The sequence below is a fragment of the Electrona antarctica genome, assembly GCF_951216825.1.
Source record: "Electrona antarctica genome assembly, contig: scaffold_118, whole genome shotgun sequence".
Lineage (NCBI taxonomy): Eukaryota > Metazoa > Chordata > Actinopteri > Myctophiformes > Myctophidae > Electrona > Electrona antarctica.
In genome coordinates, this window is record NW_027638083.1 from 740 (window position 1) to 72,828 (window position 72,089).

The window sequence follows — 72,089 nt, forward strand, 5'->3', positions numbered from 1 at the left end:
GTTGCTGTCCCTCTATCTCTACCTGTTTTATCTTTAGCATTATCTTTTGCACGCACGCACGCACGCACACACACACCCACACATACAATCTCTCTTACCCTTTGCACTCACTGATTCAACGCATGGAATGCAATGGCCCAAACCACACCATAGGGTCACCATGCAACTTCTCGCATGCCATTAGTCCGAAGGTTCATTGTTCCGAAAATTATTATTATTAATTATTATTATTAACCCTATCTCTAACCCTAACCCTAAACATAAGCTCAAGCACCGGAGCAGCGTGTTTCGACTGTGTGACTGGAGCCTATGCCTATCTCAGCTCTTTGTAGAGAATGTTTCAATTATTGTAGTGAGTTGAGCTTTCCTAGACATGTGATGTCACTCCCCAATCACCCATATTCAGGTCAGCTGTGACACACCCGGCCATCAGAGTAGCTGGCTGGCTTGTTGTGGTTGCCTGCATGGTGGTGTGTTGGGTTTAGGTGCAGGAGATTCAGTGGCGTGCACAGATAGACACTAGGGGGTGCTAGAGCACCCCCTGCCCTTTTGGCAATATGCCCTTTTGGAAAAAAAAGGGGGGGAAAAAATTATTATTATTTTTTTTCTTTTTGGTTTTTCGAAAATAGCAGACCTACAAGCTCATAGCGCGCCACTCGGTGGCGCGCTATGAGCTTGTAGATCTGCTATTTTTCAATAGCTAAAGCATAACATAATGTTAACACCAAAAGGGGTTCCCGCCCAAAATGGACTAAGGCAACCGGCCGGTTCCACGCGCTGCACAAGGTGCCCTTTTTTAACTTGAGCACCTGCCCCTCTAAATGTCTGTGCACGCCACTGAAGAGATTCATTGATGGTATGCAGTATCCACGGTTTCATGTGTTTTGATAAATGTAAGTTTTGAGCAACATCTGAATGTTCCTTAATCTTGCAGGACAGGCATTATTGACAGTGGGAATCCCAGATTCCCTGGGATAGGCTGCTTCTTCCCCCTCACATGGCGTAGGCTTACAGCCGAGTCTGCTATTAGTTGCTGATGGTTAAGTGGCATGCGGCGCCTGGAGTCATGGCCTCGTATGCCGACTGCATGCGGCGCCCTTCAGCTCCGGTTCGGTGTCATTCTGCATGTGGACCGAGCACTGACATCATGGCCTACCGGGCCTAGTGCATGTGCAGGCCCTCTTCATTTGAGGTAAAGTGCTGCCTATATTGTATTTGTATGTTTTAAATTGTAATAAGTATTGTTAATATTGTCCTTTGGTTTTATTAGGAGGAGCTCTTTGCCTCTGCTGTTTTTGTCCTTATTATTTTTGGTTATTTGATTATTTGTTTTGTTTGTGCAAAATAACGGTATAGTGGGTCGCACACACCAAGACTTCAGTTCAAAAATATTTATTTCATTTTTGAACAGGCCAAACGTTTTGGCTATCCAGCCTTCATCAGGAAGGCTGGATAGCTTTCGTAACTTAGAGTATATATTAACCCATTTTGGGAGGGAACCCCTGTTGGTGTTTCAAGCATTATGTTGTACTTTAGACCTAGAATTGGCAGGTGCCTTGCGATAGGTGCTGGGTAATTAATCACACCACCTGCCAATTGTGTGACCTAAACTTTTGTGTTTCCCTTGTCAATTGGTGATGACGTCTAAAATCAGTTCATCGATCATTCCAGTCCCCCCTCGCCGGAGAGAAAGAAGTCCGTGTGCATCTCTTGAAAAAGTGGAGATAATTTACTAAATACACGTTTTGTGCCAGAACTTTCACATGGATATAAAACTAGAGGACCATATTTCCCTCCACGTTTTTGGAATTATTTAATGGGTGAGTACAAACGGAGCATTTATCACATTCAGGCCGCACACAATTGAAATCAACCAGGGACAGTAGCGACCGTTCTATGCCTATGATACATGAAAATTTACGAAGTTAATTAAATGATCACAGGCATTCTAGGTCTAGTTGTACTTTAGCTATTGAAAAATAGCAGATCTACAAGCTTGTAGGTCTGCTATTTTAGAAAAATCGTAAAAATGCGGCACAAATCTTTGAATAGGTATATATTCTTTCAGAGTGAATGTTTTTTTTTTTTTTCGACGTCAGGCCTAAATGGGTTAATAGAGATAGCACCAGATTTCTCCTCCCTTCCACATTAAGTTGCTCAAAAGCACATGAGGCGATCTCACTCCGGGTAGGAACAGAGTGCATTCTGGGATGGATTGGACCCAAACACATGAACGCGCTGCCGTTGACTATCATTGCACGCGTTCATGTGCGTTCACGTATGAAACAGCGTTCAAGTGTCATCATGAACGTGCGCAATGATAGTCAACGGACCAGCGCGTTCATGTGTTTGGGTCCAAACTGCAATACCAAATTCGGCCACTATGTCCATTTCGTCCTCAGGGTTTCCTCCGGGTGCCGTCTCTATTAATATATACTCTAAGTTTCGCAATGGTTGAAAGCAACAGGTGCTAATTCTCTCACTAAAATGATAGGACAATGGATGAGATGTTATCGATTGAAATGAAATCAGGATGATTATATGATGATGAATGAAAGATAATTGTATTACTTCAAGGAGTGCAAGCGTCATGCCGTCCTCAGGTCATGGCTATTCTAATCATTCTAGCTATTGATAATGCTAGACTGGTGGCTGTTGTTGGCCCCGGCCTATAGAGCGTTGCAGTCCCGCCCCCTACCATGGACCAGGAAATGATTCTCCGTTCATTTTCCTCATAGACATTTCAGAAAGTATTTATTTAAAGACGTTTACGCCGCGGACAAAGCCAACTCGAGTCGTGACAAATCATGACAACAAACACATTTTTTTGGGCCGAACAAATAATTAGAAAGAAGAAAAAAACGGCAGGTTACAACACTTTTTTGTTGTTTTTCTTCTTTGTAATTATTTGTTTGGTCCAAAATATTGTTTGTGTTGTCATGAGTTGTCACGACTCGAGTTGGCTTTGTCCGCGGCGTAACCGTCTTTAAATAAATACTTTTTGAAATGTCTATGGGTAAAATGCATTGGGATTCATTTCCTGGTCCATGGTAGGGGGCGGGACTGCGACGCTCTATTAGGGAACGCATGGCCCCAGGGACGCGCAGAGAGTTAAACGCATGGCCCCAGGGACGCGCAGAGAGTGAAACGCATGGCCCCAGGGACGCGCAGAGAGTTAAACGCATGGCCCCAGGGACGCGCAGAGAGTGAAACGCATGGCCCCAGGGACGCGCAGAGAGTTAAACGCATGGCCCCAGGGACGCGCAGAGAGTGAAGCGCATGGCCCCAGGGACGCGCAGAGAGTGAAACGCATGGCCCCAGGGACGCGCAGAGAGTGAAACGCATGGCCCCAGGGACGCGCAGAGAGTTAAACGCATGGCCCCAGGGACGCGCAGAGAGTTAAACGCATGGCCCCAGGGACGCGCAGAGAGTTAAACGCATGGCCCCAGGGACGCGCAGAGAGTTAAACGCATGGCCCCAGGGACGCGCAGAGAGTTAAACGCATGGCCCCAGGGACGCGCAGAGAGTTAAACGCATGGCCCCAGGGACGCGCAGAGAGTTAAACGCATGGCCCCAGGGACGCGCAGAGAGTTAAACGCATGGCCCCAGGGACGCGCAGAGAGTTAAACGCATGGCCCCAGGGACGCGCAGAGAGTGAAACGCATGGCCCCAGGGACGCGCAGAGAGTTAAACGCATGGCCCCAGGGACGCGCAGAGAGTGAAACGCATGGCCCCAGGGACGCGCAGAGAGTGAAACGCATGGCCCCAGGGACGCGCAGAGAGTGAAACGCATGGCCCCAGGGACGCGCAGAGAGTGAAACGCATGGCCCCAGGGACGCGCAGAGAGTTAAACGCATGGCCCCAGGGACGCGCAGAGAGTGAAACGCATGGCCCCAGGGACGCGCAGAGAGTGTTAGAGAGGCAGGGGCTGAAATTCCGTAAGAGGGCACTTTTGGAGGAAAATAGCCGAACTACAAGCTCTCAACGCGTCGCAGCGCTATGAGCTTGTACAGTACATCTGCTATTTTTCAATAGCCAAAGTATAACATAATGTTCTGAAACACCAAAAGGGGTTCCCGCCCAAAATGGGTGAAGTTATTAGTGTTACACTGTTATTCATTATGTGTGTTGCATAAAATCATTTTTCTTTTAATTTATTCATTCAAGTTTTGTTTATTAAAATGAGTAATCAAACTCATCTTCAGTGTCGTGGAGTAGTACAATATCATATAGAAAAACACATCATGATACATCAGAAGATCAGGAGAAGAAAAAACAAAAGATATACATGTGAATTGCAGGTTTACAAATTTCAAAACGATCTAAAAACAGTAACATATCGTGGGGGTCTGTGTGCTCACCAAGGTTTTAAAACGACTCAAGGGTACCAATGTGGTCAGTTTCAATGTCGTTTGCAGGTCATTCCATGTATTAGGGCCACAGAAGCCAAAAGCAGATCTACCAAGTTCAGAGCCAACTTTTGGTACCTTGAATTTGGGGTAACCACTAGACCGGGTGTGGTATAGGGCTCAGAATCCCACTTCTGTAAAGTGTAGGCCTACAGAAAGTGTTACAATTATGTTTTTATGTGGCCACACCCACCAGTTCATTAAGTACGCCTGGTTTTAAGGTGGACGGTGATGCATCTGAACTGAAGTCGCGCCCCCAGCTGCTGCTGTTGTATGTCAACGTACTGCATGATAAAGGGGGAGGGGTTAGGGGAGGGGATGATATTGTGATGTCACCATATCTGGTGTATTTCGATTGATGGGCCTTTTGACTCAAAGGCTTTCCGCTTTCAGGAAGAAACCAGAAATGCACAGGGAAGACATTATTTCAATATTCTAACCACGCCTGGGGGGTGTCTATTAGAACAATGTTAACACCATAGACGCATACAAAACAGAAAAAGTATAAAAAATCACGGTACTCCATCTTTAAGGAAGGCTAGGATTTAGCCCATCTCCTCTCCACTCTCCTCTTGTCTTCTCTTCCTGCTCTCCCCTTCTGTGCAACCTTCCTTTACATCACTTTCCCCTCGTCACCCTTCATACAACATGCCTCTGCTTTCCTGTCGTCACCCTTCATACCATAGATATATATAAACTCTAGATTGGCCAATGGAGAGCGACGTCGTTACGTGGCGGCCATCTTACCTCGGGCCACATAACATTGTGTCTATGGGGCATGTACTCTTAAATGACCATAACTTGCTCAATTTTCAAACGGTTTGGTTTGTTATAAACGTCAGAGACGTCCGCATACTTATATGCTTTTATACGACGTTCATATAAAAAAAGAAAATTAAGCAGATAAGCGTCCTGAATCATAGCCACGTTGACAACGTTTGTAATAAACCAACCCGTTTGTAAATCCGTCAAGATTTGAGCGAGTTATGACTGTTTCTGTTTGAGCTGCCATTGAACATACTGTACTGTAGCCCCGAAGTAAGATGGCTGCCGGGTGAACGACGTCAGAAACTCCGACCTTGAGCCATCTAGAGTTTATTTATATCTATGCTTCATACAACATGCCTCTGCTTTACTCTCGTCACCCTTCATACAACATGCCTCTGCTTTCCTCTCGTCACCAGTGGTGGAAAAAAGTACTGCACATTCTTTACTTAAGTAAAAGTATCAATACTGCAATTTAGAACTACTTCGTTCCAAGTAAAAGTCCGGAATTCAAAATGTACTTGAGTAAAAGTATAAAACTATTGGAATCAAAAGGTACTTAAAGTAACAAAAGTAGCTAGCACTCACTATTTCAATGCATCGCATTGTGAGCTTGTGGATCAGCTATTTTCAAATGGCCGAAATGTAGGGCTGAAGTGTTTATTTAATGTAATTTATGTTTTGTCATAATCAAAGTAACTAGTAACTAAAGTTTTCAAATAAATGTAGTGGAGAAAAAGTGCAATATTTGCCTCTTGAGATGTCGTGGAGTAGAAGTAAAAATATTGAAAAATTGGACATACTCAAGTAGAGTACAAATGGCTCAAAATGGCACTTATATGTACAGTACTTAAGTAAATGTTCCACCACTGTTCATACTGTACATGCCTCTGCTTTCCTCCTACTCTCGTCACCCTTCATACAATGCCTAGCAGTTTGGCACCTTCAGAGTGATGGCTTCATGCTTCCTCCTCTGTCACCCACACAACATGCATTAGCACGTGTGTTGCACACACGCACATGCACACACACACACACACACACACACACACACACACTGCCTCTTCCTCAGAATGCAGCAGATCTCGATTATGACATGTCAATGTTGGACTAATCTGGATTCTGACATGTCAATGTTGGACTAATCTGGATTCTGACATGTCAATGTTGGACTAATCTGGATTCTGACATGTCAATGTTGGCCCAACGTTAGGCTCATATAGTCTATCTGCGGTGATACATCCTCAAGTACACAATGAGTGCCTGGATTTTCTTACGGCGCTATAGAGTGCCAGCATATATGGGAGATTTTACTCTTAAAAAGCCCCGCCTTCCTTTCCCCCCCCAAAACCGGTAGGCCTAGGCATAATGTTCCATTTTTACCTCGCGATGATCTCGCTAAAGTCTCTCTAGAAGCGTTAATATTCCAAACGAGAGGCTTGTTGAAGTCATAAATGAAGACAGAAGTTTGCCCTTTTGGTCGAAACCATGGAGACCAGGCATTCTTTCTGAGCCGTAAACAAGGAAGTCAACGGCAGCGCGCATGCGCTTTGTTTGATATCAATAAAAAAGCGCAATGACGTGTGTCAACTGGAACCAACGGTTTGATTAGATATGACGTTTGTACACGTCCGACCTACGGTCTGAATGTGTTGATGTTTGTTTAAGGAGAGTATAAAGGCTACATGACATTTTATTTCCTGAATATTCTAAACATTTTTATATTTGTATAAGAACAAATGTAAGAGAGCTTTGTGCACATTTTGTAGCCAAGTATATTATGTACATTTATAGTGCATGAGTTGATTCTGCCTCTTTGTTTGTCTTATGATTTGGTATTGTGTTATCATTCAGTGCCGTGCGTGCGTGCGTGCGTGCGTGCGTGCGTGTGAGAGAGCGAGAGCAGATAGGAAAATGTGTGTGATCCTAATCAGAGATAGGGCGTCCATAGTATTCATCATAAGGTTCTGTGATGTTGGTGGTCTGGGGGCGAGGAATGGTGTAATCTTTGTCCGGGTCAATTTCCTAAACACATGCACACAGGCGCACATGCACGCACACACACACACACACACACACACACACGCACACATTTATCATGTTAGTGCAATTAACACAGTGATATATTAGCGTTTTCATTAACCTTCCAATATGCCTTATTATAAGCATAATTGCCTCCAGTTGCAAAAAAATAAATAAAGGTCATAGTCTTTAATTACTGACTGTATGGAGTTGTTTAATAATGGCTTATTACTCACCGTCATGGAGAATCCCGACTCGTATGGTGATCGTAGTACTGGCTCGGCTCTCCTGCCTGTAGGCATGATGTAGTCAGTCATTTTGTTCATTACATACAGCGTTCACATGGATTTGAGTTCTCAGCCACGGCTGATTTTGCTCATTTGGATGCCATAGAAGCCACAACATGTCTTCTCCTGTGAAACCGAAAATAGCCGATCTACAAGCTCTGCGACGTGTTGTGAGCTTGTAGATCGTCTAGTTTCGGTCATTCGGTCATTTTCGGTCATTCGTTATTTTAAGATAGGCTCACACTCCCCCCGAGGATGCACACGGAACGATACAGACTCTCTTTTATGCCAACTGCTATCAGACTATACAATGTATAAGAACTTCCCCCCCCCTGTTTCTGTCTGTCCAGTAGTTTTAGCTTTCTGTGTCACATTGTGCTGTTGTAACGCTTCAATTTCTCACCTCGGGATTAATAAAGTATATCTCATCTCATCTCATTGAGAAGGCAGGCACCAAACTAGTAATCTTTTTTTAATATATATAGAAGTGTATATTTGTACGTCTCTAAATGTTCTGATGAATTGAAAATGGTGGACCCTGAGTTGTACTTTCAACATGTGAAATGTACTCATTCTGCAAACTGTTAATAAATACTTCAATCAATCAATCAATCAATCAATCCGTATACAAGTTTTAGAAGCATCTTCCAGAAACATGAATGGTCTCAAATGTCATAAAAAGCAACCTTTTTAATGCCTCAAATCTGTGATTTCTTCAGCTTGTCAGCCTCATCATTACGTTTTCAGTCTTGAGATTTTATTTTGCTGACTGAGAGGAATTCAGCTCATTCCTTTTAGCCCATTCGGACCCGACGGCGCAGATCCGTGTCACCTTATAGCTTTTAACCACTTATTTTAAACTTTAGCTGTTGTAAAAATAGCAGATCTACAAGCTCGTAGATCCATCCATCCATCCATCCCCCTCCGACGTGTTCTCACCTCTCCTGGGGTCGGCGGGGTCGTTCTCGAAGCTTCCGTTCTCCCTGCCTTCCTTCTTCTGGCTGGCCTGCAGTCCCGGCATGTCTGTGTTGGGGCTGGACCAGCCGGCGAAGCTCAGCGGACCGCCCCCCTCCATGCTGCTCTTGCGCTCGCCGCGGCAGAGGAAGGCCACCTGGGCCACGCCGTGGCCCAGCAGCAGCACCCAGCCGTTGGCCACCAGCGCCACGCTCAGCACGGGGTCGTCCCAGCCAGGCCGCCGGCCCATCTCGGCGTTGCCCCGCGTCAGCAGGGCGATCCACGTCACCCAGATGGCGGCCGAGAGCAGCAGCGTGACGCAGAGCAGCGCGGCCTGCGCCTGGCCCTGCCGGTGGGAGCCGCCTGCATGTGCCAGAGCCATAGAGTAGGACAGAGTTATACGACATTGAGGGGGCAGAAAACTGAGCGCTCGAGCGCCTGTTCATGCAGCCTGGACATGTGACAAGCTGGAGTTGAAAATACATGTTTACCTCGTTTTCAACGAGGGTAGCGGAAGTAAGCGCGTGCAGTACTTAGTTTAGACAGTTTTTGGTTTAGACTAGTCACTGGTTAGACCAGTCATTAGTCCTACAACTACAACCTATCTCAAACCTTCACCCTAAACCTAACCTCCCACGGAGCAGCACACCTAAACCTAACCTTAACCCATGTCTAACCAATGACTAGTCTAAACTAAGTATGCACCCCGAAGTAAGCGCTATCTTAGGCATGTGTGCAACATGGTAACTGTTTTAAAGTATTGTACAGTGACAACTAAAGTCTCTGTAATGTTTATGTTTATGTGCTATTACTATTAAAGCTAAAGCTATTACTATCATTAAAGCTGGGCTGTTGCCTGAGTCCAGTGCATTCTGCCGACTTCCGGTCCAGGACTTTGTCCCTGTTCGCTGTGCTCTTCAACCAATAGGAGTCTATGTAGAAGAGCCGCCATTGGACTGCATGGCCCCATGAAGTGTTGTCGTAACTCTGTCTTACTCTATGGCTCTGACGTGTGTGTGTGTGTGTGTGTGTGTGTGTGTGTGTGTGTGTGTGTGTGTGTGTGTGTGTGTGTGTGTGTGTGTGTGTGTGTGTGTGTGTGTGTGTGTGTGTGTGTGTGTGTGTGTGTGTGTGTGTGTGTGCGCGTGCGCACGGGGGGGGGGGGGGGGGAGTACCAAATTGTTTTTACTTTACGTAAAAGTATCGATGCTGCGATCATGTAGAACTATACGCTGTTAAGTAAAAGTATCCTGGGAATTTGAAATGTACTTGAGTAAAAAGTACAAACGTATTGGTGTCAAAATGTACTTAAAAGTACCAAAAGTAAAAGTGCTCATTATGCAGAATGTCTCATTGCACAAGTTTTCACATAAAAAAAACATTTTGAAAATAGCAGATCTACAAGCTCACAATGCATCGCGACGCATTGTGAGCTTGTAGATATTCTTTCAGAGCGAACGTTTTTTAACTCAAATCTTTGCTTCTGCAGGGGGTCCCTGGAACAACATATTTTCAGATTGGGGGTCAGCGTCCAATATGATTTCTGGTTGTCCTTGACATGAAATAATTTAGTTTGAGAACCACCGATATAGAAACATAGGGTATTTTCCCCGAAAACTGTCATGTATGATTTAGAAGACATTTTGTAACACCACTGCCACTGACCTGTGTAGCTGTAGCTGTAGGTGAAGCAGGAGCGGCAGAGGTTTCGGAGGGAGAGGAGCGCGCCCAGGGCCAGCAGGAAGAGCACGTAGATGAGCAGCATGACGAACTCGCCCTGGCTGTACGCGCAGGGCCTGGCGTCCCGCACCAACACGATGAGCAGCCACTCCACGGCGATCACCACCTGGATGCGTTTTGGATTGATTGAGTATAGGTTTCTTAAAGGTTTCATCATGTCATTCAATTTCATTTATTTTCTTTTTTCGGTCTTTCTTTTATAGGTTTTGTGACCTGAATTACACCCGCACATAACCTGAACTTTGAACATTCAGTGGATTTTCTGTGGTCTAGGGGTTTTCTCTGTGTTTTCTGAAGCCTTTTGAGCTGCAATGAAAACAGGGCAAAACTGTGAAAACAGTGACATCTGCTGACAGATTCAAAATCAGAGCACTTGTTTGAGCCAGAAAACCCCCAGACTATTGAAAAATAGCAGATCTACAAGCTCTGAGTGCCACGCTATGAATATTTTTGAAAACTCGTGAAAATGTGGTGCAAATTTTTGAATATATATTCTTTCAGAGTGAACGTTTTAAACTTAATCTTTGTCCCTGAAACGATTTTCAGATGGGGGTCTGTGGCCAAATACATTTTTGGGGTTCTTGACATGAAATATTGAGCACCACTGATACGGAAACATAAGGTTTTTCAGAAAACTTGTCAGGATTTTGAAGCCATTTTTTTAATTTCGACGCCTAAAAGCTGCAAGTGAACTGCATTTCTGGGGGGGGGGGGGGGGGGTTGATGATCAGGGCATTCCACGCCTTGGTGGCCGTGCTGTATAGAATCAGTAGAATCTACTCTTTTACCTGCACCAAGAAGAGCCCCAGGGCCAGTGCGGGCTCGCCCCAGCCCCGTGCCGTGGCGAAGCCCAGCAGGGCCAGGCCACGCGACGTCAGGCAGCCGAACGCCAGGGAGAACAGCACGCCGAACAGGAAGAGCCGCGTGGGACAGGTCATCGGCCCGAGGCGCACGATGAAGGCGAAGGTGATGGCGAAGACCCCCGCCGTGGCCAGCAGGAACAAACACACGGACGCCACCATGCCGCCGAAGCCCCCGCGCTGGCGGCGGCGCGTGGCCGACGCGCAGACCCACAGCGTCCAGAAGAGGAGGCCCAGCAGGAGGCCGGCGCTCACCAGGAAGCCCAGCGAGGCCAGGCTCTCCAGGACGATGCCCCACGCCGCCCGCCGGTCGCACAGGTAGGTGAAGGCGGGGTCCAGCTCCGCCCCGCAGCCTGGCACGGCGGCGGCATGGGAAACGTTCGAGGAAGTGTCGTTGATTGACGCAGCGGGCGTGTCTGTGGGTGAGGCCGCCGCAGTGGTGGGGATGGTGATGATGGTGGTGGTGGTGCCGTTGGCGGTTGTGCCGGTAGCCTGTGTCTGGTGGCAGACTATAAGCAAGAGGAGGGGAAGGCATTTATAATGCTTTTGGGACGGAAAGGCCCCCATGCTTGTTTTGGTAATCCCCCTTTAGGATTACGTTCAGGCTTGTCCTCTTAAAGCTGCTCCTTTGGCGCGGCAGGTCGTCCTCGTTGCCCTGAAACAAGCAGCATATGGAAACGTCATGTCTCACATGGATCTTTGATATATAGCTTTGCTCGCAGTGTTGATTTCGTCGACTAAAAACTATGACGAGAAATGTTCGTCAACTACCTTTTTTCACAGACGAAAACTAAATGGAAACTAAATGCTTGTAGATCGGCTATTTTTCCTACGGCAGTAATATATGGCCCTAGGGAGTGAGTGTGGAAATATAGGGGACCTCTCCATCGTCAAAGTAGCCCACCGCTGCTGTATAGCATGGAGACAAAAGGCATGGGATGCAGAGCGAGGATTTGAGCCAATTGACGGCGAGAGTGAGACAGCAGCAGCAGCAGAGAGGAGAGGAGAGGAGAGTGTTTCTGAACAAGCCAGAACAAGGGAGAGAACAGCAGTGAGCAAGAGCTGACAAGGAAGGAATAACAAAGTAACAAGGAGGTGAATTTGGGACACAGGCAGGCAGCGTAAAGACAACATAAGTGTTGCCTGTTACATGAAGCTTTATACGCTTAACACCAGGAAAGAGGCTGGTAGATACAGATAAAGACTAGAGTGACCCTGCATGGCAGAAACATACTATATGGACGTTGTGACCAGTACACAGATTGGAAGGGGGGGGGGGGGGGGTGGAGGGAGAGAGAGAGAGAGAGAGAGAGAGAGAGAGAGAGAGAGAGAGAGAGAGAGAGAGAGAGAGAGAGATAGAGGCCACAGATATGCACTCCTGATAGCTGATTGTCACTTCCTCTAGCTCATAACAGAGCCCTTGTTTCTGTGTCAGAGATCCAAAGATGACATTTAAGAGGCTTATCGAATGGGTAAATATGGCCCCGGCCCAGAAATTAACCCTTGGGCCAGTTGTGTGTTTAAATAGTAGGTCAGGAGAGCGTAGTATATACAACGTACAGGGGTTAAAAAGATGTGTGGCTCAAGTGTGTGGCTATAGTGTTTTGTTTTTTATAAATGTACAAGGCACATACTGTGATTTGAATAGCATTAGAATGATGTATATAGCAGATTAGAATAATGGATAACGTGAAAGACAACTCAAAACATATTCACAGGGGTTGTTTTTTGACTTTCTAACTTCAATCCCGGCCTTTGATTATAGGCTCCACATGTGGTTGTCAGTTACATTAAGTGGAATTATACTAGCTTTACTGTGCACCTGACACTGCAAGGCCAAACCACGTAATTCGTGCCCAAATTATTACAGTAATAAAGAACCACAAGCATTACACAACTTATATTACAGTACTACACACTACTACTGTGTAGTTCAAGCCAACACATCCATCGCCCAGACAGTAGACTTGACTAAGGCCTGATATATGCTCAGTTGCATGCTGGGTGTCACATCAAAAAATGGCAGATCTACAAGCTCACAACATGCTTGTAACTATACATACACCCACATATTTTGAGATGGGGGTCCACGGCCAAATACAGATAGCTCTGGGGGTCCTTGACATGAAAAAAGGTTGAGCACCACTGACACATATAAATAATAGATTTTTCAGAAAACTGTTAGGATTTAGAAGACTTGTTTTTCTTCGAAGTCCTAAATCAGTCCGAAAAGAATGTCTTAAGCTTGTGTATAAAAGGTGACATACCTTCCGTCCTGGGGGGAGGTATAAGTTGACACACCGCTTCTTCCACTCCTTCCACTTGCTTTCTTCAGAACGCGTCTTAAAGGTTTTACCAAGAAGTTCTCCCGATAAAACTCTGATCAGTCGTCGAGGCATCAGAGGCCACTCACGTGAGAGTGTAGCCAGCCATGTGCCCTATGATCCCCTGTCTCCAGGATGTGCCCATTATCTCTCGGTGAGCTCCGAAGGTAAGCGGAAGAGCGCAAACGAGGAGGAAAAGAAAAACGGCACATGCAGAGCGCAGAGATTTGAGCCAATGGGCGTTGATGCGAGAGGAGAGGATTGTTTTCACTTCTCTCTCAGATTTACATCAACAGGTGAGAGCGGCTACTACTGCACCCCCCCCCCCAAGCCCCCCCCTCCTCCTCCACTCCCTTTCAGTCCCTCACCCACGTCTGTCTCTCTCCTCTCTCTCTCTCTCTCTCTCTCTCTCTCTCTCTCTGTCTCTCTGTGTTTGTGCCTCTCTCTCCTTTTCTCTTCTCCTCTTGGAAGGTTCTCGGGAAGGTATAGGTGGGGCTCAAAGACCTGGAGGCAATGGCAAGGCACACACACACACACACGAGCACACACACACGCACGCACGCACGCACGCACGCACGCAGGTGTGGGGGGGGGGCCTTGAGAGAAAGGAGAGAAACGCCCTGATTTCTTTGACTCCCATTTCCCATAACCTCCCACATGCAGTCACTACTAGTGCATCATAATCATAATCTTCGGTATCATAGTGACGGCATCAAAACACACATTTTGTCACGCAAAATTTAGATTTAGATTGGTTGAAAATCTAACTGAAACTGAACTCGACCTGTAAAACGATATACTTCCACCGACGTCACTGTGCCTGTTCAACCCCATATTAGAGCCCCCCCCATAGGGAGTGGGGATTAGAACGCCTGACTCAGCCTATTGTCACCAACACTACAAGTCTCGTCGCCCGGTAGTCACAATAGTTCACTGCATGGTGAGCTGTTTGCCGTCTGCATGACGGCCCATGGAAACAGTGTGCGCAGCCCCCCCCTGGGGAATTAAGTGTTGCGTCAGGACTAGAGAATGCCTTGCACTGATCCTCCTTGCATGTCTGTACGCGACACTTCGGCTCTTGTCCGTACAGGCACGGGAGTTTACAGGGTGTGTTTATTCAGTCAAAAGGGTGTGTAGGCAATGATGGTTGTGGTGGAGAGGAGAGAGGGGAGAAGCACTAGTGTGCACCGGTGTTGATTTCGTCGACTAAAACTAAGACGAAAAATGTTCGTCGACTACCTTTTTTCACTGACGAAAACTAAATGGAAACTAAATGAAAACTAAGCTATAGCTTGTAGATCGGCTATTTTCAGCAAGTGTAAAAACAGTCATTACGACGGCATCAAGGCCCGCCAAAATACATTTTAGTCTAAAATCTTATAATATTTTGTCGACTGAAACTAGACTAACACTAAAACATTCCAGGTGACTAAAATGTGACTGAAACTAAATGAGAACAATTGAAGAGACTATGAAAACAACACCGGTGCATGTGCACTGAGAATAACAGCCGGGGGGGGGGGGGGGGGGGTGGGGGATATGCTGTTCGACTAAATACAAGTTTTCTTGGAGCCTGGAGGGTAATAGTGTAATGTTATATTATGTGCCATGCACGTATTCTTCTGTGTCAGGGGCATTAAAAGATCTTGTGCGATGCTTAACATTAGTGAGAATCCACATGCGTGGTGTGACTGGTGTCATGATTTAAGACGTCCCGGAGGCGTTACATACTGTATATTCACTCACACAATGTTTGCTGGGTATAGTATTATTAACTGGATAGAGGAGTCTTTGTGCAGATTGCTCAGCCAATGGGCGTTTTTCAGTTGATATTAGATCATCAGTGTTATTCGTGGGAATAACCCCATAGCAACCAGCTTTGATTTGGTTTTCATGTCTATTTATTTGGGAGTGATTAAATTTGCTGATGGAGTGAGTCGACAGATTCTGAACTGAATGCATCAGTGGATGTATCTATATGAAGTATATGTCCCCAATGCATCAGTGGATATATCTATATGAAGTATATGTCCCCAATGCATCAGTGGATGTATCTATATGAAGTATATGTCCCCAATGCATCAGTGGATGTATCTATATGAAGTATATGTCCCCAATGCATCAGTGGATATATCTATATGAAGTATATGTCCCCAATGCATCAGTGGATGTATCTATATGAAGTATATGTCCCCAATGCATCAGTGGATGTATCTATATGAAGTATATGTCCCCAATGCATCAGTGGATGTATCTATATGAAGTATATGTCCCCAATGCATCAGTGGATGTATCTAAAGTGAATGTCCCCAATGCATCAGTGGATGTATCTATATGAAGTATATGTCCCCAATGCATCAGTGGATGTATCTATGAAGTATATGTCCCCAATGCATCAGTGGATGTATCTATATGAAGTATATGTCCCCAATGCATCAGTGGATGTATCTATATGAAGTATATGTCCCCAATGCATCAGTGGATGTATCTATATGAAGTATATGTCCCCAATGCATCAGTGGATGTATCTATATGAAGTATATGTCCCCAATGCATCAGTGGATGTATCTATATGAAGTATATGTCCCCAATGCATCAGTGGATGTATCTATATGAAGTATATGTCCCCAATGCATCAGTGGATGTATCTAAAGTGAATGTCCCCAATGCATCAGTGGATATATCTATATGAAGTATATGTCCCCAATGCATCAGTGGATGTATCTAAAGTGAATGTCCCCAATGCATCAGTGGATATATCTATATGAAGTATATGTCCCCAATGCATCAGTGGATGTATCTATATGAAGTATATGTCCCCAATGCATCAGTGGATGTATCTATATGAAGTATATGTCCCCAATGCATCAGTGGATGTATCTATGAAGTGAATGTCCCCAATGCATCAGTGGATGTATATACCGTATATATGAAGTGAATGTCCAACTGAGGTCAGGAATTCCTGAGAAAAGTAAGTCGTCACATGTCGTTTATTATTATCTCTGCTATGCAGAAGCCTGGAGGCAGAGGTTATGTTTTTGCCTGTGTGTGTGTGTGTGTGTGTGTGTGTGTGTGTGTGTGTGTGTGTGTGTGTGTGTGTGTGTGTGTGTGTGTGTGTGTGTGTGTGTGTGTGTGTGTGTGTGTGTGTGTGTGTGTGGGTGGGTGGGTGGGTGGGTGGGTGGGTGGGTGGGGGGGCGGGCGGGCGTGGGTGGGTGGGTGGGTGTGGGGGACTTTGACTATTTTACAGGGGCCAGTTTTTAATTGCAGCCGTCCGTAGGTGCTCTTTGAGAGCGGTTTTGAAGGAGTCTAGGGATTCACATTTATTTTTGGCTGTTGGTAAGGCATTCCACATTTCAGTGGCATTGGAGCGAAATTAATTTAAAGGAACATTCAGTGATTTGGAAAAAATACCCGGCCCCCCTCGGTAACAAGATCTGCACATGAACACACACTACAGTGGGGAGGACATGCAACAGGCCAACAGCACGTGCACCAAGGCACGATCATGATTGGAGGAAGGCCCCTCTCATCCTGATTGGATGAGGGCTATAGTGGCCTCCATGAGGCAAAAAACGAAACCTAAGCTTTGTTGACCCCAGGGGTTAACTGGGGACAGTGAGGAACTCCTTATATGGTCAGCACACTCTACAGCAGGCAGGATTATCCCAAAAAAAAGAAATAACATTTTGAACTACTGTAGTGAAATCACTGAATCACAGACAGTTCAAGCCCTTTTTAATTCACAGGTGCAGGTAAAACATGACAACGTTTCGATGTGTCGGTCACATCTCCGTCAGGTATAGCCAGTGGTGGAAAAAGTACTCAATTGTTTTACTTAAGTAAAAGTACCAATACTGCAATTTAGAACTACTTCGTTACAAGTAAAAGTACGGAATTGAAAATGTACTTGAGTAAAAGTACAAAAGTATCGGCATCAAAATGTACTTAAAGTACTAAAAGTAAAAGTACTCATTCTCGCAGAATGTCCCATTTCACAAGTTCAAAATGTGTAGAAAATCTATTGAAAAGAGCCGATCTACAAGCTCACAATGCGTCGCGTTGCGACGCATTGTGAGCTTGTAGATCGGCTCTTTTCAAATGGCTGGAATGTATAGGGTTGAAGTGGTTAATGTATGTTTTCTAATCAAAATGAAAATCTCCAAAGTAACTAGTAACTAAAGTTTTCAAATAATTGTAGTGGAGTAAAAGTACAATTTTTTTCTCTGAGATGTAGTGGAGTAGAAGTAAAAGTACTGGAAATTGGAAATACTCAAGTAAAGTACAAATACCTCAAAATTGTACTTAAGTACAGTACTTAAGTAAAAGTACTTAGTTACTTTCCACCACTGGGTATAGCCTGAGGGGGCAACACAGTATAAGGCTTAACCTATTTAGACCAGGACGATTCTACAAATGTCTTCTAAATCCTGACAGTTTTCTGAAATGTCAGTGGTGCTCAACCTTTTCCATGTCAAGGACCCCGAGAATGATCTGTAATATTGGCTGCAGACCCCCATCTGAAAATATGTAGTTCCAGGGAGGGACCCCCCAGAAGCAAAGGTATGAGTTAAAACGTTCATTGTGAAAGAATATATTCAAAGGTTTGCGCCACATTTTAACGATTTTTCAAAAAATAGCAGATCTTCAAGCTTGGCTATGAGCTTGTAGATCTGCTATTTTTCAATAGATAAAGTTTCAAATAATGGTTAAAACACCAAAAGGGGTTCCCGCCCAGAGTGGGTTTAAGTACACACATGGTGCAGGGGCAGGCCCTTCAATTAACCAATGTCACACATGGCCAGCAATAATTAGTGTGGTTGCCCTAAAGGGGCAACCAGACTATTGTAATTGTAACACTTTATTTTTTTTCATTTACTGGAGTAACCCTAAACTTTGTATCACTACTCCTCCTACAGTTTTGACTGTACGCACTTGAGCCATATGTCAAATTGACCGGAAAAATTGGGAATGGTGTGCTTGCTCGTTTCTAAGAGAAATGTTGTATAGTTTAATTGATATTAATTTATTCGTGCATTAAATGTCCCCATTGACATGAATGGGAAAATGCGAAAAATCACGTTCAAGTATTCTTTCCTCGGAGACCGTAAGGGCTATAGTTACAAAACTTGGAGGGATAATTCGTAATACTTACTAAAATTAATTAAACTTATAATTATATCGGTCGGCCTCATGGTGGCGCTATAACAGCCCACTTTACGTTTTGGCTTATAACTCTTGAACCGTAGGTCGTAAAATCAAAATCATGTTTTCCCTGGATTCCTTGGGTCATGACGCATCTCCCCATATAGGCCACGCCCATTTGCGTCAGGATAGATTTTCCGCCATTTTGAATTTTCTTCAAAACACACTTTAATTTTCGGATTCTACAGATTATGTCCGAATCTCACAAAAATCGGTACACATGATCTCTGGACCTATCGGACCGCGTTTACATTTTTTTCAGATTTTTTGAATTTTTTTTGTCCGTATCGTTCGGCCTTAATCGTCGTCCGAAGTTAGCGGGAGGGGCCTATTTTACAAAAAATGCCTAAAATCACGAATGGAACGTCCAATCCATCCCAAATTTGAATCAGATGTCGCGGGTGGTTTAATCAACCAAAAGCCAAAAGCGATTCCATTTTCATCCATAGGGGGCGCCGCAAATGCGAAAAATATAACCGTTTCTTGCAGAAAAAATATTTTTGGGGGGATAAATCCCCTCCGAATTACTTACGCATGATCGCAGGGGTGACGCGACATTGTAATTGGCTGGCAATATCAGTGGGAGGGGCATATGTAAGCTACTGCGGCAACCACACTTTGCAATTTTTTAAAATTGCGACCTTTCTAGTTGATTCATACATATATGTTTCACGTGAAACATTCAAGTATAGAGCATTATCCAGATGAGAATGTAAGTGTGCATTTAGACTATAAATACATGCATATTTATATGAATGGGAATGCACCAGACGCACCAGACTGTAGTTTATACCTCAGGCTTGAGGCGCGGTGTGGAATTCAACTCCCTTTTGCTGAATTTAATCCCTTGTTTGCACATGGTTTGTTTGTGATTGTGGACTCCGTTGACATTGAGGAAGTACTGTATGTAGAAAAGTACATGGGCATCGTTGTGGTGTAACGACCCATTGTAAGATGCTGTACTCTGTCGTCAACCTTAAACCATTCCAGCCTAAAATGGGCATGGGTGAGGTGGGTTCTGCAGGAATCAGGCCAAGTATAGTAGCCTGGCCAGGGCTGTACATAAAAACAAGCAGTAGAACAAGTGCTCCTCGGTGCACAGCTCTTCAGCAGGTCATGTAGGTTATTGTGGGCTAGCAATGTTAGGAAATCAGCAGTGGTGGCAAAATACTCACATTCTGTATGTAGAAATAGCCTTCTCTGTTACAAGTAAAAGTCCGGAATTCAAAATGTACTTTATCAGTACAAAAGTATTGGTATCAAAATGCACTCGTGCAAAACTCATTTCAAGTTTTCAAATGTATAAAAACTAGAAATTTGCGGTCCTTCGACCCGCTCACTTCTAGCGCCAAGCGTCGCCATTCGGAAGAAAGGAAATTGCGGGGATTTCACTTGCTCCACTTCCTGTTTCAGCTCTGTTTTAAAACCCTTGACTCTGCCCTTCACATCTAGTATAGCGGATGGCCGCACATCGTAGACACACGCACACCCAGGGTAATAGTATGTATACTGTACTGTAGTTTATGTAATAGGGCTTCTGCCTTTTTAGGCAAGTCAGATTTAACTTTAAATACCTTTATATTTAACACCTTGAAGGCTTTAGATTAAAAGGTGACATATGCCGAGGCTGCCGGGATTGTTTAATTACCTTTGGAGCATAACGTCGAAGTATTTGTGCCTTTGATCCATGAAAATCCCCCTGAAAATAGTTCCATGGCTTGTTGTCGAACCGAAAGATATGCCACCGTCGCGATCCGGAACAAGTGCTGCTGGAGTCCAGTTGAAACTATACCGTTCACTTGCATTGAACTCATTTTCCCAGAAGCCCTTGCAGCCCAGAGTACGGGTCGATTTCCGGTTTCGTCATCATAACGCGACGGCCTCGACACCAGGTCCGCGACAAATAAAACAAATAGTGGGTTTAGCGTATTACGCAGGGCAGAAACATGGATTAAATGGCATGGAAAGCGGGTTATGCAGCAGAACTGTTTAATAGTGTGAGCTTGTAGTTGTACATCTGTCGAAGCTGCAGGTATATAGTGTTGGCAAGTGTGGTCATTATAAACTGGACTATGAATTGGCCTTACTTGTACATTTTCATTACGGCCTTTTTGGATTTGCTCCATTTCAGCTTTGTATGGATTCCAAAATAAAGACTACCCGGACAAGATTAGTACAAAAATATTTACACCTTTTATTGTGGCTAAAGATGACCTGACCATTTCACAGAAGGCTATACACATCCAGTGGCTCAAGTGAGTGTTTGCAACAGTGAGAAGGAAAAGTGGAAGTTCCTCAGCCATAATGATCGGGGTGGGGGGGGGGGGGGGAAGGAAAAAAAAACATTGTAGGCCTAGCGTTGGTCGTCACAATCCATCAAACACTCTCTTTGTATCATTTTTGTGTGTTTTCCCCCGTCTGTTCAAAACAATTTTCATCAACGCAGAATAAAAAAAAACACTGCATGAAAATAAACTATAAATAAACTAAAGCACGGAACCGTGCTTTAGTTTAAAGGGGCGAACGAGGGGGGATATTAAAGGTACGGTACGGGTATACGTTTATAGGAAGACGACGTAAAGCGTTCTTTCGTAAATGCTGAAAACAAGCGTATTTAGTATTTACAGTTCCGCAGACAGCTATAGAAGCAAATACAGGCTATATAGTACAGCATGCTAGTGGTGTGCTTGCGTCCACTTATTGCCGTGGGTTGTTGGGAGTGAGGTATAGATGGAAGAAGAAGAAGGGGAGGTGAGGGGGGAGAGAAAAGGAGGTGCAGGGAAAGGAGCGGGGAGCAGGGTTTGTCTTCTCGCCACACCACTTCAAAGTATATATCATAAACTGTAAACAGTATTATATAATAATAATAACATAAGCATAAGAACGTTCTTATGCATTTCATGCACTTCAGCGGGACGCCAAAGCAGATCGACGAGAGCATTAGTGGGTTGGGTTGGTTTGGACGGCAGCCTTATTTTCGTGGCGTGCCGGACAGAGAGAGAGAGAGATAGAGAGAGAGAGAGAGAGAGAGAGAGAGGAGTGGGGGGTTATATTATATAGGGGGAGAAAGGAAGAGGTGCAAAGCAGGCAAGGCAAGGAGGGAGCCGGCAGCAGCTTTCTTTAGATGATGCCGTATTTGGCCAGGTCGCTGAGCTCCATGTCGCCGAAGGCCTCCCATGGGCAGACCACTGTGATGTCGGTGCCCAGACCCTCCATGCCAGGGATGTCGTCGCCAAAGCTGGATGGAGCAAAAAAAAGGGAAGAGACGGACAGGCTCAGCGATGATGATGATGGTGGTGATTATAGACTTATCTATTCTGCAATGTAGAACTATATGCTCCGTTACTTGAAGTCAAAGTCCGGAATTCAAAATGTACTTGAGGTTTTTCCAAAGTTTTCAAATGTATACAAATGTTTTTTAAAATAGCATATCTACAAGCTCACAATGCGTCTCATCGCGACGCATTGTGAGCTTGTAGATCTGCTATTTTCAAATGGCCAAAAATGCATATAGGGCTGAAGTGGTTATAATGTATTGTTTTGTAATAATAATCAAAATCTACGTAACTAGTAATCTAAGTAACTAGTAATCTAAGTAACTAGTAATATAAGTAACTACTTGTAGTGGAGTAAAAGTACAATATTTGCCTCTATAGCGGAGTGGAAATAAAAGTATTTGATATTGGAAATACTCAAGTAAAGTATACAGTACGAATGCCTCAAAATTGTACAATTCGCACGTTGTGGCTTACTGTACTTACCCCTTCTGGCCAGGCTTGGGGGCCTTGCTCTTGAAGGTACGAGACTGCCTCTGCTTGAACTTGGGGGGTCCCTTCTTGGGCGTGGTGGGGCCCGCGGTGCTAGTATTAGTGGTCAGGGCGCTCCCTGCGGGGTTTGCTGTGTTCATTTCTGTCGCTTATCGTTCCTAAAAGACAGGAGAGATTTAAAGGTGATATAGACAAGTTTTCAGTGTTTGTACACAGAATTCTGTGTACAAACATAAATAGCTCCACCCCCCCTCCCCCTGTCATTCTATTGGCCGAGCCAGGTCACTTCAGGCTATGGGATTGTTGTTGCTGCTGGGAGGGACGCTATGGATATTGCGCTCGTATGGCTAAATATGACATTAAACAATTATGAATTTCTATCGATATCTTAGTTACAACAATGACATTGAGTTGACATGTTGTTTTAAGGGTAACTGTAGCATAATCGCAATATCACACGACTGGCACGACGAGTCCCGCAAATGAGGAAGTAGGGGAGGAGGACTCACTGGCTCTCAATGCAATTCTCTTTTATTTGTAATCGTGCATATAAAACATATATTGCCCCTCAAATGCCCCAGCCACTACAGCATCGTTCATGTGAACTACTCTGTCCACGGTTATTCATTGTAATGAAGAAAAATCGCTATGATGATCCGCGACGGCTGTCACCGTTGGCAAGCACGGGTTGAATGCATGCTTCAAGCCGGCCGGGGCAGGCAGTCGCCGCGGCGGTGAAAAACCACGACATGACTAATACTCACTTCCACCATTTCAACAAATAAGCACATACAACCCACTCCACATGAACGATCATATTGATGTAACCAGGAGATTTTATGGGGGGGTCGGGGTCCGACGTTCTGTGACTTCTAGGATCCTCCGAGTTCTTAGGGGTGCTGGCTGCTGGTGTTTTCACACCACCCAACCATGCCTATAGGCTACATAGCGATTCTCATAATTTCAATAGGCTTACATATTAAATCATAAACATACTATTTCACATGAACAATGTTGATGAAACTAAGATATGGGGATAATATTATACATTGCAATGAAATCGCATCGCGTTTTCATTATAATACTGCTGGGTTGAACACACCGTCACAGCCTCGCGCTGCAATTGGCTAAAAGTTTAAATCCCCCGCGACGTCCCGTATAGTAAACTGTAGTGGATATAAACAGTGCATTCAGCCAGAGGGGGGCAAAGGGAGAGTGTGCTGTTGCAGGAGAACACCTCAGCATCACAATATAGGGAAAGATAGAGGGGGAAAAGGCCCAAAAAATACATTTATATATATTTTACATTTTGGCTGAAAACTTGCCTATACCACCTTTAATATTATTATTATTAATTATTATTATTATTATTACATCTGTTTTCTTCTCTGTCAGAATCAGAATCAGCTTTATTGTCACATCACCGTTTTAGAGTAGAAAAAAGTGTGAAGATAATAAAGAGGAAATAAGAGGGTGGGGGGGGGGGGTAAGGAGATCAAGGCAGGAAAGAAGAAAGTTTGAGTGCTTTTTCCACAAAAACGTAAAAGTAAGGCGTTTCAGATATTTGAAGCTTGTTTCACAAAAGCACACTCGTTGGGTCTCTCTTAGCTTATAACTGTCACTCACAATCTGTGGTCCCGTGGTCCTTGTTCAAAGTTTTGGTTGATGTTTTCTGTTCTTGTGTGCTTTTATTTTGTAGTATTGTTTCCTCTATGCCTTGTTACTGTTTTCCTCCCTTGTCGCACCACCTGTGATTATTAGTTTGCTCCACCTGTGTTCTGTTAGTCCCTTAGCCAATCCCTGTCTTGATTTTAAGTTATGTTCACCTGTGCCCTGTTATCCCTGTGTGTATTTATACTCCCCTGTCTTTTCAGTTCCTTGTGAGATCTTTGTTGAAATGTCATAGTAAGTGTTATGTTCCAGTCTTTGTTTAATAAACTGTTTGCATTTGAGCTCTTCGGCCTCTCTGTCCTGCATTTAGGTCCCCCCCCCCCCCCCTTGGCTCACCGTGACAATAACAGAACACCCGTTGGCTTGGTCTCCCTTATTCTTATTTGCAAACGACACAGCCGTATAGGCTCTCTCTTATCTTATTTACAATACAAGTAAAGGGGCTTTCATATATGTACAGCTAGTTTCACGAGCGGTGCAACTGTAGGGTCTTTCTTTGCTTATATTGTATGTAAAGCCTTCTGCTAATCTCTACCGGTCTCCTTCCAGTCCTAATCTCTACCGGTCTCCTTCCAGTCCTAATCTCTAGCGGTCTCCTTCCAGTCCTAATCTCTAGCGGTCTCCTTCCAGTCCTAATCTCTAGCGGTCTCCTTCCAGTCCTAATCTCTAGCGGTCTCCTTCCAGTCCTAATCTCTACCGGTCTCCTTCCAGTCCGCCACTGGCACCAGCTAATCAGTGCGGATGACGTACAGATTAGGTTTAACAGACAGATTATGCTAGCTCTAATGCCATTTTAATTCGTGGCAGATTAATATTTGCCACTTTTAAATACCGGGGATGCCCTGTGTAATGAGAGATTAACCTCCGGCGTTGTTTATAGTAAGTAGACTAAGCCCCCTCAACCTATTCCACACCAAGTCATCTCAAACTCTCTTGGGCACAACTCTTTCCAACACAATACATAGAATGACTTTGTATATTGTATAAACTAATGAAAATACAGTTAGAATAGCCGTTATACATTGTATATAGTCATAGCACTTCATAGTACATAATGTATAGCATAGTATAGTATATAGTATAGTTTATATGTATAGTTTCATTATATAGATATTCCACTGTTACGTTCTTAGTTTACGCATGTTTCATGATAACTACTTTTTATGTATGTAATGTATTGCCATGCTTTTTGTGCTTGCTTAATGTAAATCGCTCTGGATTAAGAGCATCTGCTAAATGCCTAAATTGTAAATTGTAATGACTTAAATGCATGTAGTTCCTAAAGCCTAACACAACAACAACAACAACAACCGTGAAGCAGTTTCTTTAATGCTACAATATGGCAGAATGTACAGTACACAAGCCTGCTGCTAAAGTGAGAAATGTCCCATCAGAAAGTAGTTCCATCCAGAAGATGATTATTGTGAAGTGATGACTGAAGGAGGTGATCAGTGTAATTTGCTATCGTGAGTGTGATGTCTGAGAGTTTTGGTGTGGGAAGACTTAACCCCTTTTGGTGTTTTAAGCATCATGTTATACTTTAGCTATTGAAAAATAGCAGATCTACAAGCTCGCTGTTTTTTTTTGTTTTTTTTTCGTGAAAATGTGGCACAAATCTTTGAATATTATATTATTTCAGAGTGAAAGTTTTTAACTCAAATCTTTGCTTCTGGGGGGTCCCTGGAACAACATATTTTCAGATGGGGGTCGGCTGCCAATTACATATCATTTTGGGGGTCCTTGACATGACAATGTTTGAGAACGACTGACATAGAGAAACATAAGGTTTTTCTGATTTAGAAAGGATTTGTGGAATCATCCTCAGGTATAAATGGGTTAATGAAAACAGAGGCAGTGTGATGCTGGTAAACTATGTTTTTGTTGGAGGTCAATAATGTAGAAATAGCAACAGGTACAACAATCACATTGAGTTATTCTCCTGCTCGTTATAATGCTGTCTACGTCATGCACTATTCTAACTGTATTTTCATTATAATACAACTATGAACTATTATTTAGCAATCAGAAGCAACACATTTGTCAATAATGTAGAAATAGCAACAGGTACAACAATCACATTGAGTTATTCTCCTGCTCGTTATAATGCTGTCTACGTCATGCACTATTCTAACTGTATTTTCATTATAGTTTAGGTTAGTTAGAATACGACTATCAACTATTATTTAGCAATCCGAAGCAACACATTTGACAATATATAATATACAGGATAATAATCCATAAATACAGGATGTTTAATGTGGCTGTGAGTGACCACTGCAACAGATGCAGTGGTCATTTAACCCATTTAGGCCTGACATCGAAATTTAAATCCTGACAGTTTTTTTTAAATACCTATGTTTCTATATCAGTGGTGCTCAATATTTCATGTCAAGGACCCCAAAGATTATTGGCAGCCGACCCCCATCTGAAAATATGTTGTTCTAGGGACCCCCCAGAAGCAAAGATTTGAGTTAAAAACATTCACTCTGTAACAATATATATATTCAAAGATTTCAGGCACATTTTCGTGATTTTTCAAAAATAGCAGACCTACAACTTGAACTTGTAGATCTGCTATTTTTGAATAGCTATACATAATGCTTAATACACCAAAAGGGGTTCCCGTACAGAATGGGTTAAAAGGACAGTATACTTCATTAGGAAATGAAATGACAGCCAGGAGTGAATTAAAAAGGGTAGCTTTGCTCGTCTTAAGTTCCCTCTACAGGAACAGTGTATTTATTACAGCAGAATGCATGGCTGTAATAAACAGGGTTGATTTCATCTACTAATACTATGACAAAAAAAATGTTCGTCGACTACCTTTTTTCACTGACGAAAACGAAATGGAAACTAAATACATGTTAGTAGACTAAATCAACTGTAGACTAAATCTTTTGATATTTAGTTGACTAAAAACTAGACTAAAAACTGAATGAAAACTATATTCAAGAGACTATATGACTAAAACTTAAATCAAAACGTGCTGTCAAAATCAACACTGGTATAATACACCCCGATGGCCAGCCTGCAGGTCACAACATCATGTCATGGCTTTAGAGAGCAGACATAGTCTGTCCACTTTCATCTCCTTAAACCGTATCTTTCCTAAACTTCCTAATCTGTCTCTATCCGTACCTGACCAGTGACACTAGTAATCCCATTAGGGGAAAGCAATCCTGTGGGTCACGTTATGTAACTCCCGCCACCTGTGCCTCACACAGCAGATCTAACAGTCACATGGGGCTGGACTTAAGTATAGTCTGTCACACCGGTGTTTTGTATAGATCTGTGGATCTGCGCCAGGCCATATAGCAGCCTGCAGAGGGCAGCCAACAAATAATTAGCCATCTGCTTCTGTGATTTTCTTTGCCCCTCAAGTCAATCCTCTTTTTTTCCCCTCCCCCTACCGAGCTTTAGTTTGGTAAATGCCAGCAGCTGTTCTTTTCGAGCCGAGTTCTTTGTATCAGCCTTTCCTCAGAGTTCAATTCGTGAACCATTTCGCTGCTCTGGCATTTATACAGACAATTAAACTCTCCATTTAACCAAGTTTACTGAGCAATTCTGTCTAAATTACTGATCCACCAGCATGAGATGAATACACGTACAGGCCGGGGTTCTCTTCTTTCTTTCAATTAAGTTTCACCAACTGTTATAATGTTAGTCTCGGCACAAACTGCAATTCAATGTGATTCTTCTCCAGGTATGCTATTATACTTTAAACTTTAAGCACTTTACCAATCCACGCAACCTGCACATTCAGTTCTACTGAAGCAACTATTGCATTTGAAGTTGTAGTTCCAGCAGCTGCGATGATAATAACTCTAGTTAGCTGTTAGTAGCAGCAGCAGTATAGTATTAGTAGGGCTGTCAAAATAACTGAGTTAATTAAATTGTGAAATTAAGTAGATTAAGGATGTTTAACGCAATTAATCCATGCTTGGATGACCCACCCCATACATCCCATAATCCCATCCACTCTGCACAAACTAGCCCTATCTGGATGGGGAAAAGTCGGTTATTTCCATAAAAGGCTGCACAGTGCACATAGGCAGCGGCTCAAACCACATAGCACGACAACGGTGTGAGAGACAGAGAGACACCATCCTGCCACACTGGATTTGTAATCAAGAATAAAACATACATAGGTATGTTAAATGTATATATCCATTATACATTGTCTGTCCTGATGAAGGTCTAATCGACCGAAACGTCGACCCAATAAAGAGCGACATTTTGGCAAGTGTCTGAAAGTGCGCGCGGGACCCTTTCTTTGTTTTTCAAAGATACCCTTTTTAAATGTGTATATCCGCCTTTTATCTTTCCATTCCCACAACACTATACCGTTATCATGGCATATTTTGGATATCGTTCAAATGGTGATTATTCATGATTAATACATATTTTAAGCTGCGATTCATCGTTTAATCATTTGACAGCCCTAATATATAGTATTAGTAGAAATAGTAGTATAGTACAGATTACAGTACAGAAGTATAAGTATAAGCAGTTTTTTTTCCCTCACCTGTCTTCGCAGATGTTTCAAAAGGACTGCTCCTGTCTCAGTGAGTCTCAGTATAGAACCTTTGGTGGACTCGATGGCTGCCGTGTCCTGCTCTTTTATCCGTCCACCTTTTAATCCCTGATGCCTCCTCTTCTTGGTCACATGGTCACATGGTCACATGGTCACATGGTCAGCCAAAAGGTCAGACAACTCAACCCAGCATGTTCTCCATCCTTCCAAATTCCTCTCTCCCTCCCTCCCTCCCTCCCTCTCTCCGTCACCGTGCCTTATTCCCCCTTCCCCTTGATCCCATCCTGATTATGTTGCATGCTCAGCCCATATAGGCCGGACAGTGTGCGAGGTCAGCCCGGGCGTTTTTTTTTAATGGGTTGATCCCGTTAAGCCTCAGCACGCCTGCTTTTAGCCTGTCGAGAGGCGCCAGCGCCGATGCCCCACCGGCTGCCTGCCGCTCGCGTTCACGTCCATGTGAGGTATGCACATTGCAACAGTCTTATATATACAGGGAATACAGGGAAATATATTAATGTCATGCCCATAAAACACAAGGAAATTAACATACAATTTTATAAGCAAATAAATATCATACATATCACAATAATAAGGTCCATGCTCAAACAACAAGAGTGGACAGGAAATGTAAAAATATTGCACAAATAGTGCTTATAGCAACCCCCCTGGTCAAGAAGTTCAGTCAATAATTAAATGACAATATGTTTTGTATGGATAATTATAGCATAACATTTAATAGTAGTTCATCATTCAGCCCTTTAGGGTGGAGGGTTTGTAATGTGTGTATCCAGTATGCCTCCCATTGTTTGAGAAGGACATCATGGTTACCACCTCTTGCTGGTAGTTTGACTTGTTCTACCAATAAAGCGAAAAGTGGAGATGTCATGTTTAAGATCATTGAAATGAACGGCAACAGGATATTCACGGTCATTTCTTCGAATAGAACTCTTATGTTCACTCATTCTCTGTTTTAACTGTCTTGTGGTTTTACCTCCGTCCGTCCTCCTCTAGTCCTCCTCTGGCTGTGAATGCTGGACACTAACACAAGCCCTACAGAAATCCCTGGACGGGTGCTGCTACACCAGAATGTTACGTGTGGTACTGAACATCAACCAGGACGAGCACATCACCAACAAGCGTCTGTACGGCCGGGGCATTACCAAGTGTAACAGAGAAGATAGCAGTAAGGAGGATGAGACTAGCTGGCCACTGCCACCGACACCAATAACTCCCGGCCAAAAAGCTTGTACTGTGGGAACCAACACACGGGCATTAATCGAGAGGACGTCCCACACAGACCTACGTGGACGTACTAAAGAAAGATGCTGGTGCAGAAAGCACAAATGAGCTGGCCAGATGTATATGGAGAACCGAGATGACTGCATGGAGACGCCGATGGAGGGCTCGTCTGAGGACGACGTAGTCGTAGAGAGAGAGAGAGAGAGTAGTTTTACCTATGCTAAACCGCAGGGTCGACATCTGGTAACAACACCACATGAAACACAAGTTATAATGCTATTAATCCTGAACTTCTTGCCAGTATGCGTGATTAAAAAAGGACGTCTTGTGTGTATTGCCAGTGCCACACTGAGCACAATGGCCACATGGTGGAAATGTGGTTTTTATCTTTTTATTTATTTAGCCTATATGCACAATTGGGATGCCAAGTGGTTAAATTACAAGCAGGTTGAAATACAGTAAGACAGAAGTCTTACTGTAAGAGCAAATATGTATATTGACTGCTGACATTGACATTAGCTTGTTGCAAGTGTTACAAATCTACGCAACAAATTATGCATTTTATGACAGCATCCTTATTATGTGTTTGTTAACCTTAATTAGTTTGGTTTAGTTTTCAATCCTGGGGTGGTTATATCACAGATTTACTTGCTCTGCCCAACTATACCATTCTCAAGGCAATATTTCTGTTATATGTATTTGAAATACGTATTTCCATTACATTTGAGTATTTTGAGTATTAGCCTATTTGTATTCCATTGGCCTAATTGCCCGTCCTGAGTCCTGAGAACACTATTATTGTATTTTCAAAATGTACAAAACACTTGAGAAAACAAAAACAAACACATTCAGTAAAAAGCCGTTTCTATAAGCTCTTTGGAGGAACCCAAAGAGCTTCATAGCAATAGTAGTATTTAGTTAATGGTGTTCATTTCAAGTTCATAGAATTACAGTCCATAGGAAGTATACAGTACTGTATGTCTCTTCCCCAGGGAAGTCCTGGGCCCTACTTATGAAATGTACCCAGTTCACATCGCCTGACAAGAGTTACACATCCAGCTGAATTGAGCACATGCATCAGTGGAGTACATCTAGTGGTTCTCAAATGTTAACGTTGTAAACGTTAACCATTCATTGCAACAAATACAAAAACGAATACAGTTAAACTTGGCTCCGCTCTTAAGTTTAAGCTTAAGCTTAAGTGCTGAAGACGTCTCCACACGTCTATAATTACACCCGTACAGGGCCCAGGATGTGTGGGGACCAAGGGGCCAGTGAGGCTATTCAACGTTGAAGCTCTGGGCCCTAGTGGTAGGAGGAGGGACTACAGGCGGACCCGTGGATTCATGACCGGGAAACCCCGTGCATGTGGTGGTCAAATGCGGAAGTAGACGTTCTGAGACGGTACTTCCGGCAGTCTTCCGGGTGCTTTAAAACGCCACTGAGCAACTTCCACTGACATGAATAGCTGGGGGGGGCGGAGCTTCGCGCCAGTTCAGTCTCTATCCTTTTATATACTCTATGGTGGGGACATCTTAGGGTCTTTTTTAATGATTACAGTTAGTCCAGAACGCCGGTGCTAGGTTACTTACAGGCACACGTAAGCGAGACCACCTCAGCCCTGTACTAGCCTCCCTCCACTTAGGCTTCCTGTGCATTACTTGATTTCAAAGTTTTGCTCCTTGTTTTTAAGTGTTTAAATGGTTTGGCACCCATTTATTTATTTGAAACCCTATGTTCCGACACGGACCCTTAGGTCCTCTGACCAGCTTCTCCTGGTGGTGCCTAAATCCAGGCTGAAGCTCAGAGGGAACCGGGTTTTTGCAGTGGCAGCTAGCTCCCAAGCTCTGGAATGAGCTGCCTCTGCACACAAGACCTCCAGGTGTTTAAATCACGCCTCAAGACTTACCTTTATTCCTTGGCATTTCCAAGCACAGTATGAGATGTTTTCTGATGTTTAATGTGGCATGTTGTTTGTTGTTTTTAATGAAGTTAGTAGTTTTTGTTCCCTACCTATGTTGAATACACTTATTGTAAGTCGCTTTGGATAAAAGCGTCTGCTAAATGACTGTAATGTAATGTAATGTAATGTAATGTAATGTAATGTAATGAAGTTGTGTTTATTGTTGTTTATGTTTTACTGTAAAGCACTTTGGTACAACGTTGTTGTTTTTAAATCCATCCATCCATCCATCTTCAACCGCTTATCCGTAGTCGGGTCGCGGGGGCAACAGCTCCACCAGAGTGCTCCAGACTTCCCTCTCCACAGCAACATTAGTGACTTCCTCCTGGGGGATTCCGAGACGTTCCAAGGCCAGTGAGTCGATGTATTTCCTCCAACTGCGCCTTGGTCTGCCCCGGGGTCTCCTCCCAGTGGGACGTGCGTCGAGGACCTCCCTAGGGATGTGCTATATAAATAAAGGTGGTATGGTATGGTATGGTATGGTATGGTATATAAAACTTGATCGCTAAAATCTATTTTTTGACAGGGCCGCTCCTTGTGCAGCGCTCAGCGGCATGTTTCGCGTATGCAGGCAGCCGTTCACTTCCTTGTTTATGGGCCGACAAAACTATAAAATATATATAATGTAACACCGATCTTTTACTTTCTCTAATAACAACCTAAAACATATACCTTGGTTGGAGGCCGGTCTGGAGACCTATAGCTGTCTTGCATGTTGTTTTGTTTTTGTCTTTCTCTGTCCTCGGTTTCCTGTCTCTCTATCTAAATGAAGCAACAACAGCAGTAAAATAAAACGTATTGTGTCTCTGTGTCCTCATGATGCCACACATATATTGTCTTGTCAACTGTGTTGTTGACAGTGGTGGAAAAAGTACTCAATTGTTTTACTTAAGTAAAAGTACCAATACTGCAATTTAGAACTACTTCGTTACAAGTAAAAGTACGGAATTGAAAATGTACTTGAGTAAAAGTACAAAAGTATCGGCATCAAATTGTACTTAAAGTACTAAAAGTAAAAGTACTCATTGTGCAGAATGTGCTATTTCACAGTTCAAGTTCAAAATGTGTACAAAATCTATTGAAAATAGCAGATCTACAAGCTCACAATGCGTCGCACCGCTTGTAGCTTGTAGATCGCCTATTTTCCTATGGTATGGTATGTTTTCTAATCAAAATTAAAATCTCCAAAGTAACTAGTAACTAAAGTTTTAAAATAATTTGTAGTGGAGTAGAAGTAAAAGTACTTAGTTACATTATTACACCACTGGTCAAAGGCAAGTGTTTGTCAAGTCCAGCAGCACTGCTGACCGGTATGCTCAGAATGACACTGTAACAGCAGTTTGAAACTACCAAGAAACATATTGAAACCTGCTGTTAGTCAGTGGTGTAAACCTAACTAAGTACATTCACTAAAATACTGTGAACATTTTTGTTACTATAGTTACTTTGTAGATTTGCATTATTATTACTAAACATTCATTGGCTCGACCCGCCAACTGGAGAGAGTAGTGGTTGAGGGTTGAAACACTCTAAGAAGGTTGGAGCCAAGGTTAATTTAATAAGGTTAGGAAGCGAAGACCGTACGGTGGACTCCCTGGAAGGAAAGAAACATGCGCAATGGGCTAGCTATATGCAGCCAACACTTCCGCGTTCAGCTTCCTTGGTCTCAATTGCGCATGTTTCTTTCCTTCCAGGGAGCAACATGGAGTCCACCGTGCGGTCTTCTTTCCTTCCAGGGAGCAACATGGAGTCCACCGTACGGTCTTCTTTCCTTCCATGGAGCAACATGGAGTCCACCGTACAGTCTTCTTTCCTTCCAGGAGCAACATGGAGTCCACCGTACAGTCTTCTTTCCTTCCAGGGAGCAACATGGAGTCCACCGTACGGTCTTCTTTCCTTCCAGGGAGCAACATGGAGTCCACCGTACAGTCTTCTTTCCTTCCAGGGAGCAACATGGAGTCCACCGTACGGTCTTCTGTCCTTCCAGGGAGCAACATGGAGTCCACCGTACGGTCTTCTTTCCTTCCAGGGAGCAACATGGAGTCCACCGTACGGTCTTCTTTCCTTCCAGGGAGCAACATGGAGTCCACCGTACGGTCTTCGCTTCCTAACCTTAACCTTGGTTGGAGCCCACCCGGTGACCTAGCTCTCTTCCTGCAGGCCAATTAAGCGGCTTCATCCATTAGAAATGTAAATGTAAAATTGTAATCGCATCTTTGATGTATTTACAAACCACTTCAGCCCTATAAAATAGCTGATCTACAAGCTCACAATGCGTCGCATCGCGACGCATTGTGAGCTTGTAGATCTGCTATTTTGCATATTTATACTCTATATAGTGGCATTCTGTAGACTATAACACACTGTGATAAAGATACAACTGCACGAACCCGAGTGTAAACAAGGCCCTGGCTAGTTAGATCTGAACTGCACGAACCCGAGTGTAAACAAGGCCCTGGCTAGTTAGATCTGAACTGCACGAACCCGAGTGTAAACAAGGCCCTGGCTAGTTAGATCTGAACTGCACGAACCCGAGTGTAAACAAGGCTCTGGCTAGTTAGATCTGAACTGCACAAACTCGAGTGTAAACAAGGCCCTGGCTAGTTAGATCTGAACTGCACGAACCCGAGTGTAAACAAGGCTCTGGCTAGTTAGATCTGAACTGCACGAACCCGAGTGTAAACAAGGCCCTGGCTAGTTAGATCTGAACTGCACGAACCCGAGTGTAAACAAGGCTCTGGCTAGTTAGATCTGAACTGCATTAACCCGAGTGTAAACAAGGCCCTGGCTAGTTAGATCTGAACTGCATTAACCCGAGTGTAAACAAGGCTCTGGCTAGTTAGATCTGAACTGCATTAACCCGAGTGTAAACAAGGCTCTGGCTAGTTAGATCTGAACTGCATTAACCCGAGTGTAAACAAGGCTCTGGCTAGTTAGATCTGAACTGCATTAACCCGAGTGTAAACAAGGCCCTGGCTAGTTAGATCTGAACTGCATTAACCCGAGTGTAAACAAGGCCCTGGCTAGTTAGATCTGAACTGCATTAACCCGAGTGTAAACAAGGCCCTGGCTAGTTAGATCTGAACTGCATTAACCCGAGTGTAAACAAGGCCCTGGCTAGTTAGATCTGAACTGCATTAACCCGAGTGTAAACAAGGCCCTGGCTAGTTAGATCTGAACTGCACGAACCCGAGTGTAAACAAGGCCCTGGCTAGTTAGATCTGAACTGCATTAACCCGAGTGTAAACAAGGCCCTGGCTAGTTAGATCTGAACTGCACGAACCCGAGTGTAAACAAGGCCCTGGCTAGTTAGATCTGAACTGCACGAACCCGAGTGTAAACAAGGCCCTGGCTAGTTAGATCTGAACTGCATTAACCTGAGTGTAAACAAGGCCCTGGCTAGTTAGATCTGAACTGCACGAACTCGAGTGTAAACAAGGCCCTGGCTAGTTAGATCTGAACTGCACGAACCCGAGTGTAAACAAGGCCCTGGCTAGTTAGATCTGAACTGCACGAACCCGAGTGTAAACAAGGCCCTTGCTAGTTAGATCTGAACTGCACGAACTCGAGTGTAAACAAGGCCCTGGCTAGTTAGATCTGAACTGCATTAACCCGAGTGTAAACAAGGCCCTGGCTAGTTAGATCTGAACTGCATTAACCCGAGTGTAAACAAGGCTCTGGCTAGTTAGATCTGAACTGCACGAACTCGAGTGTAAACAAGGCCCTGGCTAGTTAGATAGATAGATTGCAGGTTAATCCTTTCATGCCCATGGGTGACCCACCCCCATTTCTGTCCATGTGCAACGAGCTCTAATGCTTCCTAATGGGATTAGAGCAGTCGGGCACTCAGAGTCAACACTGGAAAGAAAAGGAAAAACGGCACTGGATGGACAAGGACCTGCTCTCCTACTGGATGGACAAGGACCTGCTCTCCTATAAGACACTGTTGTGTGCATTGGATTCATGCGTGCGTGCGTGCGTGCGTGCGTGCGTGCGTGCGTGTTTGCCTCATGTATCCCTTGCTGGATTCCACAGGCAATGTTTTACTGGCCAATATTTTCTTTTTATATGAAGGTCTGCCAAGTATGACTTCAGAGGACAAATTAGCTCTTTCATGAGCCTCCTGAATTCCAGCCATTCCATTCCGTCTTCTGGCGGTACGGGTCTGTCCGTCTTGTGTATAGTTGTGTTAAGTTAGAGTAGACTACAGTGGAAGTGTTGTGCGAGGTCTATAAATGCACTCTGCAGTGCATTTATGCATATATTTAACCTGTGGAATCCATGAAGGTATATCTATAGGCCTATTCTCCATCTCTGCATACAGCTGAAAGATTCAGCGACAGCGAGTGAACTCAGGGGCTTGTTTGCGCATTTAAAGTGGTCTAGACTAGGCAAAGCCACAGTCTCTATAGTCTAGCGCTGGCTAGAACATTAAACACTGGTGATTTTCACCCAGACAATTATATTTCTGTAATTGTTTTCATAATGTTGCTGATGTCTGAGGTGGGTGGGTCTTTCAGTACCTTCATGATGCTGAGTGACATCATAATGTTGCTGATGTCTGAGGTGGGCGGGTCTTTCAGTTCCTTCATGATGCTCAGTGACATCATAATGTTGCTGATGTCTGAGGTGGGCGGGTCTTTCAGTTCCTTCATGATGCTGAGTGACATCATAATGTTGCTGATGTCTGAGGTGGGCGGGTCTTTGAGTACCTTCATGATGCTCAGTGACATCATAATGTTGCTGATGTCTGAGGTGGGCGGGTCTTTGAGTACCTTCATGATGCTCAGTGACATCATAATGTTGCTGATGTCTGAGGTGGGCGGGTCTTTGAGTACCTTCATGATGCTCAGTGACATCATAATGTTGCTGATGTCTGAGGTGGGCGGGTCTTTGAGTACCTTCATGATGCTCAGTGACATCATAATGTTGCTGATGTCTGAGGTGGGCGGGTCTTTGAGTACCTTCATGATGCTCAGTGACATCATAATGTTGCTGATGTCTGAGGTGGGCGGGTCTTTGAGTACCTTCATGATGCTCAGTGACATCATAATGTTGCTGATGTCTGAGGTGGGCGGGTCTTTGAGTACCTTCATGATGCTCAGTGACATCATAATGTTGCTGATGTCTGAGGTGGGCGGGTCTTTGAGTACCTTCATGATGCTCAGTGACATCATAATGTTGCTGATGTCTGAGGTGGGCGGGTCTTTGAGTACCTTCATGATGCTCAGTGACATCATAGAAGGCAGGTTTGTTTCCCTGCCCACGTCCCTGATTTTTGAGTGGTGCAAACCACTCCAACAACTCGCTTTGTTAGTACCCGTGTGTGTGTTTGTGTACCTGTCCCTCAAAAGAATGAGCATGGTTACTATGGTCACTGACATTACGTCAGACCACAGCTGATCAGGCTATATAAGACCTTGCACCACTCAGTTCACACGGGTGTGATTTTTTTTCTACAGGCAGTTGTTTGGGTGAATTTCACCCTTGTTTAGTGATAATGTGATAGAGAAGAATTCCATACACCCATGGACTATTTTCTTTCCTTCACTGGACCATTCTCAAATGTCCCAGGAATGCATGGATCAAAGGAGAAGTTCGCTGCTCCATTTTCTTTTTTTTTAATATATTTTTTAAATAATATATTTTTTTGTGAAAAGTCATGATGAAATATTAAAGAAGAGTACCTCAAGTTGCCATGTACATCGCTGTACTTCAATATTTTTTATGAGAAATATATTTTATGGAATATTTTACATTGGGTAAAATATACCTGTGTTTAGTGATGGTGTAACTATCTTCTATAGGGCTAGTGTAAATGTAGGCATGTGTACAGGTATATCGATGTATTTATTTATTTTAATTAGGGGATTCAGTTGAACATTAAACATATATTGTTGTTTTTGATGTTCGTGAAGTTGTGTTGTTTTTTATGTATTTTATGATTGCTGTTTTTAACCTGTCTGTAATGCACTTTGTAACTATATGTTTGGAAAGGTGCTACGTATATACATAGAAATCATTAATTAATCAATCAATGAATTCATCCATCCATCCATCCATCCATCCATCCATCCATCCATTCATTCATTCATTCATTCATTCATTCATTTGTCCATCCATCCATCCATCCATCCATCCATCCGTCCATCCATCCGTCCATTCGTTCATTCGTTCATTCATCCATTCATCCATTCATTCATCCATTCATCCATTCATCCATTCATTCATCCATTCATCCATTCATTCATTCATCCATTCATTCATTCATTCATCCATTCATTCATTCATCCATCCATCCGTCCGTCCGTCCGTCCATTCATTCATTCATCCATCCATCCGTCCGTCCGTCCGTCCATTCATTCATTCATCCATCCATTCATATATCTTTGGGTGCCAGACATTCACAAAAAAAACATCATTCATCATCCGCAAGAAATATGAATACAGAGCACTTGTTTGAGCCAGAAAACTCCAGACCGCAGACAATCTACTGAATGTTAAAACTCCAGACCGCAGACAATCTACTGAATGTTAAAACTCCAGACCGCAGACAATCTACTGAATGTTAAAACTCCAGACCGCAGACAATCTACTGAATGTTAAAACTCCAGACCGCAGACAATCTACTGAATGTTAAAACTCCAGACCGCAGACAATCTACTGAATGTTAAAACTCCAGACCGCAGACAATCTACTGAATGTTAAAACTCCAGACCGCAGACAATCTACTGAATGTTAAAACTCCAGACCGCAGACAATCTACTGAATGTTAAACGTTCAGGAGTTTTGGGTGTAATTGAGCTCAGAAAACCTAAAAGAAACAATAAGAAAGATTACAAAAACTTGTTTTTCACGTCACAATCCCTTTAACCTTTTCAGAAACCTTTTTAGATATGGTCTGTCTAGAGATGTCAAAGGCGAGGTTATACATAGAGCAAAAGAGGAAAATGTTATATTTGGTCTAACATTGCAGATAACATTAAGAATATGATTTAGTTTTCCTTTTACACAGTGGTAAAAAAATAAATTTGACATCATTGGTCCGGGGAGGGAGGGGTGGGTGGGTGGTTTTCTTTGTTTGTTTCTTACATGTATCCTGTTTATTTATATAAATATATATATATATAGGCTATATATTTTTTTTTTAAACTCAACAAATTACAGTACGTCCAAAACTCAGCCGCCCGCCTGCTCACCTCCACCCGCTCCAGAGATCACATCACTCCAGTCCTCCGTGACCTCCACTGGCTCCCCATCAAACACAGAATTGAATTCAAACTACTCCTCACCAGGTATACAAGTCACTGCACAACCAGGCTCCCCCTACCTCTCCTCACCACCTACAAGTCACTGCACAACCTGGCTCCCCCCTACCTCTCCTCACCTCCTACAAGTCACTGCACAACCTGGCTCCCCCCTACCTCTCCTCACCTCCTACAAGTCACTGCACAACCTGGCTCCCCCCTACCTCTCCTCACCTCCTACAAGTCACTGCACAACCTGGCTCCCCCCTACCTCTCCTCACCACCTACAAGTCACTGCACAACCTGGCTCCCCCCTACCTCTCCTCACCTCCTACAAGTCACTGCACAACCTGGCTCCCCCCTACCTCTCCTCACCACCTACAAGTCACTGCACAACCTGGCTCCCCCCTACCTCTCCTCACCACCTACAAGTCACTGCACAACCTGGCTCCCCCCTACCTCTCCTCACCTCCTACAAGTCACTGCACAACCTGACTCCCCCCTACCTCTCCTCACCTCCTACAAGTCACTGCACAACCTGGCTCCCCCCTACCTCTCCTCACCACCTACAAGTCACTGCACAACCTGGCTCCCCCCTACCTCTCCTCACCACCTACAAGTCACTGCACAACCTGGCTCCCCCCTACCTCTCCTCACCTCCTACAAGTCACTGCACAACCTGGCTCCCCCCTACCTCTCCTCACCACCTACAAGTCACTGCACAACCTGGCTCCCCCCTACCTCTCCTCACCACCTACAAGTCACTGCACAACCTGGCTCCCCCCTACCTCTCCTCACCTCCTACAAGTCACTGCACAACCTGGCTCCCCCCTACCTCTCCTCACCACCTACAAGTCACTGCACAACCTGGCTCCCCCCTACCTCTCCGCCCTCCTCGAGCCACATGCACCATCCCGCTCCCTCAGGTCCAGCGACTTCTAATAAAGTTGTCATTTTCTCATGCCCCCCCCCCCCCCCCCCCCCCCCCCGGCCCCCACACATGTAAAGCGTCTTTGGGTATTAGAAAAGCGCTATATAAGTCCCAGATATTATTATATTAAAATCATAACATATTATGTTGTGGTTTTTTTTATTGTCTTTGCGTGTTTTAACCCTCTGTGCCCCTGGCAATGTGCCCCTGGGGCCCCTGGGGACATTTTATAACATGTCTGGCATACATATTGACAGAGACAGACTGCTGAGGATCAGACTGCATATTAGGTCAGATACTTTTGACCCTGCGTTGGCCTAGACGGGTTGCAGATCAGAGAGAAGTAGTGTGTTAGATCACGTTTACAGTAGAGCCTGCTTTAAACACCCACGTGTTCCGAATCCAATTAAATGGCATGTCGACTGCGAACACCGGCAGCAATACATACTGACCTGTAACCTGGGGATTGTACATTAACACACTGAAGTGACACACTTCTCAGAAAGGTCAACATGGTGCACGCCTCTTTATTCACACACATCTATTCTCTCTCAAATTGGGAGCCTTTCACCATGCTATTCCCATTGAGAATGCGTTGGGCATTTAAGTTAAATAACTCAGAAACTACTAAACATTTCAAAGTAAAAAGTTCCAGCATGTGTCTCCACAGTAAGCTGAATTATAAAAAGTGTGAATGGAGTTTCTAGGTGAAAGTGATTTTTTTGACGTGCCACTATCTGCCATTGAGCCCCATTATACATTTCTCAAATGTGGTTTCGGACGGCATACTATAGCATGTTAAATGATGATGATGAATGATGAATGATAAATGATGATAAATGATGATAACTTTTAAAATTCTGCTCTTCACATTCAAGGCCACGACCGGCCTTGCTCCGGTGATGATAAATGATAAATGATGAATGATGAATGATAAATGATAAATGATAAATGATAAATGATAAATGATAAATGATGATAAATTATAAATGATGATAAATGATGATAAATGATAAATGATAAATGATGAATGATAAATGATGAATGATAAATGATGAATGAAAAATAATGATAAATGATAAATGATGATAAATGATAAATCATGATAAATGATGATAAATGATGATAAATGATAAATGATAAATGATGATAAATGATGATACATGATAAATGATGATAAATGATGAATGATGATGAATGATAAATGATGATAAATGATGATAAATGATAAATGATGATAAATGATGATAAATGATAAATTATGATAAATTATGATAAATGATAAATGATGATAAATGATAAATGATGATGAATGATAAATGATGATAAATGATGATACATGATAAATGATGATAAATGATGATAAATGATAAATGATGATAAATGATAAATGATGATGAATGATAAATGATGATAAATGTTGATAAATGATAAATGATGATACATGATAAATGATGATAAATGATGATAAATGATAAATTATGATAAATTATGATAAATTATGATAAATGATAAATTATGATAAATGATGATAAATGATAAATGATAAATGATAAATGATAAATGATAAATGATAAATGATAAATAATGAGTGAAAAGTGATGAGTGAAAAGTGATGAGGGTTGAGAACCCCTGCTATAGCATGTCGTTTTTCGTGATTTAGGATGATTTGAAAAAAAGATGAAAATCACGAAAGAAACGACATACTATAATCCATGGTTTCGGACGGCATACTACAGCATGTCATTTTTCGTGATTTTGGAGGATTTGAAAAAAAAGGCCTACTATAGTTCATGGTTTCGGACAGCATACTATAGTATGTCGTTTTTTCATGATTTTGGGACACTATGCCAGAGCCAGGATTTAAACCTGCGGCCTCCTGATTCCCAGGCAGGCTCTGTACCCAGTGAGCCACTGTGCTCGCTGTGTACAAAAAGCAAAAAAGATAATGATAGAAGAGCCAGAGACTTGTTTCCATTGTGGTTCATAAGCATTCAAACCTCTAGAGATAAACAACAGCACAAGAAACAATAGACAAATCTCCTGTTATTTTATCTTTTTAATTTATTTTGTACAAGTGTTGTTACTCAAAGGGAAAGGCAAACTGTGTTGTGGCAGGTAGCAAGTAGCTCAGTGACTTATCACACTGTTTACATGATCTGGAGGTTGTGGGTTCAAACCCCACTCAAATCTTTACTTGCCAATATCTGCCATTGAGCCCCATTGTACATTTCTCAAATTTGAAAGCACTATATTTCTAAAACCATGAAACATTTCAAAGATTCCTTTTCAGGCAAACATGTCCACCGTAAGATGAACCTAAATTGGTTTGAATGGGGTTTCTAGGTGTAAGTATGTAGGACTAGTAGCATGCCAAAGTTGACGAAAAAGCGTGACGAAAAAGCGTGACCTAAATAGGTTTGAATGGGGTTTCTAGGTGTAAGTATGTAGGACTAGTAGCATGCCAAAGTTTGTGCTATTGCCATTGAGAATGCATTGGGCATTTAAGTTAAATAACTCAGAAACTACAAAACATTTCAAAGTAAAAGGTTCCAGCATGTGTCTCCACAGTAAGCTGAGTTATAAAAAGTGTGAATGGAGTTTCTAGGTGAAAGTGCTTTTTTGATGTGCCAATATCTGCCATTGAGCCCCATTGTACATTTCTCAAATTTGAAAGCACTATATTTCTAAAAACATGAAACATTTCAAAGATTCCTTTTCAGGCAAACATGTCCACCGTAAGATGAACCTAAATAGGTTATAGGCCCATAGCCCATGGCCTTGGATGGCATACTATAGCATGCTTTTTTCATCCTTTTTGAGGATTTGAAAAAAAGAAGACGAAAATCACCCCGAGACCATGGACTATAGCCCATGGTCTCGGAGTGATTTTCAACTTTTTTTCTAATCCTCGTTTTTCATCCTTTTTGACCATGGGCTATAGCCCATGGTCTCGGGCGGCATACTATAGCATGCCGTTTCCGTTTTTCATCATTTTTGAGGATTTGAAAAAAAGAAGAAAATCACCCCGAGACCATGGACTATAGCCCATGGTCTCGGAGTGATTTTCAACTTTTTTTCAAATACTCGTTTTTCATCGTTTTTGACCATGGGCTATAGCCCATGGTCTATAGCCCATGGTCTCGGACGGCATACTATAGCCTGCCGTTTCCGTTTTTCATCATTTTTGAGGATTTGAAAAAAAGACGAAAATCGCCCCGAGACCATGGACTATAGCCCATGGCCTCCAGATTCCCAGGCAGGCTCTGTACCCAGTGAGCCACTGTGCTCGCTGTGTACAAAAAGCAAAGAAGATAATGATAGAAGAGCCAGAGACTTGTTTCCATTGTGGTTCATAAGCATTCAAACCTCTAGAGATAAACAACAGCAGAAGAAACGATAGACAAATCTCCTGTTATTTTATTTTTTAAGTGTTGTTTACTCAAAGGGAAAGGCAAACTGTGTTGTGGCAGGTAGCAAGTAGCTCAGTGACTTATCACACTGTTTACATGATCTGGAGGTTGTGGGTTCAAACCCCACTCAAATCTTTACTTGCCATTGAGCCCATTTGTCATTTCTCAAATTTGAAAGCACTATATTTCTAAAACCATGAAACATTTCAAAGATTCCTTTTCAGGTAAACATGTCCACCGTAAGATTAACCTAAATTGGTTTGAATGGGGTTTCTAGGTGTAAGTATGTAGGACTAGTAGCATGCCAAAGTTTGTGCTATTGCCATTGAGAATGCATTGGGCATTTAAGTTAAATAACTCAGAAACTACAAAACATTTCAAAGTAAAAGGTTCCAGCATGTGTCTCCACAGCAAGCTGAGTTATAAAAAGTGTGAATGGAGTTTCTAGGTGAAAGTGCTTTTTTGATGTGCCAATATCTGCCATTGAGCCCCATTGTACATTTCTCAAATTTGAAAGCACTATATTTCTAAAAACATGAAACATTTCAAAGATTCCTTTTCAGGCAAACATGTCCACCGTAAGATGAACCTAAATAGGTTATAGGCCCATAGCCCATGGCCTTGGATGGCATACTATAGCATGCTTTTTTCATCATTTTTGAGGATTTGAAAAAAAGAAGACGAAAATCACCCCGAGACCATGGACTATAGCCCATGGTCTCGGAGTGATTTTCAACTTTTTTTCTAATCCTCGTTTTTCATCCTTTTTGACCATGGGCTATAGCCCATGGTCTCGGGCGGCATACTATAGCATGCCGTTTCCGTTTTTCATCATTTTTGAGGATTTGAAAAAAAGAAGAAAATCACCCCGAGACCATGGACTATAGCCCATGGTCTCGGAGTGATTTTCAACTTTTTTTCAAATAATCGTTTTTCATCCTTTTTGACCATGGGCTATAGCCCATGGTCTATAGCCCATGGTCTCGGACCGCATACTATAGCCTGCCGTTTCCGTTTTTCATCATTTTTGAGGATTTGAAAAAAAGACGAAAATCGCCCCGAGACCATGGACTATAGCCCATGGCCTCCAGATTCCCAGGCAGGCTCTGTACCCAGTGAGCCACTGTGCTCGCTGTGTACAAAAAGCAAAGAAGATAATGATAGAAGAGCCAGAGACTTGTTTCCATTGTGGTTCATAAGCATTCAAACCTCTAGAGATAAACAACAGCAGAAGAAACGATAGACAAATCTCCTGTTATTTTATTTTTTAAGTGTTGTTTACTCAAAGGGAAAGGCAAACTGTGTTGTGGCAGGTAGCAAGTAGCTCAGTGACTTATCACACTGGTTACATGATCTGGAGGTTGTGGGTTCAAACCCCACTCAAATCTTTACTTGCCATTGAGCCCCATTTTACATTTCTCAAATTTGAAAGCACTATATTTCTAAAACCATGAAACATTTCAAAGATTCCTTTTCAGGTAAACATGTCCACCGTAAGATTAACCTAAATTGGTTTGAATGGGGTTTCTAGGTGTAAGTATGTAGGACTAGTAGCATGCCAAAGTTTGTGCTATTGCCATTGAGAATGCATTGGGCATTTAAGTTAAATAACTCATAAACTACAAAACATTTCAAAGTAAAAGGTTCCAGCATGTGTCTCCACAGTAAGCTGAGTTATAAAAAGTGTGAATGGAGTTTCTAGGTGAAAGTGCTTTTTTGACGTGCCAATAACTGCCATTGAGCCCCATTGTACATTTCTCAAATTTGAAAGCACTATATTTCTAAAACCATGAAACATTTCAAAGATTCCTTTTCAGGCAAACATGTCCACCGTAAGATGAACCTAAATAGGTTATAGGCCATAGCCCATGGCCTTGGATGGCATACTATAGCATGCTTTTTTCATCATTTTTGAGGATTTGAAAAAAAGAAGACGAAAATCACCCCGAGACCATGGACTATAGCCCATGGTCTCGGAGTGATTTTCAACTTTTTTTCTAATCCTCGTTTTTCATCCTTTTTGACCATGGGCTATAGCCCATGGTCTCGGGCGGCATACTATAGCATGCCGTTTCCGTTTTTCATCATTTTTGAGGATTTGAAAAAAAGAAGAAAATCACCCCGAGACCATGGACTATAGCCCATGGTCTCGGAGTGATTTTCAACTTTTTTTCAAATACTCGTTTTTCATCCTTTTTGACCATGGGCTATAGCCCATGGTCTCGGACGGCATACTATAGCCTGCCGTTTCCGTTTTTCATCATTTTTGAGGATTTGAAAAAAAGACGAAAATCGCCCCGAGACCATGGACTATAGCCCATGGCCTCCAGATTCCCAGGCAGGCTCTGTACCCAGTGAGCCACTGTGCTCGCTGTGTACAAAAAGCAAAAAAGATAATGATAGAAGAGCCAGAGACTTGTTTCCATTGTGGTTCATAAGCATTCAAAGCTCTAGAGATAAACAACAGCACAAGAAACAATAGACAAATCTCCTGTTATTTTATCTTTTTAATTTATTTTGTACAAGTGTTGTTACTCAAAGGGAAAGGCAAACTGTGTTGTGGCAGGTAGCAAGTAGCTCAGTGACTTATCACACTGTTTACATGATCTGGAGGTTGTGGGTTCAAACCCCACTCAAATCTTTACTTGCCAATATCTGCCATAGAGCCCCATTGTACATTTCTCAAATTTGAAAGCACTATATTTCTAAAACCATGAAACATTTCAAAGATTCCTTTTCTGGCAAACATGTCCACCGTAAGATGAACCTAAATTGGTTTGAATGGGGTTTCTAGGTGTAAGTATGTAGGACTAGTAGCATGCCAAAGTTGACGAAAAAGCGTGACGAAAAAGCGTGACCTAAATAGGTTTGAATGGGGTTTCTAGGTGTAAGTATGTAGGACTAGTAGCATGCCAAAGTTTGTGCTATTGCCATTGAGAATGCATTGGGCATTTAAGTTAAATAACTCAGAAACTACAAAACATTTCAAAGTAAAAGGTTCCAGCATGTGTCTCCACAGTAAGCTGAGTTATAAAAAGTGTGAATGGAGTTTCTAGGTGAAAGTGCTTTTTTGATGTGCCAATATCTGCCATTGAGCCCCATTGTACATTTCTCAAATTTGAAAGCACTATATTTCTAAAAACATGAAACATTTCAAAGATTCCTTTTCAGGCAAACATGTCCACCGTAAGATGAACCTAAATAGGTTATAGGCCCATAGCCCATGGCCTTGGATGGCATACTATAGCATGCTTTTTTCATCATTTTTGAGGATTTGAAAAAAAGAAGACGAAAATCACCCCGAGACCATGGACTATAGCCCATGGTCTCGGAGTGATTTTCAACTTTTTTTCTAATCCTCGTTTTTCATCCTTTTTGACTATAGCATGCCGTTTCCGTTTTTCATCATTTTTGAGGATTTGAAAAAAAGAAGAAAATCACCCCGAGACCATGGACTATAGCCCATGGTCTCGGAGTGATTTTCAACTTTTTTTCAAATACTCGTTTTTCATCGTTTTTGACCATGGGCTATAGCCCATGGTCTATAGCCCATGGTCTCGGACGGCATACTATAGCCTGCCGTTTCCGTTTTTCATCATTTTTGAGGATTTGAAAAAAAGACGAAAATCGCCCCGAGACCATGGACTATAGCCCATGGCCTCCAGATTCCCAGGCAGGCTCTGTACCCAGTGAGCCACTGTGCTCGCTGTGTACAAAAAGCGAAGAAGATAATGATAGAAGAGCCAGAGACTTGTTTCCATTGTGGTTCATAAGCATTCAAACCTCTAGAGATAAACAACAGCAGAAGAAACGATAGACAAATCTCCTGTTATTTTATTTTTTAAGTGTTGTTTACTCAAAGGGAAAGGCAAACTGTGTTGTGGCAGGTAACAAGTAGCTCAGTGACTTATCACACTGTTTACATGATCTGGAGGTTGTGGGTTCAAACCCCACTCAAATCTTTACTTGCCATTGAGCCCATTTGTCATTTCTCAAATTTGAAAGCACTATATTTCTAAAACCATGAAACATTTCAAAGATTCCTTTTCAGGTAAACATGTCCACCGTAAGATTAACCTAAATTGGTTTGAATGGGGTTTCTAGGTGTAAGTATGTAGGACTAGTAGCATGCCAAAGTTTGTGCTATTTTCTAATCCTCATTTTTCATCCTTTTTGACCATGGGCTATAGCCCATGGTCTCGGGCGGCATACTATAGCATGCCGTTTCCGTTTTTCATCATTTTTGAGGATTTGAAAAAAAGAAGAAAATCACCCCGAGACCATGGACTATAGCCCATGGTCTCGGAGTGATTTTCAACTTTTTTTCAAATAATCGTTTTTCATCCTTTTTGACCATGGGCTATAGCCCATGGTCTATAGCCCATGGTCTCGGACCGCATACTATAGCCTGCCGTTTCCGTTTTTCATCATTTTTGAGGATTTGAAAAAAAGACGAAAATCGCCCCGAGATCATGGACTATAGCCCATGGCCTCCAGATTCCCAGGCAGGCTCTGTACCCAGTGAGCCACTGTGCTCGCTGTGTACAAAAAGCAAAGAAGATAATGATAGAAGAGCCAGAGACTTGTTTCCATTGTGGTTCATAAGCATTCAAACCTCTAGAGATAAACAACAGCAGAAGAAACGATAGACAAATCTCCTGTTATTTTATTTTTTAAGTGTTGTTTACTCAAAGGGAAAGGCAAACTGTGTTGTGGCAGGTAGCAAGTAGCTCAGTGACTTATCACACTGTTTACATGATCTGGAGGTTGTGGGTTCAAACCCCACTCAAATCTTTACTTGCCATTGAGCCCCATTTTACATTTCTCAAATTTGAAAGCACTATATTTCTAAAACCATGAAACATTTCAAAGATTCCTTTTCAGGTAAACATGTCCACCGTAAGATTAACCTAAATTGGTTTGAATGGGGTTTCTAGGTGTAAGTATGTAGGACTTGTAGCATGCCAAAGTTTGTGCTATTGCCATTGAGAATGCATTGGGCATTTAAGTTAAATAACTCATAAACTACAAAACATTTCAAAGTAAAAGGTTCCAGCATGTGTCTCCACAGTAAGCTGAGTTATAAAAAGTGTGAATGGAGTTTCTAGGTGAAAGTGGTTTTTTGACGTGCCAATATCTGCCATTGAGCCCCATTGTACATTTCTCAAATTTGAAAGCACTATATTTCTAAAACCATGAAACATTTCAAAGATTCCTTTTCAGGCAAACATGTCCACCGTAAGATGAACCTAAATAGGTTATAGGCCATAGCCCATGGCCTTGGATGGCATACTATAGCATGCTTTTTTCATCATTTTTGAGGATTTGAAAAAAAGAAGACGAAAATCACCCCGAGACCATGGACTATAGCCCATGGTCTCGGAGTGATTTTCAACTTTTTTTCTAATCCTCGTTTTTCATCCTTTTTGACCATGGGCTATAGCCCATGGTCTCGGGCGGCATACTATAGCATGCCGTTTCCGTTTTTCATCATTTTTGAGGATTTGAAAAAAAGAAGAAAATCACCCCGAGACCATGGACTATAGCCCATGGTCTCGGAGTGATTTTCAACTTTTTTTCAAATACTCGTTTTTCATCCTTTTTGACCATGGGCTATAGCCCATGGTCTCGGACGGCATACTATAGCCTGCCGTTTCCGTTTTTCATCATTTTTGAGGATTTGAAAAAAAGAAGAAAATCACCCCGAGACCATGGACTATAGCCCATGGTCTCGGAGTGATTTTCAACTTTTTTTCAAATACTCGTTTTTCATCCTTTTTGACCATGGGCTATAGCCCATGGTCTCGGACGGCATACTATAGCCTGCCGTTTCCGTTTTTCATCATTTTTGAGGATTTGAAAAAAAGACGAAAATCGCCCCGAGACCATGGACTATAGCCCATGGCCTCCAGATTCCCAGGCAGGCTCTGTACCCAGTGAGCCACTGTGCTCGCTGTGTACAAAAAGCAACAAAGATAATGATAGAAGAGCCAGAGACTTGTTTCCATTGTGGTTCATAAGCATTCAAACCTCTAGAGATAAACAACAGCACAAGAAACAATAGACAAATCTCCTGTTATTTTATCTTTTTAATTTATTTTGTACAAGTGTTGTTACTCAAAGGGAAAGGCAAACTGTGTTGTGGCAGGTAGCAAGTAGCTCAGTGACTTATCACACTGTTTACATGATCTGGAGGTTGTGGGTTCAAACCCCACTCAAATCTTTACTTGCCATTGAGCCCCATTTTACATTTCTCAAATTTGAAAGCACTATATTTCTAAAACCATGAAACATTTCAAAGATTCCTTTTCAGGTAAACATGTCCACCGTAAGATTAACCTAAATTGGTTTGAATGGGGTTTCTAGGTGTAAGTATGTAGGACTTGTAGCATGCCAAAGTTTGTGCTATTGCCATTGAGAATGCATTGGGCATTTAAGTTAAATAACTCATAAACTACAAAACATTTCAAAGTAAAAGGTTCCAGCATGTGTCTCCACAGTAAGCTGAGTTATAAAAAGTGTGAATGGAGTTTCTAGGTGAAAGTGCTTTTTTGACGTGCCAATATCTGCCATTGATCCCCATTGTACATTTCTCAAATTTGAAAGCACTATATTTCTAAAACCATGAAACATTTCAAAGATTCCTTTTCAGGCAAACATGTCCACCGTAAGATGAACCTAAATAGGTTATAGGCCATAGCCCATGGCCTTGGATGGCATACTATAGCATGCTTTTTTCATCATTTTTGAGGATTTGAAAAAAAGAAGACGAAAATCACCCCGAGACCATGGACTATAGCCCATGGTCTCGGAGTGATTTTCAACTTTTTTTCTAATCCTCGTTTTTCATCCTTTTTGACCATGGGCTATAGCCCATGGTCTCGGGCGGCATACTATAGCATGCCGTTTCCGTTTTTCATCATTTTTGAGGATTTGAAAAAAAGAAGAAAATCACCCCGAGACCATGGACTATAGCCCATGGTCTCGGAGTGATTTTCAACTTTTTTTCAAATACTCGTTTTTCATCCTTTTTGACCATATAGCCCATGGTCTATAGCCCATGGTCTCGGACCGCATACTATAGCCTGCCGTTTCCGTTTTTCATCATTTTTGAGGATTTGAAAAAAAGACGAAAATCACCCCGAGACCATGGACTATAGCCCATGGCCTCCAGATTCCCAGGCAGGCTCTGTACCCAGTGAGCCACTGTGCTCGCTGTGTACAAAAAGCGAAGAAGATAATGATAGAAGAGCCAGAGACTTGTTTCCATTGTGGTTCATAAGCATTCAAACCTCTAGAGATAAACAACAGCAGAAGAAACGATAGACAAATCTCCTGTTATTTTATTTTTTAAGTGTTGTTTACTCAAAGGGAAAGGCAAACTGTGTTGTGGCAGGTAACAAGTAGCTCAGTGACTTATCACACTGTTTACATGATCTGGAGGTTGTGGGTTCAAACCCCACTCAAATCTTTACTTGCCATTGAGCCCATTTGTCATTTCTCAAATTTGAAAGCACTATATTTCTAAAACCATGAAACATTTCAAAGATTCCTTTTCAGGTAAACATGTCCACCGTAAGATTAACCTAAATTGGTTTGAATGGGGTTTCTAGGTGTAAGTATGTAGGACTAGTAGCATGCCAAAGTTTGTGCTATTTTCTAATCCTCATTTTTCATCCTTTTTGACCATGGGCTATAGCCCATGGTCTCGGGCGGCATACTATAGCATGCCGTTTCCGTTTTTCATCATTTTTGAGGATTTGAAAAAAAGAAGAAAATCACCCCGAGACCATGGACTATAGCCCATGGTCTCGGAGTGATTTTCAACTTTTTTTCAAATAATCGTTTTTCATCCTTTTTGACCATGGGCTATAGCCCATGGTCTATAGCCCATGGTCTCGGACCGCATACTATAGCCTGCCGTTTCCGTTTTTCATCATTTTTGAGGATTTGAAAAAAAGACGAAAATCGCCCCGAGATCATGGACTATAGCCCATGGCCTCCAGATTCCCAGGCAGGCTCTGTACCCAGTGAGCCACTGTGCTCGCTGTGTACAAAAAGCAAAGAAGATAATGATAGAAGAGCCAGAGACTTGTTTCCATTGTGGTTCATAAGCATTCAAACCTCTAGAGATAAACAACAGCAGAAGAAACGATAGACAAATCTCCTGTTATTTTATTTTGTACAAGTGTTGTTACTCAAAGGGAAAGGCAAACTGTGTTGTGGCAGGTAGCAAGTAGCTCAGTGACTTATCACACTGTTTACATGATCTGGAGGTTGTGGGTTCAAACCCCACTCAAATCTTTACTTGCCATTGAGCCCCATTTTACATTTCTCAAATTTGAAAGCACTATATTTCTAAAACCATGAAACATTTCAAAGATTCCTTTTCAGGTAAACATGTCCACCGTAAGATTAACCTAAATTGGTTTGAATGGGGTTTCTAGGTGTAAGTATGTAGGACTAGTAGCATGCCAAAGTTTGTGCTATTGCCATTGAGAATGCATTGGGCATTTAAGTTAAATAACTCATAAACTACAAAACATTTCAAAGTAAAAGGTTCCAGCATGTGTCTCCACAGTAAGCTGAGTTATAAAAAGTGTGAATGGAGTTTCTAGGTGAAAGTGGTTTTTTGACGTGCCAATATCTGCCATTGAGCCCCATTGTACATTTCTCAAATTTGAAAGCACTATATTTCTAAAACCATGAAACATTTCAAAGATTCCTTTTCAGGCAAACATGTCCACCGTAAGATGAACCTAAATAGGTTATAGGCCATAGCCCATGGCCTTGGATGGCATACTATAGCATGCTTTTTTCATCATTTTTGAGGATTTGAAAAAAAGAAGACGAAAATCACCCCGAGACCATGGACTATAGCCCATGGTCTCGGAGTGATTTTCAACTTTTTTTCTAATCCTCGTTTTTCATCCTTTTTGACCATGGGCTATAGCCCATGGTCTCGGGCGGCATACTATAGCATGCCGTTTCCGTTTTTCATCATTTTTGAGGATTTGAAAAAAAGAAGAAAATCACCCCGAGACCATGGACTATAGCCCATGGTCTCGGAGTGATTTTCAACTTTTTTTCAAATACTCGTTTTTCATCCTTTTTGACCATGGGCTATAGCCCATGGTCTCGGACGGCATACTATAGCCTGCCGTTTCCGTTTTTCATCATTTTTGAGGATTTGAAAAAAAGAAGAAAATCACCCCGAGACCATGGACTATAGCCCATGGTCTCGGAGTGATTTTCAACTTTTTTTCAAATACTCGTTTTTCATCCTTTTTGACCATGGGCTATAGCCCATGGTCTCGGACGGCATACTATAGCCTGCCGTTTCCGTTTTTCATCATTTTTGAGGATTTGAAAAAAAGACGAAAATCGCCCCGAGACCATGGACTATAGCCCATGGCCTCCAGATTCCCAGGCAGGCTCTGTACCCAGTGAGCCACTGTGCTCGCTGTGTACAAAAAGCAACAAAGATAATGATAGAAGAGCCAGAGACTTGTTTCCATTGTGGTTCATAAGCATTCAAACCTCTAGAGATAAACAACAGCACAAGAAACAATAGACAAATCTCCTGTTATTTTATCTTTTTAATTTATTTTGTACAAGTGTTGTTACTCAAAGGGAAAGGCAAACTGTGTTGTGGCAGGTAGCAAGTAGCTCAGTGACTTATCACACTGTTTACATGATCTGGAGGTTGTGGGTTCAAACCCCACTCAAATCTTTACTTGCCATTGAGCCCCATTTTACATTTCTCAAATTTGAAAGCACTATATTTCTAAAACCATGAAACATTTCAAAGATTCCTTTTCAGGTAAACATGTCCACCGTAAGATTAACCTAAATTGGTTTGAATGGGGTTTCTAGGTGTAAGTATGTAGGACTTGTAGCATGCCAAAGTTTGTGCTATTGCCATTGAGAATGCATTGGGCATTTAAGTTAAATAACTCATAAACTACAAAACATTTCAAAGTAAAAGGTTCCAGCATGTGTCTCCACAGTAAGCTGAGTTATAAAAAGTGTGAATGGAGTTTCTAGGTGAAAGTGCTTTTTTGACGTGCCAATATCTGCCATTGATCCCCATTGTACATTTCTCAAATTTGAAAGCACTATATTTCTAAAACCATGAAACATTTCAAAGATTCCTTTTCAGGCAAACATGTCCACCGTAAGATGAACCTAAATAGGTTATAGGCCATAGCCCATGGCCTTGGATGGCATACTATAGCATGCTTTTTTCATCATTTTTGAGGATTTGAAAAAAAGAAGACGAAAATCACCCCGAGACCATGGACTATAGCCCATGGTCTCGGAGTGATTTTCAACTTTTTTTCTAATCCTCGTTTTTCATCCTTTTTGACCATGGGCTATAGCCCATGGTCTCGGGCGGCATACTATAGCATGCCGTTTCCGTTTTTCATCATTTTTGAGGATTTGAAAAAAAGAAGAAAATCACCCCGAGACCATGGACTATAGCCCATGGTCTCGGAGTGATTTTCAACTTTTTTTCAAATACTCGTTTTTCATCCTTTTTGACCATATAGCCCATGGTCTATAGCCCATGGTCTCGGACCGCATACTATAGCCTGCCGTTTCCGTTTTTCATCATTTTTGAGGATTTGAAAAAAAGACGAAAATCACCCCGAGACCATGGACTATAGCCCATGGCCTCCAGATTCCCAGGCAGGCTCTGTACCCAGTGAGCCACTGTGCTCGCTGTGTACAAAAAGCAAAGAAGATAATGATAGAAGAGCCAGAGACTTGTTTCCATTGTGGTTCATAAGCATTCAAACCTCTAGAGATAAACAACAGCAGAAGAAACGATAGACAAATCTCCTGTTATTTTATTTTTTAAGTGTTGTTTACTCAAAGGGAAAGGCAAACTGTGTTGTGGCAGGTAGCAAGTAGCTCAGTGACTTATCACACTGGTTACATGATCTGGAGGTTGTGGGTTCAAACCCCACTCAAATCTTTACTTGCCATTGGGCCCCATTTTACATTTCTCAAATTTGAAAGCACTATATTTCTAAAACCATGAAACATTTCAAAGATTCCTTTTCAGGTAAACATGTCCACCGTAAGATTAACCTAAATTGGTTTGAATGGGGTTTCTAGGTGTAAGTATGTAGGACTAGTAGCATGCCAAAGTTTGTGCTATTGCCATTGAGAATGCATTGGGCATTTAAGTTAAATAACTCATAAACTACAAAACATTTCAAAGTAAAAGGTTCCAGCATGTGTCTCCACAGTAAGCTGAGTTATAAAAAGTGTGAATGGAGTTTCTAGGTGAAAGTGCTTTTTTGACGTGCCAATAACTGCCATTGAGCCCCATTGTACATTTCTCAAATTTGAAAGCACTATATTTCTAAAACCATGAAACATTTCAAAGATTCCTTTTCAGGCAAACATGTCCACCGTAAGATGAACCTAAATAGGTTATAGGCCATAGCCCATGGCCTTGGATGGCATACTATAGCATGCTTTTTTCATCATTTTTGAGGATTTGAAAAAAAGAAGACGAAAATCACCCCGAGACCATGGACTATAGCCCATGGTCTCGGAGTGATTTTCAACTTTTTTTCTAATCCTCGTTTTTCATCCTTTTTGACCATGGGCTATAGCCCATGGTCTCGGGCGGCATACTATAGCATGCCGTTTCCGTTTTTCATCATTTTTGAGGATTTGAAAAAAAGAAGAAAATCACCCCGAGACCATGGACTATAGCCCATGGTCTCGGAGTGATTTTCAACTTTTTTTCAAATAATCGTTTTTCATCCTTTTTGACCATGGGCTATAGCCCATGGTCTATAGCCCATGGTCTCGGACCGCATACTATAGCCTGCCGTTTCCGTTTTTCATCATTTTTGAGGATTTGAAAAAAAGACGAAAATCACCCCGAGACCATGGACTATAGCCCATGGCCTCCAGATTCCCAGGCAGGCTCTGTACCCAGTGAGCCACTGTGCTCGCTGTGTACAAAAAGCAAAGAAGATAATGATAGAAGAGCCAGAGACTTGTTTCCATTGTGGTTCATAAGCATTCAAACCTCTAGAGATAAACAACAGCAGAAGAAACGATAGACAAATCTCCTGTTATTTTATTTTTTAAGTGTTGTTTACTCAAAGGGAAAGGCAAACTGTGTTGTGGCAGGTAGCAAGTAGCTCAGTGACTTATCACACTGGTTACATGATCTGGAGGTTGTGGGTTCAAACCCCACTCAAATCTTTACTTGCCATTGGGCCCCATTTTACATTTCTCAAATTTGAAAGCACTATATTTCTAAAACCATGAAACATTTCAAAGATTCCTTTTCAGGTAAACATGTCCACCGTAAGATTAACCTAAATTGGTTTGAATGGGGTTTCTAGGTGTAAGTATGTAGGACTAGTAGCATGCCAAAGTTTGTGCTATTGCCATTGAGAATGCATTGGGCATTTAAGTTAAATAACTCATAAACTACAAAACATTTCAAAGTAAAAGGTTCCAGCATGTGTCTCCACAGTAAGCTGAGTTATAAAAAGTGTGAATGGAGTTTCTAGGTGAAAGTGCTTTTTTGACGTGCCAATAACTGCCATTGAGCCCCATTGTACATTTCTCAAATTTGAAAGCACTATATTTCTAAAACCATGAAACATTTCAAAGATTCCTTTTCAGGCAAACATGTCCACCGTAAGATGAACCTAAATAGGTTATAGGCCATAGCCCATGGCCTTGGATGGCATACTATAGCATGCTTTTTTCATCATTTTTGAGGATTTGAAAAAAAGAAGACGAAAATCACCCCGAGCCCATGGTCTCGGAGTGATTTTCAACTTTTTTTCAAATACTCGTTTTTCATCCTTTTTGACCATGGGCTATAGCCCATGGTCTCGGACGGCATACTATAGCCTGCCGTTTCCGTTTTTCATCATTTTTGAGGATTTGAAAAAAAGACGAAAATCGCCCCGAGACCATGGACTATAGCCCATGGCCTCCAGATTCCCAGGCAGGCTCTGTACCCAGTGAGCCACTGTGCTCGCTGTGTACAAAAAGCAAAAAAGATAATGATAGAAGAGCCAGAGACTTGTTTCCATTGTGGTTCATAAGCATTCAAACCTCTAGAGATAAACAACAGCACAAGAAACAATAGACAAATCTCCTGTTATTTTATCTTTTTAATTTATTTTGTACAAGTGTTGTTACTCAAAGGGAAAGGCAAACTGTGTTGTGGCAGGTAGCAAGTAGCTCAGTGACTTATCACACTGTTTACATGATCTGGAGGTTGTGGGTTCAAACCCCACTCAAATCTTTACTTGCCATTGAGCCCCATTGTACATTTCTCAAATTTGAAAGCACTATATTTCTAAAACCATGAAACATTTCAAAGATTCCTTTTCAGGCAAACATGTCCACCGTAAGATGAACCTAAATAGGTTATAGGCCATAGCCCATGGCCTTGGATGGCATACTATAGCATGCTTTTTTCATCATTTTTGAGGATTTGAAAAAAAGAAGACGAAAATCACCCCGAGACCATGGACTATAGCCCATGGTCTCGGAGTGATTTTCAACTTTTTTTCTAATCCTCGTTTTTCATCCTTTTTGACCATGGGCTATAGCCCATGGTCTCGGGCGGCATACTATAGCATGCCGTTTTCGTTTTTCATCATTTTTGAGGATTTGAAAAAAAGAAGAAAATCACCCCGAGACCATGGACTATAGCCCATGGCCTCCAGATTCCCAGGCAGGCTCTGTACCCAGTGAGCCACTGTGCTCGCTGTGTACAAAAAGCAAAAAAGATAATGATAGAAGAGCCAGAGACTTGTTTCCATTGTGGTTCATAAGCATTCAAACCTCTAGAGATAAACAACAGCACAAGAAACAATAGACAAATCTCCTGTTATTTTATCTTTTTAATTTATTTTGTACAAGTGTTGTTACTCAAAGGGAAAGGCAAACTGTGTTGTGGCAGGTAGCAAGTAGCTCAGTGACTTATCACACTGTTTACATGATCTGGAGGTTGTGGGTTCAAACCCCACTCAAATCTTTACTTGCCATTGAGCCCCATTTTACATTTCTCAAATTTGAAAGCACTATATTTCTAAAACCATGAAACATTTCAAAGATTCCTTTTCAGGTAAACATGTCCACCGTAAGATTAACCTAAATTGGTTTGAATGGGGTTTCTAGGTGTAAGTATGTAGGACTTGTAGCATGCCAAAGTTTGTGCTATTGCCATTGAGAATGCATTGGGCATTTAAGTTAAATAACTCATAAACTACAAAACATTTCAAAGTAAAAGGTTCCAGCATGTGTCTCCACAGTAAGCTGAGTTATAAAAAGTGTGAATGGAGTTTCTAGGTGAAAGTGCTTTTTTGACGTGCCAATAACTGCCATTGAGCCCCATTGTACATTTCTCAAATTTGAAAGCACTATATTTCTAAAACCATGAAACATTTCAAAGATTCCTTTTCAGGCAAACATGTCCACCGTAAGATGAACCTAAATAGGTTATAGGCCATAGCCCATGGCCTTGGATGGCATACTATAGCATGCTTTTTTCATCATTTTTGAGGATTTGAAAAAAAGAAGACGAAAATCACCCCGAGACCATGGACTATAGCCCATGGTCTCGGAGTGATTTTCAACTTTTTTTCTAATCCTCGTTTTTCATCCTTTTTGACCATGGGCTATAGCCCATGGTCTCGGGCGGCATACTATAGCATGCCGTTTCCGTTTTTCATCATTTTTGAGGATTTGAAAAAAAGAAGAAAATCACCCCGAGACCATGGACTATAGCCCATGGTCTCGGAGTGATTTTCAACTTTTTTTCAAATACTCGTTTTTCATCCTTTTTGACCATGGGCTATAGCCCATGGTCTCGGACGGAATACTATAGCCTGCCGTTTCCGTTTTTCATCATTTTTGAGGATTTGAAAAAAAGAAGAAAATCACCCCGAGACCATGGACTATAGCCCATGGTCTCGGAGTGATTTTCAACTTTTTTTCAAATACTCGTTTTTCATCCTTTTTGACCATGGGCTATAGCCCATGGTCTCGGACGGCATACTATAGCCTGCTGTTTCCGTTTTTCATCATTTTTGAGGATTTGAAAAAAAGACGAAAATCGCCCCGAGACCATGGACTATAGCCCATGGCCTCCAGATTCCCAGGCAGGCTCTGTACCCAGTGAGCCACTGTGCTCGCTGTGTACAAAAAGCAAAAAAGATAATGATAGTAGAGCCAGAGACTTGTTTCCATTGTGGTTCATAAGCATTCAAACCTCTAGAGATAAACAACAGCACAAGAAACAATAGACAAATCTCCTGTTATTTTATCTTTTTAATTTATTTTGTACAAGTGTTGTTACTCAAAGGGAAAGGCAAACTGTGTTGTGGCAGGTAGCAAGTAGCTCAGTGACTTATCACACTGTTTACATGATCTGGAGGTTGTGGGTTCAAACCCCACTCAAATCTTTACTTGCCATTGAGCCCCATTTTACATTTCTCAAATTTGAAAGCACTATATTTCTAAAACCATGAAACATTTCAAAGATTCCTTTTCAGGTAAACATGTCCACCGTAAGATTAACCTAAATTGGTTTGAATGGGGTTTCTAGGTGTAAGTATGTAGGACTTGTAGCATGCCAAAGTTTGTGCTATTGCCATTGAGAATGCATTGGGCATTTAAGTTAAATAACTCATAAACTACAAAACATTTCAAAGTAAAAGGTTCCAGCATGTGTCTCCACAGTAAGCTGAGTTATAAAAAGTGTGAATGGAGTTTCTAGGTGAAAGTGCTTTTTTGACGTGCCAATAACTGCCATTGAGCCCCATTGTACATTTCTCAAATTTGAAAGCACTATATTTCTAAAACCATGAAACATTTCAAAGATTCCTTTTCAGGCAAACATGTCCACCGTAAGATGAACCTAAATAGGTTATAGGCCATAGCCCATGGCCTTGGATGGCATACTATAGCATGCTTTTTTCATCATTTTTGAGGATTTGAAAAAAAGAAGACGAAAATCACCCCGAGACCATGGACTATAGCCCATGGTCTCGGAGTGATTTTCAACTTTTTTTCTAATCCTCGTTTTTCATCCTTTTTGACCATGGGCTATAGCCCATGGTCTCGGGCGGCATACTATAGCATGCCGTTTCCGTTTTTCATCATTTTTGAGGATTTGAAAAAAAGAAGAAAATCACCCCGAGACCATGGACTATAGCCCATGGTCTCGGAGTGATTTTCAACTTTTTTTCAAATACTCGTTTTTCATCCTTTTTGACCATGGGCTATAGCCCATGGTCTCGGACGGAATACTATAGCCTGCCGTTTCCGTTTTTCATCATTTTTGAGGATTTGAAAAAAAGAAGAAAATCACCCCGAGACCATGGACTATAGCCCATGGTCTCGGAGTGATTTTCAACTTTTTTTCAAATACTCGTTTTTCATCCTTTTTGACCATGGGCTATAGCCCATGGTCTCGGACGGCATACTATAGCCTGCCGTTTCCGTTTTTCATCATTTTTGAGGATTTGAAAAAAAGACGAAAATCGCCCCGAGACCATGGACTATAGCCCATGGCCTCCAGATTCCCAGGCAGGCTCTGTACCCAGTGAGCCACTGTGCTCGCTGTGTACAAAAAGCAAAAAAGATAATGATAGAAGAGCCAGAGACTTGTTTCCATTGTGGTTCATAAGCATTCAAACCTCTAGAGATAAACAACAGCACAAGAAACAATAGACAAATCTCCTGTTATTTTATCTTTTTAATTTATTTTGTACAAGTGTTGTTACTCAAAGGGAAAGGCAAACTGTGTTGTGGCAGGTAGCAAGTAGCTCAGTGACTTATCACACTGTTTACATGATCTGGAGGTTGTGGTTTCAAACCCCACTCAAATCTTTACTTGCCATTGAGCCCCATTTTACATTTCTCAAATTTGAAAGCACTATATTTCTAAAACCATGAAACATTTCAAAGATTCCTTTTCAGGTAAACATGTCCACCGTAAGATTAACCTAAATTGGTTTGAATGGGGTTTCTAGGTGTAAGTATGTAGGACTTGTAGCATGCCAAAGTTTGTGCTATTGCCATTGAGAATGCATTGGGCATTTAAGTTAAATAACTCATAAACTACAAAACATTTCAAAGTAAAAGGTTCCAGCATGTGTCTCCACATTGAGCTGAGTTATAAAAAGTGTGAATGGAGTTTCTAGGTGAAAGTGCTTTTTTGACGTGCCAATATCTGCCATTGAGCCCCATTGTACATTTCTCAAATTTGAAAGCACTATATTTCTAAAACCATGAAACATTTCAAAGATTCCTTTTCAGGCAAACATGTCCACCGTAAGATGAACCTAAATAGGTTATAGGCCATAGCCCATGGCCTTGGATGGCATACTATAGCATGCTTTTTTCATCATTTTTGAGGATTTGAAAAAAAGAAGACGAAAATCACCCCGAGACCATGGACTATAGCCCATGGTCTCGGAGTGATTTTCAACTTTTTTTCTAATCCTCGTTTTTCATCCTTTTTGACCATGGGCTATAGCCCATGGTCTCGGGCGGCATACTATAGCATGCCGTTTCCGTTTTTCATCATTTTTGAGGATTTGAAAAAAAGAAGAAAATCACCCCGAGACCATGGACTATAGCCCATGGTCTCGGAGTGATTTTCAACTTTTTTTCAAATACTCGTTTTTCATCCTTTTTGACCATGGGCTATAGCCCATGGTCTCGGACGGAATACTATAGCCTGCCGTTTCCGTTTTTCATCATTTTTGAGGATTTGAAAAAAAGAAGAAAATCACCCCGAGACCATGGACTATAGCCCATGGTCTCGGAGTGATTTTCAACTTTTTTTCAAATACTCGTTTTTCATCCTTTTTGACCATGGGCTATAGCCCATGGTCTCGGACGGCATACTATAGCCTGCCGTTTCCGTTTTTCATCATTTTTGAGGATTTGAAAAAAAGACGAAAATCGCCCCGAGACCATGGACTATAGCCCATGGCCTCCAGATTCCCAGGCAGGCTCTGTACCCAGTGAGCCACTGTGCTCGCTGTGTACAAAAAGCAAAAAAGATAATGATAGAAGAGCCAGAGACTTGTTTCCATTGTGGTTCATAAGCATTCAAACCTCTAGAGATAAACAACAGCACAAGAAACAATAGACAAATCTCCTGTTATTTTATCTTTTTAATTTATTTTGTACAAGTGTTGTTACTCAAAGGGAAAGGCAAACTGTGTTGTGGCAGGTAGCAAGTAGCTCAGTGACTTATCACACTGTTTACATGATCTGGAGGTTGTGGTTTCAAACCCCACTCAAATCTTTACTTGCCATTGAGCCCCATTTTACATTTCTCAAATTTGAAAGCACTATATTTCTAAAACCATGAAACATTTCAAAGATTCCTTTTCAGGTAAACATGTCCACCGTAAGATTAACCTAAATTGGTTTGAATGGGGTTTCTAGGTGTAAGTATGTAGGACTTGTAGCATGCCAAAGTTTGTGCTATTGCCATTGAGAATGCATTGGGCATTTAAGTTAAATAACTCATAAACTACAAAACATTTCAAAGTAAAAGGTTCCAGCATGTGTCTCCACATTGAGCTGAGTTATAAAAAGTGTGAATGGAGTTTCTAGGTGAAAGTGCTTTTTTGACGTGCCAATATCTGCCATTGAGCCCCATTGTACATTTCTCAAATTTGAAAGCACTATATTTCTAAAACCATGAAACATTTCAAAGATTCCTTTTCAGGCAAACATGTCCACCGTAAGATGAACCTAAATAGGTTATAGGCCATAGCCCATGGCCTTGGATGGCATACTATAGCATGCTTTTTTCATCATTTTTGAGGATTTGAAAAAAAGAAGACGAAAATCACCCCGAGACCATGGACTATAGCCCATGGTCTCGGAGTGATTTTCAACTTTTTTTCTAATCCTCGTTTTTCATCCTTTTTGACCATGGGCTATAGCCCATGGTCTCGGGCGGCATACTATAGCATGCCGTTTCCGTTTTTCATCATTTTTGAGGATTTGAAAAAAAGAAGAAAATCACCCCGAGACCATGGACTATAGCCCATGGTCTCGGAGTGATTTTCAACTTTTTTTCAAATACTTGTTTTTCATCCTTTTTGACCATGGGCTATAGCCCATGGTCTCGGACGGCATACTATAGCCTGCCGTTTCCGTTTTTCATCATTTTTGAGGATTTGAAAAAAAGAAGAAAATCACCCCGAGACCATGGACTATAGCCCATGGTCTCGGAGTGATTTTCAACTTTTTTTCAAATACTCGTTTTTCATCCTTTTTGACCATGGGCTATAGCCCATGGTCTCGGACGGCATACTATAGCCTGCCGTTTCCGTTTTTCATCATTTTTGAGGATTTGAAAAAAAGACGAAAATCGCCCCGAGACCATGGACTATAGCCCATGGCCTCCAGATTCCCAGGCAGGCTCTGTACCCAGTGAGCCACTGTGCTCGCTGTGTACAAAAAGCAAAAAAGATAATGATAGTAGAGCCAGAGACTTGTTTCCATTGTGGTTCATAAGCATTCAAACCTCTAGAGATAAACAACAGCACAAGAAACAATAGACAAATCTCCTGTTATTTTATCTTTTTAATTTATTTTGTACAAGTGTTGTTACTCAAAGGGAAAGGCAAACTGTGTTGTGGCAGGTAGCAAGTAGCTCAGTGACTTATCACACTGTTTACATGATCTGGAGTTTGTGGGTTCAAACCCCACTCAAATCTTTACTTGCCATTGAGCCCCATTTTACATTTCTCAAATTTGAAAGCACTATATTTCTAAAACCATGAAACATTTCAAAGATTCCTTTTCAGGTAAACATGTCCACCGTAAGATTAACCTAAATTGGTTTGAATGGGGTTTCTAGGTGTAAGTATGTAGGACTTGTAGCATGCCAAAGTTTGTGCTATTGCCATTGAGAATGCATTGGGCATTTAAGTTAAATAACTCATAAACTACAAAACATTTCAAAGTAAAAGGTTCCAGCATGTGTCTCCACAGTAAGCTGAGTTATAAAAAGTGTGAATGGAGTTTCTAGGTGAAAGTGCTTTTTTGACGTGCCAATAACTGCCATTGAGCCCCATTGTACATTTCTCAAATTTGAAAGCACTATATTTCTAAAACCATGAAACATTTCAAAGATTCCTTTTCAGGCAAACATGTCCACCGTAAGATGAACCTAAATAGGTTATAGGCCATAGCCCATGGCCTTGGATGGCATACTATAGCATGCTTTTTTCATCATTTTTGAGGATTTGAAAAAAAGAAGACGAAAATCACCCCGAGACCATGGACTATAGCCCATGGTCTCGGAGTGATTTTCAACTTTTTTTCTAATCCTCGTTTTTCATCCTTTTTGACCATGGGCTATAGCCCATGGTCTCGGGCGGCATACTATAGCATGCCGTTTCCGTTTTTCATCATTTTTGAGGATTTGAAAAAAAGAAGAAAATCACCCCGAGACCATGGACTATAGCCCATGGTCTCGGAGTGATTTTCAACTTTTTTTCAAATACTCGTTTTTCATCCTTTTTGACCATGGGCTATAGCCCATGGTCTCGGACGGAATACTATAGCCTGCCGTTTCCGTTTTTCATCATTTTTGAGGATTTGAAAAAAAGAAGAAAATCACCCCGAGACCATGGACTATAGCCCATGGTCTCGGAGTGATTTTCAACTTTTTTTCAAATACTCGTTTTTCATCCTTTTTGACCATGGGCTATAGCCCATGGTCTCGGACGGCATACTATAGCCTGCCGTTTCCGTTTTTCATCATTTTTGAGGATTTGAAAAAAAGAAGAAAATCACCCCGAGACCATGGACTATAGCCCATGGTCTCGGAGTGATTTTCAACTTTTTTTCAAATACTCGTTTTTCATCCTTTTTGACCATGGGCTATAGCCCATGGTCTCGGACGGCATACTATAGCCTGCCGTTTCCGTTTTTCATCATTTTTGAGGATTTGAAAAAAAGACGAAAATCGCCCCGAGACCATGGACTATAGCCCATGGCCTCCAGATTCCCAGGCAGGCTCTGTACCCAGTGAGCCACTGTGCTCGCTGTGTACAAAAAGCAAAAAAGATAATGATAGAAGAGCCAGAGACTTGTTTCCATTGTGGTTCATAAGCATTCAAACCTCTAGAGATAAACAACAGCACAAGAAACAATAGACAAATCTCCTGTTATTTTATCTTTTTAATTTATTTTGTACAAGTGTTGTTACTCAAAGGGAAAGGCAAACTGTGTTGTGGCAGGTAGCAAGTAGCTCAGTGACTTATCACACTGTTTACATGATCTGGAGGTTGTGGGTTCAAACCCCACTCAAATCTTTACTTGCCATTGAGCCCCATTTTACATTTCTCAAATTTGAAAGCACTATATTTCTAAAACCATGAAACATTTCAAAGATTCCTTTTCAGGTAAACATGTCCACCGTAAGATTAACCTAAATTGGTTTGAATGGGGTTTCTAGGTGTAAGTATGTAGGACTTGTAGCATGCCAAAGTTTGTGCTATTGCCATTGAGAATGCATTGGGCATTTAAGTTAAATAACTCATAAACTACAAAACATTTCAAAGTAAAAGGTTCCAGCATGTGTCTCCACAGTAAGCTGAGTTATAAAAAGTGTGAATGGAGTTTCTAGGTGAAAGTGCTTTTTTGACGTGCCAATAACTGCCATTGAGCCCCATTGTACATTTCTCAAATTTGAAAGCACTATATTTCTAAAACCATGAAACATTTCAAAGATTCCTTTTCAGGCAAACATGTCCACCGTAAGATGAACCTAAATAGGTTATAGGCCATAGCCCATGGCCTTGGATGGCATACTATAGCATGCTTTTTTCATCATTTTTGAGGATTTGAAAAAAAGAAGACGAAAATCACCCCGAGACCATGGACTATAGCCCATGGTCTCGGAGTGATTTTCAACTTTTTTTCTAATCCTCGTTTTTCATCCTTTTTGACCATGGGCTATAGCCCATGGTCTCGGGCGGCATACTATAGCATGCCGTTTCCGTTTTTCATCATTTTTGAGGATTTGAAAAAAAAAAGAAAATCACCCCGAGACCATGGACTATAGCCCATGGTCTCGGAGTGATTTTCAACTTTTTTTCAAATACTCGTTTTTCATCCTTTTTGACGGAATACTATAGCCTGCCGTTTCCGTTTTTCATCATTTTTGAGGATTTGAAAAAAAGAAGAAAATCACCCCGAGACCATGGACTATAGCCCATGGCCTCCAGATTCCCAGGCAGGCTCTGTACACAGTGAGGCGTGAGCCACTGTGCTCGCTGTGTACAAAAAGCAAAAAAGATAATGATAGAAGAGCCAGAGACTTGTTTCCATTGTGGTTCATAAGCATTCAAACCTCTAGAGATAAACAACAGCACAAGAAACAATAGACAAACAATAGACAAATCTCCTGTTATTCTCCTGTTACTTTTTAATTTATTTTGTACAAGTGTTGTTACTCAAAGGGAAAGGCAAACTGTGTTGTGGCAGGTAGCAAGTAGCTCAGTGACTTATCACACTGTTTACATGATCTGGAGGTTGTGGGTTCAAACCCCACTCAAATCTTTACTTGCCATTGAGCCCCATTTTACATTTCTCAAATTTGAAAGCACTATATTTCTAAAACCATGAAACATTTCAAAGATTCCTTTTCAGGTAAACATGTCCACCGTAAGATTAACCTAAATTGGTTTGAATGGGGTTTCTAGGTGTAAGTATGTAGGACTTGTAGCATGCCAAAGTTTGTGCTATTGCCATTGAGAATGCATTGGGCATTTAAGTTAAATAACTCATAAACTACAAAACATTTCAAAGTAAAAGGTTCCAGCATGTGTCTCCACAGTAAGCTGAGTTATAAAAAGTGTGAATGGAGTTTCTAGGTGAAAGTGCTTTTTTGACGTGCCAATATCTGCCATTGAGCCCCATTGTACATTTCTCAAATTTGAAAGCACTATATTTCTAAAACCATGAAACATTTCAAAGATTCCTTTTCAGGCAAACATGTCCACCGTAAGATGAACCTAAATAGGTTATAGGCCATAGCCCATGGCCTTGGATGGCATACTATAGCATGCTTTTTTCATCATTTTTGAGGATTTGAAAAAAAGAAGACGAAAATCACCCCGAGACCATGGACTATAGCCCATGGTCTCGGAGTGATTTTCAACTTTTTTTCTAATCCTCGTTTTTCATCCTTTTTGACCATGGGCTATAGCCCATGGTCTCGGGCGGCATACTATAGCATGCCGTTTCCGTTTTTCATCATTTTTGAGGATTTGAAAAAAAGAAGAAAATCACCCCGAGACCATGGACTATAGCCCATGGTCTCGGAGTGATTTTCAACTTTTTTTCAAATACTCGTTTTTCATCCTTTTTGACCATGGGCTATAGCCCATGGTCTCGGACGGCATACTATAGCCTGCCGTTTCCGTTTTTCATCATTTTTGAGGATTTGAAAAAAAGAAGAAAATCACCCCGAGACCATGGACTATAGCCCATGGTCTCGGAGTGATTTTCAACTTTTTTTCAAATACTCGTTTTTCATCCTTTTTGACCATGGGCTATAGCCCATGGTCTCGGACGGCATACTATAGCCTGCCGTTTCCGTTTTTCATCATTTTTGAGGATTTGAAAAAAAGACGAAAATCACCCCGAGACCATGGACTATAGCCCATGGCCTCCAGATTCCCAGGCAGGCTCTGTACCCAGTGAGCCACTGTGCTCGCTGTGTACAAAAAGCAAAAAAGATAATGATAGAAGAGCCAGAGACTTGTTTCCATTGTGGTTCATAAGCATTCAAACCTCTAGAGATAAACAACAGCACAAGAAACAATAGACAAATCTCCTGTTATTTTATCTTTTTAATTTATTTTGTACAAGTGTTGTTACTCAAAGGGAAAGGCAAACTGTGTTGTGGCAGGTAGCAAGTAGCTCAGTGACTTATCACACTGTTTACATGATCTGGAGGTTGTGGGTTCAAACCCCACTCAAATCTTTACTTGCCATTGAGCCCCATTTTACATTTCTCAAATTTGAAAGCACTATATTTCTAAAACCATGAAACATTTCAAAGATTCCTTTTCAGGTAAACATGTCCACTGTAAGATTAACCTAAATTGGTTTGAATGGGGTTTCTAGGTGTAAGTATGTAGGACTTGTAGCATGCCAAAGTTTGTGCTATTGCCATTGAGAATGCATTGGGCATTTAAGTTAAATAACTCATAAACTACAAAACATTTCAAAGTAAAAGGTTCCAGCATGTGTCTCCACAGTAAGCTGAGTTATAAAAAGTGTGAATGGAGTTTCTAGGTGAAAGTGCTTTTTTGACGTGCCAATATCTGCCATTGAGCCCCATTGTACATTTCTCAAATTTGAAAGCACTATATTTCTAAAACCATGAAACATTTCAAAGATTCCTTTTCAGGCAAACATGTCCACCGTAAGATGAACCTAAATAGGTTATAGGCCATAGCCCATGGCCTTGGGTGGCATACTATAGCATGCTTTTTTCATCATTTTTGAGGATTTGAAAAAAAGAAGACGAAAATCACCCCGAGACCATGGACTATAGCCCATGGTCTCGGAGTGATTTTCAACTTTTTTTCTAATCCTCGTTTTTCATCCTTTTTGACCATGGGCTATAGCCCATGGTCTCGGGCGGCATACTATAGCATGCCGTTTCCGTTTTTCATCATTTTTGAGGATTTGAAAAAAAGAAGAAAATCACCCCGAGACCATGGACTATAGCCCATGGTCTCGGAGTGATTTTCAACTTTTTTTCAAATACTCGTTTTTCATCCTTTTTGACCATGGGCTATAGCCCATGGTCTCGGACGGCATACTATAGCCTGCCGTTTCCGTTTTTCATCATTTTTGAGGATTTGAAAAAAAGAAGAAAATCACCCCGAGACCATGGACTATAGCCCATGGTCTCGGAGTGATTTTCAACTTTTTTTCAAATACTCGTTTTTCATCCTTTTTGACCATGGGCTATAGCCCATGGTCTCGGACGGCATACTATAGCCTGCCGTTTCCGTTTTTCATCATTTTTGAGGATTTGAAAAAAAGACGAAAATCACCCCGAGACCATGGACTATAGCCCATGGCCTCCAGATTCCCAGGCAGGCTCTGTACCCAGTGAGCCACTGTGCTCGCTGTGTACAAAAAGCAAAAAAGATAATGATAGAAGAGCCAGAGACTTGTTTCCATTGTGGTTCATAAGCATTCAAACCTCTAGAGATAAACAACAGCACAAGAAACAATAGACAAATCTCCTGTTATTTTATCTTTTTAATTTATTTTGTACAAGTGTTGTTACTCAAAGGGAAAGGCAAACTGTGTTGTGGCAGGTAGCAAGTAGCTCAGTGACTTATCACACTGTTTACATGATCTGGAGGTTGTGGGTTCAAACCCCACTCAAATCTTTACTTGCCATTGAGCCCCATTTTACATTTCTCAAATTTGAAAGCACTATATTTCTAAAACCATGAAACATTTCAAAGATTCCTTTTCAGGTAAACATGTCCACTGTAAGATTAACCTAAATTGGTTTGAATGGGGTTTCTAGGTGTAAGTATGTAGGACTTGTAGCATGCCAAAGTTTGTGCTATTGCCATTGAGAATGCATTGGGCATTTAAGTTAAATAACTCATAAACTACAAAACATTTCAAAGTAAAAGGTTCCAGCATGTGTCTCCACAGTAAGCTGAGTTATAAAAAGTGTGAATGGAGTTTCTAGGTGAAAGTGCTTTTTTGACGTGCCAATATCTGCCATTGAGCCCCATTGTACATTTCTCAAATTTGAAAGCACTATATTTCTAAAACCATGAAACATTTCAAAGATTCCTTTTCAGGCAAACATGTCCACCGTAAGATGAACCTAAATAGGTTATAGGCCATAGCCCATGGCCTTGGGTGGCATACTATAGCATGCTTTTTTCATCATTTTTGAGGATTTGAAAAAAAGAAGACGAAAATCACCCCGAGACCATGGACTATAGCCCATGGTCTCGGAGTGATTTTCAACTTTTTTTCTAATCCTCGTTTTTCATCCTTTTTGACCATGGGCTATAGCCCATGGTCTCGGGCGGCATACTATAGCATGCCGTTTCCGTTTTTCATCATTTTTGAGGATTTGAAAAAAAGAAGAAAATCACCCCGAGACCATGGACTATAGCCCATGGTCTCGGAGTGATTTTCAACTTTTTTTCAAATACTCGTTTTTCATCCTTTTTGACCATGGGCTATAGCCCATGGTCTCGGACGGCATACTATAGCCTGCCGTTTCCGTTTTTCATCATTTTTGAGGATTTGAAAAAAAGAAGAAAATCACCCCGAGACCATGGACTATAGCCCATGGTCTCGGAGTGATTTTCAACTTTTTTTCAAATACTCGTTTTTCATCCTTTTTGACCATGGGCTATAGCCCATGGTCTCGGACGGCATACTATAGCCTGCCGTTTCCGTTTTTCATCATTTTTGAGGATTTGAAAAAAAGACGAAAATCACCCCGAGACCATGGACTATAGCCCATGGCCTCCAGATTCCCAGGCAGGCTCTGTACCCAGTGAGCCACTGTGCTCGCTGTGTACAAAAAGCAAAAAAGATAATGATAGAAGAGCCAGAGACTTGTTTCCATTGTGGTTCATAAGCATTCAAACCTCTAGAGATAAACAACAGCACAAGAAACAATAGACAAATCTCCTGTTATTTTATCTTTTTAATTTATTTTGTACAAGTGTTGTTACTCAAAGGGAAAGGCAAACTGTGTTGTGGCAGGTAGCAAGTAGCTCAGTGACTTATCACACTGTTTACATGATCTGGAGGTTGTGGGTTCAAACCCCACTCAAATCTTTACTTGCCATTGAGCCCCATTTTACATTTCTCAAATTTGAAAGCACTATATTTCTAAAACCATGAAACATTTCAAAGATTCCTTTTCAGGTAAACATGTCCACTGTAAGATTAACCTAAATTGGTTTGAATGGGGTTTCTAGGTGTAAGTATGTAGGACTTGTAGCATGCCAAAGTTTGTGCTATTGCCATTGAGAATGCATTGGGCATTTAAGTTAAATAACTCATAAACTACAAAACATTTCAAAGTAAAAGGTTCCAGCATGTGTCTCCACAGTAAGCTGAGTTATAAAAAGTGTGAATGGAGTTTCTAGGTGAAAGTGCTTTTTTGACGTGCCAATATCTGCCATTGAGCCCCATTGTACATTTCTCAAATTTGAAAGCACTATATTTCTAAAACCATGAAACATTTCAAAGATTCCTTTTCAGGCAAACATGTCCACCGTAAGATGAACCTAAATAGGTTATAGGCCATAGCCCATGGCCTTGGATGGCATACTATAGCATGCTTTTTTCATCATTTTTGAGGATTTGAAAAAAAGAAGACGAAAATCACCCCGAGACCATGGACTATAGCCCATGGTCTCGGAGTGATTTTCAACTTTTTTTCTAATCCTCGTTTTTCATCCTTTTTGACCATGGGCTATAGCCCATGGTCTCGGGCGGCATACTATAGCATGCCGTTTCCGTTTTTCATCATTTTTGAGGATTTGAAAAAAAGAAGAAAATCACCCCGAGACCATGGACTATAGCCCATGGTCTCGGAGTGATTTTCAACTTTTTTTCAAATACTCGTTTTTCATCCTTTTTGACCATGGGCTATAGCCCATGGTCTCGGACGGCATACTATAGCCTGCCGTTTCCGTTTTTCATCATTTTTGAGGATTTAAAAAAAAGACGAAAATCACCCCGAGACCATGGACTATAGCCCATGGCCTCCAGATTCCCAGGCAGGCTCTGTACCCAGTGAGCCACTGTGCTCACTGTGTACAAAAAGCAAAAAAGATAATGATAGAAGAGCCAGAGACTTGTTTCCATTGTGGTTCATAAGCATTCAAACCTCTAGAGATAAACAACAGCACAAGAAACAATAGACAAATCTCCTGTTATTTTATCTTTTTAATTTATTTTGTACAAGTGTTGTTACTCAAAGGGAAAGGCAAACTGTGTTGTGGCAGGTAGCAAGTAGCTCAGTGACTTATCACACTGTTTACATGATCTGGAGGTTGTGGGTTCAAACCCCACTCAAATCTTTACTTGCCATTGAGCCCCATTTTACATTTCTCAAATTTGAAAGCACTATATTTCTAAAACCATGAAACATTTCAAAGATTCCTTTTCAGGTAAACATGTCCACCGTAAGATTAACCTAAATTGGTTTGAATGGGGTTTCTAGGTGTAAGTATGTAGGACTTGTAGCATGCCAAAGTTTGTGCTATTGCCATTGAGAATGCATTGGGCATTTAAGTTAAATAACTCATAAACTACAAAACATTTCAAAGTAAAAGGTTCCAGCATGTGTCTCCACAGTGAGCTGAGTTATAAAAAGTGTGAATGGAGTTTCTAGGTGAAAGTGCTTTTTTGACGTGCCAATATCTGCCATTGAGCCCCATTGTACATTTCTCAAATTTGAAAGCACTATATTTCTAAAACCATGAAACATTTCAAAGATTCCTTTTCAGGCAAACATGTCCACCGTAAGATGAACCTAAATAGGTTATAGGCCATAGCCCATGGCCTTGGATGGCATACTATAGCATGCTTTTTTCATCATTTTTGAGGATTTGAAAAAAAGAAGACGAAAATCACCCCGAGACCATGGACTATAGCCCATGGTCTCGGAGTGATTTTCAACTTTTTTTCTAATCCTCG

The 72,089-nt window shown here is 41.8% G+C and overlaps 2 protein-coding genes across 2 annotated transcripts; both read right to left on the reverse strand.

The window, feature by feature from the left end:
• Positions 1-6,851: 6,851 nt before the first annotated feature.
• On the reverse strand, positions 6,852-11,487 carry LOC306918401 (G-protein coupled receptor family C group 5 member D; the record flags this gene model as incomplete). The annotated part of the gene is made up of 5 exons (XM_079531301.1): positions 6,852-7,199; positions 7,433-7,488; positions 8,423-8,800; positions 10,100-10,280; positions 10,963-11,487. Coding segments are annotated over 5 exons (1,239 nt in total), but the record flags the coding sequence as incomplete, so codon positions are not given.
• Positions 11,488-21,381: 9,894 nt separating this feature from the next.
• pde6hb (phosphodiesterase 6H, cGMP-specific, cone, gamma, paralog b) lies at positions 21,382-28,582 on the reverse strand. Its single transcript, XM_079531300.1, has 3 exons — positions 28,524-28,582; positions 22,322-22,485; positions 21,382-21,798 (listed from the first exon to the last, which is right to left on the reverse strand). Exons 2-3 carry the CDS (start codon positions 22,465-22,467, stop codon positions 21,681-21,683), a joined length of 264 nt encoding a protein of 87 aa, XP_079387426.1. The 5' UTR covers positions 22,468-22,485; positions 28,524-28,582; the 3' UTR covers positions 21,382-21,680.
• Positions 28,583-72,089: the final 43,507 nt, after the last annotated feature.

What these genes read in the sequence shown, in the direction of transcription:
- pde6hb (XM_079531300.1), bottom strand. Translation starts at nt 22,467, where the DNA reads ATGAACACAGCAAACCCCGCAGGGAGCGCCCTGACCACTAATACTAGC. An exon ending in CCCAAGCCTGGCCAGAAGGG is followed by an intron (nt 21,799 to 22,321) that starts GTAAGTACAGTA and finishes TGCTCCATCCAG; the next exon opens with CTTTGGCGACGACATCCCTG.